Here is a 72089-nt window from a genome sequence, read left to right on the forward strand (position 1 = left end):
AGAGGGGTGTAGCAGTAAGCCCTCGCAGAAATCGTCACCAATCGATCAGGATGAGTACCTCGGTCGACCCCTCTTACATTCAACTGGAGCAGTACCGGGTCAAGCCCGGTTCTGTTCCAGTGGGCGAGAACACACCAGTGATTGATTTCACTCCCCTCTCGGCCGAAAAAGTTGACCCTGCCGTGAGGGCTAAGCTCGCCAAAGAGGTGGGCGCAGCTTTCAGAGACTGGGGTTTTTTTCACTGCATCAACCACTGCATCCCCAAAGAGCTGATGGACACAGTGACAGAGAACCTGAAACTCTTCTTTCACCAACCATTGGAGGAGAAGATGAAGGTGAAGCTCGATTTGACTCACCCCGTCGGTTACAATAACAATGATTTCACTAACAATGTGAGGGATTGGGTCGAGATATACGACTACATGCTCAAAGATAAGATCGAGGTGCCTGTAACGCATGAACTGGAGGATACCAGGATTATGCAGTTGCACAACCACAGGCCCGCCTACCCACCGGGCTTCCAGTATGACTTACAACTTTCTCGCTCTCTCTCTAACTCTCTTTCTCTCTCTCTAACCCAATGATTATTTGGTTTTGAACAGGGAATTGCTGGATGAGTACGGGGTATGGTTGGCTAAACTATCATTTGAGATATTGGAGCTGACGGCCCTGAGCTTGGGCTTACCTGGGGATAGGTTCATGCCCATGTTCGCGGACCATGCAACTATTAACAGGGTGAACCACTATGAGCCATGCCCTGCCCCTGACATGGTGCTGGGAAAGGGGTGGCACGCTGATATCAGTGCTCTCACTCTGCTGGCCCAGGGCCAGCCCAGTGGGCTCGAGATCAGGGGCCAGGACAATGAGTGGATCAAGGCCAAGTCCATTCCCCACTCCTTTACTATCCAGATTGGTGACCTCATGGAGGTATCTATTGCTATTGTATCAATCAAGATATCATATTTTCTTCTCTCTCTAACTACTCATAATAATATTTGTTTCTCTCTCTAACAGGGGTACACGAACGGGCTGTACAAGAGCGTAGAGCACAGGGTGGTGGTGAGTGGAGAGAAGGAGATGTATTCGGTAGCGCTGGCGTTTGTGCCGGCCATCGAGGCGACTGTGGAGCCGTTGCCTGAGCTTGTTAACGAGCTGAACCCAGCCAACTACGAGCCTTTCAACTATGGCAAGTTTTATAGGGTGCGGAGACTCAGCAACTGCGTGAAATTGGCGAGTGAGAATGACATTGTCACCATTCACACCTTCAAGAAGCCTACTACTCCTGCTCCCACTGCTGCTGCTACTGTTGCTGCTTAAATCTTTTCTCCTCAAGCCACCCTAGTTTCTCTCTCTATCTCTTAAAAATCGCTTAAAAGATTTGAACTTTCTTTCTCTCTCTTAATGTTGTGGTTATATTTCTTAATTTTGTGCTTATGTCTCTTATTGCTGTGCCACTCCTGTATTTTGTACGCGTAATCTGGGTGTTGAGGAATAAGTTTGGGTGCAATAAATGAGCTTTTCCCTTACTATCTCTGGTGTGTAGTACCATGTGACGAACAAAACTCCCTCTCTCTCTCTCTCTCTCATTCATGATATGTTGAGGAATAAGTTTGTGATGCTGCCGAATAGAGAGAAGAAATAATAAAAATAAAAATAATAATGAGTGAGAGAATATTCTCTAAGAGAACCTACCTCCAAAGATCTTTTTAACTCTTTATTGATTGAACAATTCTTTTTTTACAAACAAAGATACCTCCACTTTAGATACATTTAGAAAATAAAAAAATAAAAAAGAAAATAAAAGTCAAAAACCACCTCAAAACTCAAGTCTCCCTTTTTAAACCATATCAAGTAAATATTTTCCTAACTAAACCTAATTAATATTTACTTCTTTAAGCCAATTTAATCATTTGTTTAATATTAAAACCAACTATATCTTCAAAATAATTCACACACTACCCTATCACCAAAACAACTCGTGCTCTACCCTATTCAGTAAAACAGAAATCAATCCATTGAAGATAAATGAGCTTTTCACTTACTATTTCTTATTCTCATCAAGGTTAGCCATTTTAGATCCGAATCGTCGTACCTTTAAACCTACTACGTGTCCTATATAAGCACCCATACAATGTTTGTAGTACTGATTTAAAAATCATTGATCTGTATCAGGGATCGTTGATCCAAATCATAAAAAGGGAACCACCTTGGCTCTGTTTCGAAACCAGGAATCTACACAATTTAGAGAGACTTGCCTGGTTTGGATTAGGTATTGCATTTTGTCAAACAAAAGTGGATTGAATCTCAAAAATGTAGATTTGGACTATTTGATGATGTTAAGGATTATTACTAGTGTGTAAGGTTGTAACCTTAAACAATCAAATTAAGGTGTACCTCCAAATTTTATTTTAAATATAATTTTGGTGTAAAAATTTCTTAGGATCGTCGAGAATCTATTTTCATCTCTATTTATAAAATTTTTAAACTCCAAAAGTGGTTCAAATCAAGTAAATTTATAAACACTTGAAAATTTTGAAAATGGATATTCCAGATAATGTGTTGCAATATACACTATTTTTTGGACTCAAAATCTTTTTTTCCTTTCATATTCATACATCTTGATTTTTAGATGATCAATTCCACAGTTTTCTAACATCAAAGCGCAACCTTTTATGATGGACTTTTGAGGTGCACGTTAATTCTACATTTTAAGGTTGCAGCCTAATATAGACTTTTTCCTTATTGGAATTCGAAATTATTATTTTTTTGGAAATTAATCACTTGGTAAATCAGAGGTACTTTTTAAAAAATCTCATTCCAAACCTAGACAATTTAGCTTGAGAACGAAATGTACACTGCAATCCCTAGGACAACCTTATTAGGGGTATTAATGGGTTTGGTTTAGTTCGTGTTGACATCGACCCACCCCAGTTCTTAGTTGGATCCATATACATCATAGACGTCTGTCAAGTCGATCTTAATAGGCCTAGTGCAACATGTCTGGTCAGGTCTAGAAAAAAAAAAAAAAGATTTTATGATAAATATTTCATAATGCACCAATGATGATGCATATATACAAAAAATATTTTATATTCAGTTGGGTCAGATTGACCTTGATCCAAGCCCAACTTAATAAGGTCAAGGATGGATCCAAACACAACCCAGGTCAGGTCCAGGCCATTTTGACACCAACCTGACCCACTAAGTCCAATGTTTACATCCAGACCTGGATCTACGACGTGTCAACCTGTCTGGTAAGCGAGTCGACCCAACCCAATTGCTACCAAACAAGATTAATGAAAAGTTTCGAGTTAACATTAAATAAGAAGTTGAGACATTTACATATGGACACTATTTTCAACCGTTTATTAACAAATGGGTACATTATTTTCTATAAATTACCATGAACGCCCCTCTCGTCCCCCCTCCCCAGTCGATGGCCCCTTTTATTTTTTCACACAACTGCCCGCCTATCCGGCAATCAGAGAAATACACATGTTTTCAAAAGTTTTTTTATACGCAAAGCACACTGTGCTTCTACTTCCTCCATCAAAACACTAGCTACATTGTTTTTTTAGTCTAAATTTGTTTGAACTATATACCAATTACTAAATGATTATTTTATTTTATTTTATTTGTTTTCCTTTGAGTTCTGTGTCACTTAGATCTAGCCATTCAAAACATGGGCAGTCTCTACTTAATCTCGAGGCATTATTTTTTTCTAGTACATAGAGATTTTCTTTCTGAAATCTTTTGGCTAAGATTATTTTACGGGTTGTAAGAGCATATATCCTCAAAATTAGAGATGTAAAAGGTATGCCTAACAATTTTGGCCGAGGGGATAAATAGATGGTATACTCCAGTAATAGTACATAGCTATAAGGAACATTTGAAAACATATGTATTTCTCCCGTGTTGTAATTGCTGGACAGGTGGGCAGTTGTGGAAAAAAAAGAGCCGTAAAGCGTGTGGAAATATCATTCATATGTAAATTTGCCTAAGAAGAAACAAGCATCCAAGCCTCACATCGGGTTATATAACGGAGAGTAGCCTCTACACGTGGGGCATTAGCCTGGAAGTTGGTTCAAAGATTGGAACAAAATAATGGAGAGGGAGAGAGAAACGCTACGGCACGATGCCGCATATCCCCTAAATAATTTTGCTGCCCATTGTGCCATTTTTGTGCCTCTCACGTGCAATATGCAATTTCTTTCACCATCACACTAATTTATCACGTGTCACTCTCTCTCCTCACCCCTCTTACATTAAATTTCGTAGTTGGTATCATTCATTTATACTCTCTCTAAGAATCATGCATCCACATGCTCTTCCCCTAGTTGGCCATACAAAGGGCAAAAGGCCAAAGGCCTTTGAGCTCATTGAAGGGATATCAATCTTTTTTTTATTACTTAAGAGTTTAGACAATATTTTTGTTCAAATTTTCCTTAATAGTAGGAGTTATAAAATAATTTATTTTTACATTATAGTGTGGAATTATGTATTATCACAAAAAAAAAGAATTACAATATTTTAGTCCCACGTTGAAGAATAGAAAAGTATAAGTAATGCTTGAATGTGGGAATATCATATACTATTGTGTTCTAAGTTGCTAGGGTAGACTAGGTCTATGCAGAGATCCAAAGCATGCTATGCACACACGTGAGAGAGTAAGAAACTTGTGCACAAGTGGCGATCGGGCTTGGGCTAGTAGCAACTATGTTTATCGATCACCACGTTGCTGTGGATTCTCAAGGAGTGTGACCTCAAATGAGATACTATTCTTTTGGTGTGCAATGCTCTTTTGGTGTATGGGTATCCAATTCCATCATAAGGCGTAATTGATGAGCCATTATAAGATATCATGGTGGTAGCGCCATTTGGGCATAAGCTATAGGTTTTCATTTCCACTAACATATTCGAAAACCGCTAATTATTTCTAAAAAAAGGTAGGGGCATGTATTCCCCATTGATCTACCCAAAAAAACAAACAAACAAAAAAAAAAAGTTAAGAAACCAAGAGTCAGAGGCTCAGAGCCCCTCAACTTACAATAACTACAGCATGAAACAATTATCAAAACATTATTCAAATAAATAAATAAATAAATAAATTACCAAAACTAACTGGGATTGTATACAATGAGACCATTTACCTTTGATATAAGGATGTCACAATTATTTACAACCATTTGACGTGAAATCTGATAGCTTGGGTGTGTCACAAAGTTCGAAAAAATTTCTTTTGAAGTTTGAGTTAGTTCGAAATAAATGAAACCATCTAATTTTACCTCCAATGGTCAAGATTAATTGTAACTTTCTTGTACCAAAGATAAATGGTCTCATTATATATTTTTCCAAACTAAAAGGAGACTCTCTCTATAAATTAAAGATAGCTCTCACTTTTGATGTAAGTACTTTTTCTTACTTTCTTTCTCTAATAAAAGGCTACTTTGGTACTTTAGATATTTTCTTACTTATATACATATCTCTAGATAAGATAAATAGTCCTATCTCAAGGACAAATTCGACTAAAGAAGTTAAATGCACATCATAAGAGCCAATATTGTCTTGAAAGAACGATTGTTTGTGGCTAAAACAAAGAAAAACAGAGAGAACTCATGTTCTTCAAGGTGTTCCCAAAATATATGTAAATTTACTTTGTATTTCATCCTTCCATTTCCAAAAGTTTACCCCTTCATGCCAACATCATTTCCTATTTTTTAATGTACCAACCTTGTTTCCATTCTCTTTCAATAATGACATGAATAATGTGCGTCACTCCCATAGCACATAGAAACTTTAGGTTTTCCTCTCACTCTACTCATGTAGCAATGCTTCCGTCAGTTTCGATTCTCAACAAATAAATAATGATATAATCCACTCTCCACTTCTTCACTCTCTCCACCGCAAAAGGGCTTTCAATTGGTATCCACATTAAAGTGGCTGCCCATTTTCTCAATAAATATTGGGAACTTGATATTAGGATCTTGGAGCATAATTGAAGGCATATGTCTCACCTTATTGTTTAAGGAAAAGCCTACCTTACAAAGTTAGGGCATCCACTGCCTGTTCTTTTTTCCTGGGTAATTACAGAAGGGTAAGAATAGAGTCCGAAACTTAATCCACTGCCGGTTTTCAATGAAAAAAGGGTTGAGAATATTTAGGTTTATGTAAGTTAAGCTTTTTAATTGTATTATGTGCACCATAAACTTAGTGACATTTCCATGCATTGCACTTCACAAGCCACTTGCATTAGTGGGGCACTTTCATTGATTTTACTTTATCATTTAGCTAAAACAAAACAATAAACTTTTCTAAGGACTCTTTATTTCATAATAAAAAAAAATGGTATCATTAAAAAACAAAGGCAAATAAAGAAGTGTAATCGGAAAGCTCATGTATTGCTACCCAAACTCATTTCTCAACATCCAGATTACGCGTACATAATACAGGAGTGACACAGCAATAAGCGACATAAGCACAACATTAAGAGACATAATGACAACATTAAGAGAGAGAAAGAAGGCTCAAATCTTTAAAGCAAATTTTAAGAGATAGAGAGATAAACTAGGGTGGCTTGAGGTGAAAAGATTTAAGCAGCAACAGTAGCAGCAGCAGTGGGAGCAGGAGTAGTAGGCTTCTTGAAGGTGTGAATGGTGACAATGTCATTCTCACTCGCCAATTTCACACAGTTGCTGAGCCTCCTCACCCTATAAAAGTTGCCATAGTTGAAAGGCTCGTACTTGGCTGGGTTCTGCTCGTTAACAAGATCAGGCAACGGCTGCACAGTCGCCTCGATGGCCGACACAAACGCCAGCGCTACTGAATACATCTCCTTCTTTCCACTCACCACCACCCTGTTCTCTACACTCTTGTACAGCCCGTTCGTGTACCCCTGTAAGAGAGAGAAACAAATATTATTATGAGTATTTAGAGAGAGAAGCAAATATGATATCTTGATTGATACACTAGCAATAGATACCTCCATGAGGTCACCAATCTGGATAGTAAAGGAGTGGGGAATGGACTTGGCCTTGATCCACTCATTGTCCTGGCCCCTGATCTCGAGCCCACTGGGCTGGATTTGGGCCAGCAGAGTGAGAGCACTGATATCAGCGTGCCACCCCTTTCCCAGCACCATGTCAGGGGCAAGGCATGGCTCATAGTGAGAAGAGATAGGTTCAAATTCATTCGACTTTCAAAAAATCTTGTCCCGTGGAATTGCTTGCTCCCACATGGTGATATACACTAACCCCAAAAAAAAGAATTATGAGCTAGACGCGTAGAGCAGCACGGGTGTGATCAATGCGCAGCATGCATGAGTGAGCTGAGTGTGATTAAAAAATTGTTTTAAGAAAGTTTTAGGTATAGAGGGTAACACCACTTGTGTAAAGTTAAAAGTCTAGGTTTCTATTTTCACCGTAAGCATTCAAAATTGCTAACGATTTAAAAAATGTGTAAGGGCTCGTCATCCTTATTGAATTACCCATTAAAAAAGTATTGTGATTTTCAAGTCCATTTATAAAGAAAAACTTCATCAAATATTTTAGTCGAGAAGATTGTTTTCATACTAGAAAATCATAATCTTAACCTCCTCCAAGTACGAGGATTGAAATATTTTTTTGAAAATACTAGAAGTAGTGTATCTCGCATAATATAAACGGTGGAAGGGCGTGAAAGGACTTGTGGGATCTAGCAGAAGTATATGTGAATGATTTCATGCAACGGTTGTATAGTAGTATAATACAATCATCTTCAAAAACCATGTTAAAGACATTCGTTTGACATGATTTTTTAAATGTACACTCTTTTCATTTATTGGAAAAAACTTCATTTAATTGTTCAATCAAGAAGATTGTTTTGATACTATAAAATCATTGTATTAATCTGAATGTGCATGGATGTGAAAAACTTTTTGAAAATACTGCAATTAGTGCATCTTGCAACACATTAGATATATGAGAAATCCTCCCCTCCACATAATATGGATGACCAATGGTTTAGATTAAACATAGCCACATCCAATGGGCATAACAGAGTTTCGTATTCCATATTTTATTTTTATTTAAGAATAATATTCATTTAAAATTTTATTTGTTGATGTATTTCTATGTGCTAAGTGTTTAAAACACACTTAAATTATTTTAGAGTGTGTGTTGGTCATTTTTTGTTCAAAATATTTTTCATTCTTTTAATTAGGTTCTCCGTATAGAAATAAGTTCATATCTAAATTCTCAACAAGTATCATTTATAAACAAAAATAAAAAATAAAATGTGAAACTCTTTTTGAACCATTGGATGTATGTGGTTCAATCTCAACCATTGCAGCCCGATATAACAGAGAGGAGAGAGATGCATCTTGTGTACGTGAGAGAGAGATGCCTACGTATAACCAGAAGATGAAACGATAAGGAGATTATAAGTACAGCAAACATATCAACCTTAATGCAATAGGATGACACAAACCATACTACATAACACTTGAATAATAGCTGGGCGTTATCAGGTACGTAGTTTGTGGACCAAACGCCACTTATTCGAACAAACATTAGAGATAGAGCATAGTACTAGAAAGACAGAAAGGAAAGCAAGACCAAGCAAGGGCACAAAGCATTGCAAATTTGCCACAATGAGAGTAGCTTATTTGGATTTTTTGAAGTCTGCAACCTCAATCACAGGCTTGTCCAACTTCATGAAATTGCTGGTCCTCCTTGACACAAAGTATTCACCCCATTTGTATTCACCATAATGTGCAGGGTTTTTGTCTTCATCAACCAGCTCTTCTAATGGTTTCACAACGGCATTGTAGGAAGGCACAACCCCAAGGATGGCTGAGAACCTCTCGACTTGAGAGTTCACCACAACTCTGTGGACTAAGCTATCATAAATGTCGTTGCTCAATACCTGTGAAGGTCATAAAACATTATCACTCCCACAAAGAGATGTAAAGGAAAATAAATAAGCATGCTACATCTCCTCTATAGACCCTATCGTCTAGTTTTTCTTCTCTCTCTCTAGACCTATATCGTCTTCTTTTTGACCCCGTTCTCTCTCTCTCTCAACATCTTGACATCTCTCTACGAGTAAATGATATGTTGTTGCCAAAAGATTTCATGCTCCAGTGGGAGTATATTGTTTATTTACTCTCTCGAGTTAAACTCAATCTAAAAGCACTACTAGTACAAATCCAAATTTGGGGATGTAAGTCTCTTAGGTTAACCTCAATTAAAAAAAAAAAAACAAAAAAAATTTAAATAACACTATTGGTGGCCTTGAAAAAAGTAATGTTTGAAAATGAAATATAAACTATCCATTTCTTTGAAGGTGAGATCAAGGTGTTAGTGAACTGGAAATTAATAATTTTTTTCTTTTGAAATAATTATCTAGTAATTATTAGATGGTTCTGAAAACTTCATATTATAAAAAAAAAAAAAAAAAAAATTCCTACCTAGCAGAGAAAGTTTATAGGATATGCTCACTTAAAAGCATGGTATGCAAAAACCTGCACTCAAAACTCATGGAAAGTTTCTAGCGTCAGATAAGCTTCAAGTCAATCATCTCCGGCATGACCATTATGGCCATGAAAAAAAAATTTATTTCAAACCCTAAAAATAGTTAATACAAAGTCTAATTAAGTGCTCATAAATCTGCAAGATCTGCACTATTTTTGAGCTACAATTTTCATAATCGGTAGTGGAGCTTGGTTTTAGAGTAATCATAGAAATTTCCCTTGTGCAAAGTTGGTGAGGCTTTCCTTGAAGGCCTTATAGAAACTGCATCCATACCTGAAGCACGTCACCGGCAACAATAATGTAAGAGTTGGGTATGGGCCTGAGCCTTAGCCACTGACCGTCCGATTTTCGTTGAGCCTCCAATCCACCGACCTCATCAGTGGTTAAAAGGGTAAATGCACTTGGATCTCTGTGAGCTCCTTTGCCTAAAACCAACTCTGGGTTATTGCACGATTAGTAGTGATTAGTGCGAACATAGCTTAAGCTCTCTTCGAAATAAGGGTGCAATCGATGAGATGGGAGACCCAAGCTGAGAGAAATGACTTCCATCAATTGAGACATCAACTTTAAGCACCCTTGGGCGAAGTCGTGGCATATTTTCCTGTGGGAGAGGGAATAAGTGATAGGGCTAGTGAGTGAAATCTCCTCTATCTTTTCTCTTTTTTAGGGACCCAAAACAAAAAAAATCCAACCCCCCTCCCCCAAAAGAGGATGAGATCCGAGTCCTTGGAAAATAAAAAAGAGAGAAATCTCCTCTTTTGCTCTGAAGCTTTTGGTGATCTAGCAGTACAAGTGCACAATAAGCATTGACACCAAGAGGATATGGGAAAGAGAGAAGCACAATTAAAATGTTCTAGCTTACAAGAAAGCACAGACAACCTAGAGGGAGAGCGACAATGGAGTCGAAAATCTAAGAGAAAGTGAGAGGATGAGCATATCAGAGAGAGAGAGAGAGAGAGAGAGAGAGAGAGAATCCATTACTTGTAATCCTCTGGCTTTTCCGGCCACATGTTTTTTATAATCCTGGTCTCCTTGCAGTCTGCATCCGGGTTCTCTGGTAACTCGAGCTCGTCTCTTTCTGCCATATAGTCGAACACTTCACACCAATCTCTGATATTCTTGGTGAAGTCTTCATCATGGTAACCCCAAGGGTTCTTTACATCTCTAGCCGCCTTCTTCTTCTCCTCATATGGCAAAGCTGAGAAACCAGCCATAGCCTTCTTCAGATTAGACCAGAGATCAGGCGACACACCATGGTTAACTGCGACTAAGAAGCCCCACTCTTTGAACGCATTGTGCACTTGCTTTGCAATGCTAGCCTTGGCCTCATCCGTGGAGGAATTCTGGGGCAATTGAAGTGGTGCTAGGTCGATTATTGGGACATTTTCTAAGTATTTGATTGAACCCATGGATGGACGAGTCTCTACGGGTTGAATTTGAGATGGATCAATAGAGGGAGCCATTTTATCTTGATGCTCGGTCTCTTGATTCATGGCGAACCCGGCTCACCTCTTTATAGTCTCTCAGGCTCTCTTTTTACCACTTGGAAACGTAACACGTGCCCTCGGTGTCGTTTTTAATTACTTGGACGTGTAACACGTGCTAGGGTTATGATTTGAACGGAATATACGACGATCAAATTTAGGGCTGCCATCGGGTCGTGTTTGACCAAGACCTGCCCTAAAAAAGCCTGAAAATTTTGGCATGCTGGAAACGGTCTAGCTCGGAAATCATATTTTGGGCCATGATATGGCTTGGACCAGAAATATTTTTTTTAAGTCCGGCCCTGGCCGCCATTGGCCCGAAAATAATTGTAGAGAACAAACTTTTTTTCCTAAATGTGCTCATTTAGGAGCACTAAATTTTTTTCCTAAATGACATTGCCCATATATATATATATATATATATATATATATATATATATATATATATATATATATATATATATATATATATATATTTATATATATATTAGTGTGTGCGTGTGTTAAGGGTAAGATTTCTCTCTTGAAATTTTCCCCTCACAAAAAAAAGTGATTTTCAATGAAAAACATTATATCAAAGTATTTTTTTTCCAAGAGTTCTCTTTAAGAGTATCAAACCCTAATAAAATCTAGGGTCAAATATAGATACCTCCCTCGAAAATGAATTTTATAGACATGCTAAACCCCTATAGTTTTAGTATCACACCCATGATCTAGGTACTGTTTTTTCTTGGTTTTATCCTCTTATCAAAAAATCGTTGCCTACCCATTAAATCTCTCTCTCTACATGCCCTCTCCTCATTCTCTCTACCCTCTCTTTCTATCTCTTTCTATCGGGTAGTGGGAGAAAGAGAGAGAGAAGAGAGAGAGATTTAATGAGTAGGGTAAAGGAAAGATATGATAGTTTAGTCTTTAAAACAATGTCTTTTTTAATTGATGGAAAAAAGTAAGAAAAAAATAATAATTGGGTCATGGGTGTGTTACCAAAAGTATTGGGGTTAGAATGTCTATGAAGTTCGGTTTGTAAGGTATCCATAATTTTCCCTAACATATAACAAAAAATTTGATTTTCGAAAATATAAAAAAAGCTTCCGAAAAGTTTGGAATCACGTGGTTTGCAACCACTAAATGCCCATCACTTTCGTCTCTCGAAAAATACTTTTTGGAAACCTAAAAAGGCATTGGGGAGTATGTTGGAGGTAGTCACCCAACCATTACATGCCCCCCCATGGTTTGAGCCCCCAGCCCCTTTCCTCTCTCTCTTCATCTCAAGTCTCTTATTTCTTTCTTCTTGTTAGAATTCGTGGGAGCATACATGTACAGACATTGAATGGAACGATAAAAAGAGAGAACACAACATTTACGTAGTTTAGGCTGAAGCTTTACATCCAAGGATCCAAAGCCCAACTGGCTACATCTTTATAATTTTGGACGATTGTTTACATTAATAAGTTCCTCTATATATAGAGAACAATAACACGATTACATGAGATAAATATTGTATGATAACTTGATGACCAAGTAACTTGGTCTCTATCGTCTAGATACCTAACCTAATCCTATCACGAGGTATATACATATACATCCATAATGATATATATCAATATGAATCCAAGATATCCATATCCCAACACTCCCCCTCAAACTCAAGATGTTTTGACACAAAACAGCTGGAGTTTGAAAAATACTAAGTTGCCAAAAAAAACGAGTTGTGATCAAGTCCATGTTCGCAGGTTACCATAGTTTTTCAAGAAACAACTATTCTTGAGCTCTTTATTTTCTTTTAGAGACTTTCTCTCTTTAGGATCTTATAAGAACGCTCTTTTCTTGGGCTCTCTACTTTCTTCTAGAGACTTTCTTTCTCTAGGGTCTTCTTCTCTGAGGATCCTATCTCTCTCAGAGGCTTCTTTTCTTTCTAGAGGCTTTCTCTCTCTAAAAGAAAAAGATCATCACACAGGATGGAGCAACATAAAACTCTATGATCCAATAGGATTGAGTAACTAAAAAGTTAATCATTGAAACATACGCATTGGAACAAACATGATCGAGTAAACTCGATCATCACACAGGATGGAGCAATTGAAAAAGCCATCATCAAATGTGATCAAGTAATGGAAAACTTGATCATCAACCATGATCGAGAAATTCAATCATCTTCATCTCCTCATCTGGAGAAGAAACTCTTGATCATCAACCAAGATCGAAAAATTCGATCATCTTCATCTCCTCCTCTGAAGACATAACTCTTTATAATCAACCATAACTTCCCTTTGCACAGTACTTGGACTGATCTAGTATCTAGATTTTCTTGTCGATGTTGACTTCATCTCTACTCATCTCATCTCCATATCTCCTATACTCTCTCCCTCAAGTTGGGTGTGGATGCGAAGAAATACCCAACTTGCAAAATACATATTTTTTTTTTCTTTCACCACCGCAAAACACTAGCCACATTTTATTTTTCTTCTCTACTTCTTCAATATATATATATTTTTCTTTTAACCATAAAATCCCAAGTCAATCTGTCTCTCTCTCTAAAAACCACCACAAACGGAAACGGATATACGAACTAACCTATCAACTGGATTCGTGAAGATTGATTTTTTGTAGCAAACTGATTTTGCACATCGTGAAGACTGATTTTTCATTCTTTGTTGCAAACTATTGAGTGGACCACTGTTGCAAAGCAAAGGTATTGACTCTGCAAATCGATTTGGCATTGAGCGGATGTCTCTCTTGTAAAACAAAGGTTGTGTTCATTGCTTCCGCCACTGTTGTCGGCAACGCTGTCGTCTTTAGCCAAACATGAAAGACGCACGGTTTCCCTGCTAGTGCTCAAAGACCAAACATGAAAGAGGCATGGTTGCTCTACTCGTGAAAGTAAGATTTGAGGCCTAAAGGTACAGGATGGTGGCACTTTCCTACATGCTTGCACAGACCCAACCTAAGGTGTTTTTCGACATGGAGATCGGTGGTGTACCTTCTGGTCGCATATCCTGGGTCAAAAAATTGGTCTTGAAATTTCTTGACCAACCTCAGATCTAAGCTGACCAACCTCAGATCTAAGCCGTATCTTGGGTCAAGAAACTGGTCTTCAAATTTCCCGACCAACCTTAAATCTGAGCCGAGGAGTCTATGGCTCTGATACTATGTTATGTTGAGGAGGTGACATTATGATCAGATCTTTGTCGCTCTGATACCATGTTAGAAATTGTTAGAGAATACATGTACAGATATTGAATGGAGAGATAAGAAGAGAAAACACAACATTTATGTAGTTCATACCGAAGCCTTACATCTACGAATCCAAAGCCCAACTGGCTACATTTTCATAATTTTGGATGATTGTTTACATCAATAAGTTCCTCTATATATAGAGGACAATCACACGATTACATGAGATAAATATTGTATGATAACTTGATGACCAAGTAACTTGGTCTCTATCTTCTAGATATCTAACCTAATCTTATCAAGAGGTATATATATATATACATCTATATATCAATATGAACCCAAGATATCCATATCCCAACACTTCTTACCATGAACCTTTATCTCACCAAGAGTAACACACCTGGTACCAGCACCAACCCCATAATTTATGTTTTCTCTCTCTCACTACCTCTGTTTTTTGTGATCAGTGCAGAGCTCAATTTGGTTTTATATACAAAAGGGAGAGAAGCTCTTAAAGCTCGGTTGATTGCATGTGAAGCATTGAGAATCACTACTTTCTTCTTAGCTTTCCAGTGGAGCTTCTCGTGCAAAATGGTGTGTCGAGATTTATTTTTCTAATACCAGATAAAGAATACTAGCAGAATAACAAAAATTAGCAGATGAAAAAGAAGAAAAATGAGAAAATGAGAGAGAAAGAGAGAAGTTTTAAAGTGGGGGAGCTAGAGATAATAAATAAGAAAATGTTGAGTCGCAGTTGGTGTTTTGTAAATCAAGTTTGGAAATCAAACTTTGTTGCTCTGCTTTCTCTCTCTTTCTTTCTCATTATTTTAACTTCTCTTTGAATCCATAATCAATAGGGATCCACGGCACCAACCAGTGGATTCTCTCTGTGAGAGAGATTATGGAAGTTTGGATAAGAGAGAGAAGATGGAGGCAAGAGAGGGAGAGGGAGAGTAGATCGTGGGTGCAAAGAAATTAGGAGGTTTAATAGAGAGGGAAGTTTAATAGAGAAAGAGATTGGATTTTAGCGAGAGAGAGAGAGGGCTATCTTCAAGCTTTCAGGCCGATTACGAGCCTATTTTGCACGACCTGGCTCAAAACATAATGGCCGCTAATGGCCTGGCCCGTACCCAAACCAAAAGCCAGATACAGTAGATTCAACCAATAAGGACTTTTCTCCCTATAAACTAGTGTTCTTAAAAATGCCGGCCGATGCCTAAGCGGCCCAAGGGGTCTAGACCATCCAATGCCTGGGCAGCCTAGGTTCAATAAGGGAAAGGGAGGTGTTCACCAATCTTGTTTTACCTCCAGATTTTGTATTAAAAATGTATATTCATACATATTTTATACTCCAAATTAAAAAATACAAAAACTACCCCAATCCCTGGGTATATTTGCACCTAGGAGGGTGCAATTGGCTGGGGCTGCCTAGGCAGTGTACTAACGGGCGCCTAAGGACAACCTGCCTAGTTGGTCCTCCCAGGCCCCCTAAGGTTGCCTAAGCCCTATGTGGGCTGCTTTTTGGATCAATTCTCGAAACTAAGAGCACTATTGCAAAGAAGAGTTAAGTCAAACTATAAGAAAAGGTCGTTGAGAATTGTGTTCATCCATATTCTCCAAATTCTACTAAATAAGTATTTTGCATGGAAGAGTAAATATAGTGTCATCCCCTTAGTACAATGCTTGCATTGTCTTTTTTTTTTTTGACAGTATTTGAATATTTCTATTAATCAATCAACAGGTTAGTAAATGCTTGCATTGTTCCCTCGACAATTCTCGCCATTATTGAAATTTCATCAAAATTTTGGTGAAACGATTTCTGCATGGGAGTGCTACATGTTGGTGTATCCAGCCAACTCCAACTTATTTAAATTTTTTTTTGCCAATGTGAAACAATGAGGTTTTGAAAAATACATAAAGTCTTCATATGAACTGACTAATATACATGATTACTAGCCACCAAACTTGGCTTCACACTGTTTTAAAACAAAATGCAATTCTAATTGGTCCTTTTACAAATCCCAAACTTGAACTATAGCCAAACATAACACAATTCTCAAATAGTCAACTCCTCATGTATATAACACTATATAAGATATATACTGAAAATTTCTCATCACGTATGAATTACCACATACTCAAACTTTCTTATCATTTATGAATTACATCAAACACTTCAAGACCAATATCCACCCAATGGTCGGTCTCTTTCTCTATCTAAGTTCATAAGATGATCTTTTAAGTTAGAATGATCCTTATGTTGCACTTATATTAAGTGATAAGTTGTAAAGTGATCTTAGCCATTGGTGCTCTTTATCTATGGCACATGAGAGGCTATGATCCTATCCACTCATCTCAATCCAACTATCAAGATGTAGAGATGAGATTTTGACACCATTATCACCCCCTTTAAACCCTAGGTTGAACCTTTTACGTTGTGGTCCTTGTCCTATAAAAATTTTCACTTAAGTCTATTGTAAAGATTCCATAAAAGCCCTTAGGTTTTAATAAAATCAATAGAGTACTATATAGACAAGGGTGTGTCTTTTTAGTAAATGAAAACCCACATGTGCGAAATAATATTTTATGACACATCCAATGGAATTTCAACAGCCAACATTCTTCACAAGGCTCAGCCCTATAGGACAAAGTCACATGAGAGATTCAGACGTGCCAAAATATCTCATATGGATAAGGATTTTTAATTCAAAATATTTCACAAATAAACTTGGCATATGTGTGAAATAAGCATGCAAAAATTTAATAAAAAACTTAATGAAATTAAATCACATATTACACAACACGACGTTAAATAGCAAATATTGCAATTCCATAAAAGGTGCATCTAATTAAAATATTTAAAAATATTAAAAAATGTAAATTAACCAAAATACCTCAAAAACTTTTAGGAGTATTTTAGTCCATTTGATTTGTCTAAATTATTATTATTTGATAGTTTATTAGATTCGCCTATTTCTTTATACTAGACACTCCAAATTTTAAGTGATTTGGGCTCGTGAGCTAACCTCTCTCTCTGAGAGAGCGAGAATGACTGCAAATTATATATATATATATATATATATATATATATATATATATATATATATATATATATATATATATATATATATATATGAGACTCTCTCTCTCTCTGAGAGAGAGTATGTGAGAGCGAGAGCGTCTGCAAATTATATTTATATAGAAGCGTGAGCGACTGCAGATGACGGTGATAAGATGAGAAATGAGTCCAAAACATTTAAAACAAATGAGAATGGCTCACTAGAGAGAAAAGGTTTCGTTTCTCAAAAGACAGGCAATTAGAATATTTTTTTGGGTAGGTAATGATAATTGAAGCGAAGGGGCGAAAGGATCCAACACGTGAAGTCCGTTTTTATTTGTTTTTTTCGCTGAAAAGTAACCTATAATTTAAGCTTTAGTGAGATGAATCGAAGCACACCTCAGGCCTTTGACAAGTTAGGTCGATATCTTCGGGAGGAATTGGAGAGAATCCTCCCTAGACACACACATAAAACGAGCGTTTTAAAGAACGTCGAGTCGAACCGGGCTCGCCCGGTTCGACTCGAAAATCGCGAAAAGGGACCGGATCGGTTAAAAAATCGGAAATCGTCCGGTTCTAGAGAGAACCGGACGATTCCGCACAGTGACTCGCCGATTCACTGTGCGGAATCGGCGAGTCCGTGAAGAACACGGGGGTTACAGTGTTCTTCACGGGATTCTTTGAAATTTGTCATTTTTTGATCATTTTTCTTGTTTTTTTTGGCATGTGATCTGATTTGCAGGCTCTAAACAACTTTATTCAGCTTTTTCAAGGATTAAATGGTGGAAAAATTTGTTGTTTTTGGATCACGAAAAATTTGATGTCTAGGGTTTCCGCCTTTTCTGAAAGTTTCATGCCAAATAGGGCATGAATCTTTCAAAATTTGTAGGCATTTTGATCTTAAAGCTGTGAATCAAAACCTTTTGTTACTAATTTGTGATAATCGTTGAGAAAAACAGAGTTTTTTGGAGATTGAAAGCTTCGGTTTACAAAATCAGGTAAGAACTTTGGGTTTTTTTTTTTTTCCGCCATTTGATTTATTTCACGGCATATTTTGAACATAATGAGTTCAATAATTAGGGTTTTTAATCTTTATTGTGTCTAGTATGATTTAAAATTTTCAATTTTACGTAATCTGGTCAATTACAGCAAGAAATTTGATATGAACATTGAGATGTCTGCGGAACCAAATTCCGCTGTTTTTTTTTTTTTGTTCCGCCTTTTGATTTTGTTTTCATGATATATTAGAAATAATGTGTTAAAAATTTAGGGTTTTGATTCCTTATATTGTTGTTTATCAGAAAATATACTCAATTGGATGTAATTTATTCACTTAGAGGTGAATGTTTGAGTTAAAATCGCTTATGTAAAACGACTCTGTGAAGAACAGAATTTTTTTTTTTTTTTGTTTGTAACCCATGATAGAATTTTTTGTAATCCATGATCGAATTTTTTGTAATCCATGATCGAAATGTTTGTTTTTTTTTCTTGTAATCCATGATCGAATTTTATTTTTTATTTTTTATTTTTGTAACCCATGATAGAGATTTTTGTAATCCATGATCGAATGTTTTGTAATCCATGATCTAAATGTTTGTTTTTTTTTGTAATCCATGGTCGAATTTTTTGTTTTTTGTTTTTTATGTAACCCATGATAGAGTTTTTTGTAATCCATGATTGAATTTTTTGTTATCCATGATGTAATTGTTTTTTTCTTTTTTTGTAATCCACGATCGAATTTTTTGTTTTTTTTTGTTTTTTTTTTTTGTAATCCATGATCGAATTTTATGTAATCCATGATCGAATTTTTTGTAATCCATGATAGAATTTTCTGTAATCCATGATCGACTTTTTTGTAATCCATGATCGAAATGTTTGTTTAATTTACTTGTAATCCTTGATCGAATTTTTTGTTTTTTTTTTTTTTGTAACCCATGATTGAATTTTTTGTAATCCATGATCGAATTGTTTTTTTCTGTTCTTGTAATCCACGATCGAATTTTTTGTTTTTTTATGTTTTTTTTTTTTCTTGTAATCCATGATCGAATTTTATGTAATCCATGATCGAATTTTATGTAATCCATGATCGAATTTTTTGTAATCCATGATCGAATTTTTTGTAAACCATGATCAAATTTTTTGTAATCCATGATCGAATTTTTTGTAATCCATGATTGAATTTTTTGAAAATTTGTAATTTTTTTTTTTAATCCATGATCAAAATTTTTTTTGCAATCCATGATCGAATTTTTAGAAAATTTGTGATTTTTTTTTTTTTAATCCATGATCGAACTTTTTGAAAATTTGTTAATTTTTTTTTTTAATCCATGATCGAATTTTTTGAAAATTTGCTGTACTTTTTTTTTTTTATTTCTTTTTATCCATGATCGAATTTTTTGAAAAATGATGATTTTCCGAAAAGATGTGAAAATCGTGATAAATTTTTGATTATCATGATGTATGAAACCCAATTTTAAATTTTTATTGTTTGAGTTTGCTGTAATTTAATTTTTTTTTTTCCATGATCGAATTTTTTGAAAAATGATGATTTTCCGAAAAGATGTGAAAATCGTGACAAGGTTTTAATTATCATGAGGTATTAAACCATATTTTAAATTTTTATTGTTAAAGTTTTTGTTGAAAAAATTGTATGTTGATGGATTATTTATGCAAAAAAATGCATGTTATTATATTTTTAATACAAAACTGTATTTTTTTTATCTGTTGTTCATGGATTTTTTAGTTGGAATGACTGATGTTAGCCGGCTCTTTGAAGAATTGTTTTTATTATTAATTTTTTAATGCAAAAAATGTATGTTCTTGATAATTGAGTTGTAGCCATGTTTGGAGCTTGCATTTTGTATTATTCTAAATGTTTGTAATTGATATGTACGAAAATATTATTGTCAAAAAAGGTATTTTGCAATAACAAATAACAACGAATATGACTACATGAACTACCGCAAGAAGAACAACAACGTCGTCTATCATTTTATTTTTAGATCGTATGTTACTAATTTTATGCTTTATTGTAGTCCATGTATATTTATATACTTATTCCATGATAATTCTATGTTTATCCTTTTGTGTGATGTAAATTAAATGTTGAATGGCGGTTCATGCAGGGAAAGAACATATCAATATTCGCATATTCATTCAAAAACATGAAAATTCTTAATGGAGTACCCTCATTTCTTATTGAATTCCTAAAAAACAATATTTATAATGAATTTTAATAATTTTTTCGGATTTTTTTGAAGCTTTATTCTGACCGATTCACCCGATTCCCGATCCGGATCGCCGATTCACCGATCCGGATCGGTTTTTTGGGAGTCAGATCCGAGTCACCGATCCGTTTTTTAAACCATTGTATAAAACAGTGCAATAAAAAGACATTAAGTCGTCACTTGTTACTTGGGAGGTGACCGCACCAATCATGGTAATATTGAGGGTTTAAGTACAATAATTTAGACCACTACATGATGACCACTACATGATGAACCTGAAATAATTATAGGATTTGGACCTTAAAAATTAATATTTTAATTAGGGTTTATTTTGTATGTGGTTGCAACGTTGGACAATCAAAGTAAGGTGGACTTTCAAAACTTTATCATAAGATGTAATTTTAGCGTGGAAAATTCTTAGAATGACTCAAGAATCTATTGTCACATCTAAGTATTAAAGTTTAAACGTCAAAAATGTTTCAAATCAAGCAAATGTATAAATACATGAAAATATTGAAAATAAACAGTTTAGATAATGTATTACAATATATACCATTTTTAGGTATTAAAATCTTTTTTTTTTATATAAATATTTTTCATAATTTCAATGTCAAGATGATCAATTAAATGATTTTTTCTTGATTAACTAAATTTCTTCAAGAACACCTAAGTATTCCTAAAAAGCGTACTCCCCTAGAAACTTCTAGTCACTCAAGAATATAGGGCTCGTTTGGCTCCATGGGTTAACAAACATAGGTTTTGAATCCAAACCTGGTTTTCTCAAATTTTGATTATGTTAAAATTTTGTTACTCAAGTAGGACTTGTTTGGATGGCTTTGAATGGTATCCATGTTAAGCAAATCTCATGTTTGGATCAATTTTTTTGTATAATTTGGATGGCTATTATAGAGAGAGAACACATTAAATTTAGAATTTTGATATAGTTTCTCTCTAAAAATTTTAAATAGTTTCTCTCTCTAAAAAATTAAAATTTGACATAATTTCTCTCTCTAAAAATTTTGAGACAGTTCGTCTCTCTAAAAATTTGAATTTTCAGATAGTTGACAATTTCTCTCTCCTAAAATTTTGATATATTGTTTATCTCTAAAATTTTTAAGGTAAGTTTTTTTTCCAAAATTTGATATAGTTTCTCCCATAAATTTTAAGATACTTTCCCTCTAGAAAACTTCAAATTTTAGATAGTTTCTCTCTCTAAAAAAATTTAGCTAATTTCTCTCTCTAAAATTTTAAGATCCTTTCTCTATAACTTGAAATTTGGTATTGTTTCTCTCTCTGAAAAATTTGACATAGTTTTCTCACTAAATTTTGATATCGTTTCTCTCACTAAAACTTAAATTGGGTATAGTTTCCCAATCTAAAAAATTTGAGATAGTTTATCTCTAAAAAATTTCTCTCTCTAAAATATTTGAGCAAATTACATACCAACTCTATTGGGGGAAGGTGTCTATTACCATTATCTCATTTACCCAATAGTACGAACCCGCCCCACCCCCCCCCCCCCCCCCCCCTTCTTCACACACACACGTATACTCACACAAAATTTAATGTATTGTATTCCTTCTTTCGTGCTTAAACAAAGTCAAGATTTGGATAACCCAAGTTTTTTTTTTATTTTGTATATCCATTTTTCAAAAAACATAATTATGTATCCAAAAAAGCTACAAAACATGTTTTTATGCGAGACATCCAATATTCAATCATTCATCAATATATTCCAGAAGGAAAGAAAAAATACTGTCATGAGGAACTTAATATCTTAAAATATAATAAAAATAGAGAAAATTTTACTCAACAAGAAATCTTCTTTCTCCAAACCAAGAAGCACCATTGCAAACAAGAAGCATAAGTTAGTCAAAGTGAAAAGGCAGCTGAGAATTATGTAATCCATAATCTCAGTTCTCTTTTTTTTCCATGGGCTCCCTTCATTTTTTTTTTGGGTGTTCAATAGGGAAGACAAACTCGCTACCATTTTTTTCACATAGCTTAAGGAGTTAGCTTTTTTGACGGTGGTGTCAGCAGGATTGAAAATTTTTTCATGTAGCTTAATGAGTTCGAGTTTTGATAGTGTGAATAAGTGGTATGAGCGGAAATAGAAACCACAACATGTAACTAGGTAAAGTTGTGCCTCCACCATGACCCATCTCTTTTCCTATAATCTCCGTTCTCTATGCTTCCAGTGTACGTTCAAACCAGCGAATCCTCCAAAGTAGCCCTCTTGTACGGGAAACTAAATATCCGTGTCATGTCCTAAGTACAATGCTTGGCATTGTTCCCCTACGAGTCCTGCCATTGCCGTTATTTCATCAAAATTTGGTGTAGTAGTAGTTCCTACTTGAGAGTGCTAAAAGTGTACGAAAGGACAAATATATGCAAAGAAACCCTAACGACAAATCAAATAGGAGAAATATGCAATGGAAGGGAGAACAAGCACCGTTCTAATGGTTTGAACCATAGTTATTAGGAGCGGGAGCGGGAACAGCTCTGGTTCTGGGAGTGGGAGCGTCGGATCAATGATTGTCCTAAGCACCAAAGTTTGGAGAATGAGTTTCAGTGAGGGTAGAGGATACGGATAGAGATCCCGTTTAAATCGGGAGCGAGTTCCCGATACATAGGGATCGAAATTCTTATGTAATGGGAACATGTTCTATGTAAAATAGGATTGTTTTCCCATGTTTATTAAGATCGTGCTCCCATTGACAATAGGAACCAGATCCCATTTAAGGTTGAGTCGCACCTATCTAAGAAAGACTACGTCCCTATTTGGAAAGGATCCAGCTCTATTCAAAGTACTTTTTTAAAAATGGTTCGAATCTCCCTTTTTACTCTCCCGACGAGACCAATGTATGTTTTGAAATGATGACATAAAATTTTAGGCATTAAAAACCTTGCGGGAAATAGAAATGGAAATGATGCGCATAAAGGATATCATTAAAAATACTTTAAGTATTCATGTTCCCTATGAACCCGCAAGACCATATTATGTAAAAGTTAAATAAACCAAATGTTTTCTACAATTTCATTATTTTTGTCTTAATCTCTAATGAACAATAAATCTATTTTTATATTTCATTATAAAATAATAATTCAAGTTTGCCTTTTATAGCGCTAAACAACAATTTACTCCATCAATAGTACAAACGTTTTGTGTTGTGTTAACACATATTCTAAAACACACATATTAATGAGGGCATCCAATATTTTAATAATTAAAATTTTGATTATTACATGTGCATTTATGAACATCTTAAAAATAAAAAATAAATGAGATAATATTTTAATAATGAAAATTTATCATTATATGCACATGTATTAAATGTAAACTTGATCTATCAATTTTTAAAAAACATATATTTATGTGAACCCGCATGACCATATTATGTAAAAAAACTAAATAAACCATATATTTCCAATACTTTGATTCTTTTCGTCATAATCTCTAATAAACAATAAATCTAATTTTGTATTTCATTATAGAAGAGTAACTCAGGTTACTCCTTGATGGCGCTAAACAACAATTTACTCCATCGGTAGCACAAACGTTTTGTGTGGTGTTAACACATATTCTAACACACACGTCTGAGTGTAGGCACGAGATCTACAATTTAAAGGAACGTGTTCCGTGTGAAATTGAGATCGCAATTTGTGGGATTGTGGGATCAAGTTTCGTTATGAATGGGATCGAGAATCATATAACTAGAAGTGAGATCCTAAAAAAATTAGAACGGTTCCGGTTGAGATCTCGGCCACGGAGTGCGGGAACTGGATTCCGGAGCGAAAGCGCCACCCTAGTTGGACGATCCCCGGTAACTATAGTTTAAACAAGGCTATATCCAACGGCCATAAAATAAATTTATTTTTATTTTTTATTTAAAACTATTTTATCTAACATTTGAGATGCAAATGTATTTTAATACAACACACCAAATAAAAATAATTTAATAATATTTTGAGCAAGACAATAATCAGAGTACCCACAAAAGAACATATGTTTCAAAAAAACATTTGTAGCTATTTACTCTTGCGGGAGTAGACTATCTATTTACTCACTTTGGTAAAATACGTGCTAGGAATACTCTTACAACCAATAGAATAAAATCTGTATATACTATAAAAATAAAAAAAGACCGTCCAATTTTTAATGGATATATCAAATACCACAAACTCGAAATTATTATTTTTGTTTAAATAATCATCTCGTAATTGGTATATGGCTAACAAAATTTTAGACTAAAAAAAACAATGTAGCTAGGTGCTTTGACCAAAAAGTACATGCATAGAGTGCTCCATGTATAAAAAAATATTTCAAAACATGTGCATTTCCCTCGTGTCCCGTGTTTTAATTTTCTGATAGGCGGGTAATTGAGGAAAAAAAAAAGGACCATCGAAAGGGAGTGGTCATGGTAATTTAGGGTTATCAAAGTTTTATTTTATTTTTTAATAGATTAGTGACAGTTTGGATGCACTCAAAATTGGAATATTTTTGGATTGTAATCCAAAATTCTTGTGAAACCGACTTTGAACTATTTGAATAACCGGATGATTTTGCTAGATTTTTTAATTGAAAGAAAAAATATTGTCATATCAAGGCCAAAGTTATCGTTAAAAAAAATTCAAGTGAGACTTTGATTTTTTTTGGATGAAAGTACGACCTTATGCAAACCCCACACCCAGCTTTTTCGCTATTTACCCATTACCCAACTCTCTTTCTCTCCCTCAACTTCTCAAGGAGTTGAAGCCAAGGTTACCATATCTGATCGCTGGTTGCAATCCTCTCTCTTGTCTCTTGTGAAAGGAAGGTGGGGAAGTTGGTCATGGTGTGGCCTAGCTACATCTTTGATTTGAGCCCAACACTTTCTCTCTCTAAGATCCACTTTCTCTCTCGAAGTTGTAGTGAGAGAAAATAGGGATTTAAGATGGGATTTGTGGGTCATGGCTTCAGAAAGCAAAGGGAATGTTTCATCAAAGGTGAAGCTCATAAATCCAAAAAAATATGGTTCTTCTTCTGTCAATAAATTGAATAAGGGAACTTTGACTGCAAATAAGAGGAAAATTGAGAGCTCAAACAGAGGGGCTAGAGATTTGAAGTAAAAATCTGTGGCCACTGTAACAAAACAAGAGGTACCCATTTTGGATTTGGGTTTCTCTCTATTTCTTGTTTGATTTGATGGCTTTTTTTGGAAAGAGAAAGAGAGAGAGAGAACCCCAATGTTCATAGAAAATAACACAAACCCCAAATTTGCAGAGACGGATAAGTTCTCGCAGAAAACCCTAGGGTTCATCAGAATCAACGGAAATCCGACATTTGGAGCGAGGATAAGCTTAATACACTGAACCAAAATATGCAGAAGGAGAGAAAGAAAGAGATCACGAAGGTAAGAGGGGAGGAGGGAGTGACCATTTGGTGAGGCGAGGGATTTGTGACAAAGTATTACAAATCCATAGTGGGGGCTAAAATAAAATCCTCGTGTAACACCTAATAGACTTTATAAGAATAGAAAAAAGGCTTTGTATTTTTTTCAATTTTCATTTGAAAAACTTGCAATTTTTATGAATAACAAATTATTTTTATTGGACATCCAAACTGACCCTTAATTTTTGTTTTAGTGAATGGGGTAGTATGTGAGTTGTTTTGGGGATGTAGTTGGTTTTAATATTTGGCAACTGATTAAGTTGGTTTTAGAAAGATAAATGTTAATTAGGTTTAGTTAGGATAAAAATTACTTAATATGGTTTGATGAGGGGGAGACATGACTTTTGAGGTGGTTTGATAAAAGTTTATATAAGGTTGCAATCTAAAAATGTAGAATCAAAATCTACCGGAAATATTGTTTTAATGTTGAAAAAACCCTCTAATCAATCATCTCGACATCGAGATGCATGAATATGAAAAAGAAAAGTTTTTGAGTCCCGGAAATGGAAAATCTTGCAACACATTATCTAGACCGTCAATTTTCAAGATTTTCATATATTTATAGATCTACTTGATTTTAACCATTTTTAGAATTTATAATTTACCAATTAGATATGAAAATTGAATTTAAGATAATACGAAGAATTCTTTACAACAAAATTACATATTATGATAAAATTTTAAGGTGTGCCTTAATTGGATTGTTTACGGTTGCAACCTTATAGAAATCACACCTTTTTTGAATTATTTATTTTCTATCTTCTAAGTGTATTTAGAGGGAAGATCTCATTTCTTTATAAGTAGAGAATTGATGATTCAGTAAAGAGTTGATCTCATGAAAAAATATTAAAAGAGAGTATATTCTCCCACCTTTTATTATTTTTATTTATTGTAATTATTTCTTCCACCATGATAAACTAATTCCTCAACACACAAATGAGAGAGAGAGAGTTTTGTTCCTCACAAAGTACTGCGGACTGGAAGTGTAATCGGAAAGCTCATTTATTGCCACCCAAACTCATTTCTCAATATCCAGATTACGCGTACACAATACAGGAGTGACACAGCAATAAGAGACATAAGCACAACATTAAGAGACATAATGACAACATTAAGAGAGAGAAAGAAGTCTCAAGTCTTTAAAGAAAATTTTAAGAGATGAGGGAAAAACTAGGGTGGCTTGAGGTGAAAAGATTTAAGCAGCAACAGTAGCAGTGGTAGCAGCAGTGGGAGTTTGAGTAGTAGTCTTCTTGAAGGTGTGAATGGTGACAATGTCATTCTCACTCGCCAATTTCACGCAGTTGCTGAGCCTCCTCACCCTATAAAACTTGCCATAGTTGAAGTCTCGTACTTGGCTGGGTTCTGCTCGTTAAGAAGCTCAGGCTACGGCTCCACAGTCTCCTTGATGGCTGACACAAACGCCAGCGCTACTGAATACATCTCCTTCACCGCCACCCTGTTCTCTACACTCTTGTACAGCCCGTTCGTGTACCGCTGTTAGAGTGAGAAACAAATATTATTATGAGTATTTAGAGAGAGAAGCAAATATGATATCTTGATTGATACAATAACAATATATACCTCCCTGAGGTCACCAATCTGGATAGTAAAGGAGTGGGGAATGGACTTGGCCTTGATCCACTCATTGTCCTGGCCCCTGATCTCGAGCCCACTGAGCTGGCCCTGGGACAGCAGAGTGAGAGCACTGACATTGGCGTGCCACCCCTTTCCCAGCGCCATGTCAGGGGCAGGGCATGGCTCATAGTGGTTAACCCTGTTAATAGTTGCATGGTCCGCGAACATGGGCATGAGCCTATCCGCAGGTAAACTCAAGCTCAGGGCCGTCAGCTCCAATATCTCAAACGATAATTTAGCCAACCGTACCCCGTACTCATCCAGCAATTCCCTGTTCAAAACCAAATAATCATTGGGTTAGAGAGAGAAAGAGAGTTAGAGAGAAAGAGAGAGAAAGTTGTAAGTCTTACTGGAAGCCCGGTGGGCAGGCGGGCCCGTGGTTGTGCAACTGCATAATCTTGGTATCCTCCAGTTCATGCGTTACAGGCACCTCGATCTTATCTTTGAGCAAGTAGTTGTATATCTCGACCCAATCCCTCACATTGTTGGTGAAATCATTGCTATTGTAACTGACGGGGTGAGTCAAGTCGAGCTGCACCTTCATCTTCTCCTCCAATGGTTGGTGAAAGAAGAGTTTCAGATTCTCTGTCACTGTCTCCGTCGGCTCTTTGGGGATACAGTGGTTGATGCTGTGGCAGAAGCCCGAGTCTCTGAAAGCTGCGCCCACTTCTTTGGCGAGCTTAGCCTTCATGGCGGGGTCGACTTTTCGGCTGAGAGGGGAGTGAAATCAATCACCGGGGTGTTCTCGCCCACCGAAACAGAACCGGGCTTGACCCCGTACTGCTCCAGTTGGATGTAAGAGGGGTCGACCGCGGCACTCAGCCTGATCGATTGGTGATGATTTCTGGGTGGGCTTACTGCTACACCCCTCTCTCTGATAGCACAGCGAAAATGGGTTGGTCTTCCTGGGGATTGAGAGCCAGAATTTATGGAGGGGGGAGGGAGCAAATATGTAGATAGAAAAAGGTGAAATATATAAAGGAAATACATAGAAATGAGAAAATTATTTAAGGTTGTAGCCCTAATAAACCATCGCATCAGGCAAGAAATCGAGGGACGGAGCATGTTTGCACGCCAGGATTTCAGACAGAATGTGAAAGGACCGGTGGTAGCACCCTACGCCCTAAGACCACCCTTAGCTAGCTCCTAATTTACTTGAAAATTGGGGAGACCACCCCTAGCTAGCTCCTAATTTACGTGAAAAATGGGGTAGGGCTTATCTTCCCTGAATTACCCAAAAAAATATTTAAAGATAAAAAAGATGAACGGCTTGGGGGCTGGGCCAAGTCATGGGACTGGCACAAATCCCATTTACCTACAAGTTATGTCCAAGCTAAATTTTATAGGGGAAAATGTTATGGGTGCTGTTTGTGTAAGATCGAGTTTCTAAAAATTAAAAGTAATGCAAACTTTTAAATAGTATCGATGAATGTGATTTCATTACTAAAATTTTTTGTGATAGCTTTAAAATTTATTTTTATTTTTAATTATTAAATTTAAAGCTTCAAAAATAGTGTAGATCGAACAGATCTATGAAACCTTGAAAATATAGAAAATTGAAAGTCATTACAAAATGAATTATTTCTAAAACTTGAAATTCACTTTTTTCCATATCCATGCATCTTGAGGTCGAGATGGTCAATTTGAGGATATTTGGCATCAAAACAACATCTACTAGTGAAATGTTTGAGGTGGTCTTAATTTGAATGTTTAGAGCCTCACTCTTATATAGACGTTTTTCAAAGTTATTTAGGACATGTGAACTCTTTCAAAACAAGTAGAGCCTCACCTCAAAACTAAGGGTGGCAATGGACTCAGATCTGACCCAATCTAGGACCCAAATAGTTTTTTCCAAAAGAAGATTTGAGGAAAGGCTTTACTTTCCTTCCGTAAAGCCTTGGCCTTGTAGAAACTACATCCATAAATAAGGGTCATATTATTTTTCTAGTAGACAAAATTTATATAAGTTGGTCAACTTATACGTAGATGTGCCTCCTCTCTCCGTTTTCTATTTTTGGGAATATACGAAATAGTTACATTCACTTTTTTAAAAAATAATTCTCAACCATCTATTTTGATCCTTTTTGGGAGCACCATTTTTTTTATATGTTCAAGGGATGCAAATATTGCATTGAATACGCTTTTTTTTTCCTAAAAAAATTAATTATCAAGTAGATTAAGAGTTAGCTTTTTGAATGTGTTAGTAGGGTGGTATGGTGGTAGGAATGAAAACTACAACGTAGTGACTAGGGTATGTGTTGCTACCACCATGGCCCCAACACCGTTCCCACTGGTAAGGGCCTGCCTTTTCCACTGAGTTACTTAAAAAAAAAGCTTGATTATCGATATTTTTGTGTTCCAAAAAGAATTTGACCAGGACATCGACAATATAGCCCTTCACCCAAAGTTAAGGGTTAGGGAATTTGAACAAAAAATTGAAAGTAATATCTTGAAAAAATGAAAAGAAATTTATATTTGGGACAACTCTTTTGCATCTATGATTAAATTAAAAAAAAATAACAAAAAAGATATCGAAACAAATAACATTGACGTGTTATGAAATTTTACCATCTATACCAATGTATTCAAATTCTTTTCGCTTCGACTGAATAGGCCGAAGCCTTCAGTTTTTAAGCATAAACCGAAGCGAAGAAAAATGTGGTGCTCCTGTTTCGGTCAGATTAGATTTGGTGCTATCTAAAATCACCCACATAAAGAAATCCCATATTTTGTAAGATTGATTGAGATTGATCTATATTATGTGGGATTGAGATATTCCCATATTATGTCGAATTGATATATTCTCATATTTTTTGGGATTGAGTTTATATTGATAAATTTTCTTAAAAAAATAGAAATCCAAAAAGATTAGGACTCTTAAATCTATCTCCTGGTTTTGAGATGTACGTAAGAACTATAGGAAGTTTTTTATTTAGTATGGAATCCTAATCTTATATATGGGATGAAAGTGCAGAGAATTTGAGTGCCCTATTTTGGTTACCATATGGGAATAATGGTTCATCTGGAGATAAAGGGAGCTAGAGTCTCCTGTAAATAAGATGCAATTTCCTGTTAGAGAAAATAAAACTTCGTTTGGAGATTTCCTCTTAGAGAGAATAAAGCTTCATTTGGAAAGAAACATTGTGATGATGCCTCTTTTATACTCTCGAAGATTGAAAGGCTTTGTCACACCCCAAGAATTTACAGTACTGTTATTCTTGAGATGTGACAGACAAAACATATATACATCTATTGATAGGACAAATTTACAGTGGCGAGGTCTTACAAAGTAAATAAAGAAAGCTAGTACAACAACAGTATCTTCCAAGGTTGATCTTGACTATCACTCAAAATGAATCCGCAGTTATCCTGAAAAAAATGTTCACCATAGTTTGATGAGTTTGGCTACTCAGTAAGTGATCATCATAATCCTAAAAATAATCATGATTGAAAGATATAAATATTTTCCAAAATGAGATCTATTAACGGAAATGCATCAACAGTTTTACTTTCAATAAATGCATAATTAAGTATAATCCGAGTAATTGAAATGCTTATAACACTTTTAACGGCAGTACATAATTCAAAGGATTTCACAAAATACCCTACTGGCGTCCCAAGTAGGTCACATATATACCCCATCAGCGTCCTGATGGGTCCACTTAATCCCTATCGACGTCTCAGATAGGTCCACTTAATCCCTGCAGGTCCACTTATACCTCACCGGCGTACCGGATGAGTCCACTTAAACCCTACCGGCGTCCCAGATAGGTCCACTTATACCTCACCGGCGAACCGGATGAGTCCACTTGCATACTTAAATTATTTCTAAATCTCTTTAAACATTCGAAAGCAGCAATATCATGTACTCAACATATCACTGAAACCATTAATATGAATTTCACTTAAACCATTAATAACAGTCACTCTCTATAACATTTCAAAAATAACCAATCAAATATTTTGGGCTCAAATTTAGAAAGGTAGCAGTTTGTAATGGCATTCTAGCATAATTGCCAATTTAATATGTATAGAAAAACTCTTATAAAAATTCAAGAATACGGAATTATCACAATTTATGGAATATCAATTCACAAATAAACATTTCACAATAATACTATAATCAATTGCAAAAATGTCAATTTTTAAATAATAAGGCAGTCATTTGCACATGAATTTTACAATGTCTAAATATTCAAATCAGTAGAAAGAAATATCACAATTTTACTAAAAGAAGAAATATCACATTTATTTCTAACAATAGACAAGAAAAATAAATAAATTTATTTTTCTAATTTACAGCATTCAAAATTTCTAACATAGATAAAATATCACAATTTTTATTAAAAACATTATTTTTCAAGATAATGAGGTCACGTGCGCATAAAATTTATCGCGCCTAAAATTCATGATAATAAGCATAAATAATTATTTTATTTTATTTTTAAAAAGAATGGATTATTTTTCGAGACAATGAGGTCACTTACACACAAAACTGATAAAATAAAGATCCTAGACGGAAATATCACTATTTATTAAAAATAGACTGTTTTTCAGAAAGACGATGTCACTTACCCACAATTATTTGAGAGGGAGCTTCCGATAAAAATTTTCGGTTCGAGAGAGAAGTTCACTGTGTTTCGACCAGAGAGAGATCTCAAAGTTTTGTTTTAGGGTGGGAGTGCTCACATCCCCTATTTAAATTCTTATAACGTATTATTATATTATTTTCTTACGCTCTACCTCATACCTGAGGTGTCGCGTTAAAAGTAAACGTTTATCGTACGAAAACCACGTCTGCTAAAGGACGCTGCCAGCTGCAAGCAGCAGGAGGCAAAAGCGGGGAAAGGAAAAAAGTAAAGGCAAAGCAAAAGTTAATTCAAAACAAAAGTTTTTGAAAACAGTGATGGTCCCCAAGGACCATCATACTCAAACAGAACATCACCTATTTATAAACATATTTTCTCTTTTTTTTTATTTTTTTTTTTTTTTGAAATTTTAGGATTGTTACATTCTTCCCTCCTTAAAGAAATTTAGTCCTCTAAATTTGTGTACCTGATTACTGAAAAAGTTAGGGGTATTTTTCTCTGATTTCGTTTTCTCGTTCCCAAGTTGACTCTTCTCTTGAATGGTACTGTCATAATACACGGACTAAAGGAATCTCCTTGTTACGCAACACTTGCACCCTTCTATCCAGTATCAAAATTGGCTGCTCAATGAAGGATAGGTCCTTCCTGATCGGTAAAGGTTCATATTTTAAGATATGGGACGGGTCGGGCTGATATTTTCGTAGTGAAGATACATGAAAGACATTATGGACATTTGCCAATTCGGGTGGTTAGGCAAGTCTATAAGCGACACCTCCGATTCTTTCCAGGATTTCAAATGGTCTGATGTAACGTGGGCTCAACTTTCCTTTCTTGCCGAATCTCATAATGCCCTTTATTGGTGAGATTTTTAGGAAAACTCAATCACCTTCCTCAAATTCAAGATCTCTCCTTCGGTTATCGACATAACTCTTTTGCCGACACTGAGCTGTCCTGAGCCTTTCACGAATTAATGTTATTTTATCTGTGGTTATCTGGACAATTTCTGGCCCCAAAAGCTTTCTTTCACCAACCTCGTCCCAACATATGGGTGACCTGCATTTTCTTCCATACAGGGCTTCATATGGTGCCATTTGAATACTGGCTTGGAAGCTATTATTATAAGCAAACTCAATCAGGGGTAAATGGTCATCCCAGCTTCCTGTAAGGTCAATAACACAGGCCCTCAGCATATCTTCCAAGGTTTGGATGGTCCTCTCCGATTGTCCATCAATTTGGGGGTGAAAGGCAGTACTAAAGGTGAGTCTCGTCCCCATGGCTGACTGTAGTCTAGCCCAAAATTTAGAAGTAAACCGAGTATCCCTGTCCGATACAATACTGACAGGAACTCCATGCAACCGCACTATTTCCTTAATGTACAACTGAGCCAGTCGATCCAAAGTGTACGTCGTGCGAATCGGTAGAAAGTGGGCAGCTTTGGTTAACCGGTCCACAATGACCCAAATGTTATCATGTTTTGAATTTGTTTTAGGCAAGCCAGAGACAAAATCCATAGAGATGTGCTCCCATTTCCATTCTGGCACTGGTAAAGGCTGCAACAACCCAGCGGGCCTTTGATGTTCAGCTTTTACTTGCTGGCATGTTAAGCATTTAGACACAAATAGTGCTACCTCTTTTTTCATATTATTCCACCAAAAGGTTTTCTTCAGGTCCTGATGCATTTTAATACTTCCGGGATGTATCGTATAACGAGAATGATGTGCTTCTTCTAAGATAGCTTTCTTTACACTCTCATCATTCGGGACACAAACCCGGCCTTTGAATCTTAACAAATCCTCACTACATATAGAGAATTCATCTCTCTTTCCTTGCTTCACCTCTTCTATAATTGTTATAAGCTGAGGGTCTTTCTTTTGTGCCAATCGAATCTGTTGGCCTTAATGTTGGCAATCATACTTACCACACCATTAATGGATGGAGTTGGATGCCAATCCACTATTTCCTCTAATAATCGCATTTCTTGGATCATTAGATGAGCTAAGACTCCTGTAGATTTTCTACTTAGAGCATCGGCCACAACGTTAGCTTTTCCTGAATGATAATGGATTGTACAATCATAATCTTTTAAGAAATCCATCCATCTTATCTGCCGCATATTTAAATCCTTCTGAGAGAAAAGGTATTTCAAACTCTTATGATCCGTGTATATTACGAATTGCTCACCATATAGATAATGCCTCCATATTTTCAAAGCGAATACTATTGCAGCTAGCTCCAAATCATGAATTGGATATTTTTTCTCATATTCTTTCAACTGTCTGGATGCATATGGCACTACTTTCCCATATTGCATTAATACACAGCCCAAACCTTTATGTGAAGCATCACTATAAATCACAAATCCCCCCCTCCCCTCAGGAATAGTTAAAATAGGTGCTGAAGTTAATCGAACTTTTAGTTCTTGAAAACTCTCCTCACATTCACTAGTCCACTCAAATTTGACATTTTTCTGTGTCAATCGACTCAATGGGATTGCGATTCGAGAAAATCCTTCTACAAATTTTCTGTAATATCCTGCCAATCCCAAAAAGCTTCGAACTTCAGTCACATTACTTGGTTGTTTCCAATTAACAACGGCTTCAACCTTTGAAGGATCAACTGATAGACCTTCCTTTAATATGACATGTCCTAAAAATGTCACTTGTTCAAGCCAAAATTCATATTTACTAAGTTTGGCATACAATTTATTTTCTCTTAATATTTGCAATACCATTCTTACATGCTGCTCATGTTCCTTCTAATTCTTGGAATAAATTAAAATATCATCGATGAATACCACAATAAATTTATCCAAAAAGGGCCTAAAGATTCAATTCATCAAATCCATAAATGCAGCCGGTGCATTAGTTAATCCAAAAGGCATAACTAAAAATTCATAATGGCCATACCTTGTTCTGAAAGCTGTCTTGAGTATATCTTCACCTTTAATCTTAAGCTGATGGTATCCAGATCTAAGATCAATTTTTTAAAACACTTGTGATCCTTGTAATTGATCAAATAAATCATCAATCCTAGGTAATGGATACTTATTTTTCACTGTCACTTGGTTCAACTGTCTATAATCAATACACAATCTCATAGTCCCATCTCTCTTTTTGACAAACAGTACTGGAGCACCCCAAGGTGACACACTGGGCCTGATAAAACCTTTATCTAATAATTCTTCCAATTGTTGTTTCAGTTCTTTAAGTTCTGCAGGAGCCATTCTGTAAGGTGCCTTAGAAATTGGTGCTACCCCTGGCAATAATTCAATGGAGAATTCAATTTCCCTGTCAGGCGGTAATCCTGGCAATTCTTCAGAAAAAACGTCGGGAAATTCTCGGATAACCGAAGTGGTATCCAAATTTATTTCTTCCTTCCTATCTTCTTTGATATAGGCAAGAAAGCCTTGACACCCTTTTCGAAGGAGGCGATTAGCTCGAATACAAGAGATTAAATATGATGGGGAGTCTTCTTTGACACCATTGAAGTAAAATACTGGTTGATTCGGAATACTAAAGGTAACAATTTTCTTATAACAATCAATACTTGCATGGTATGCAGAGAGCCAATCCATGCTTAAGATTACATCAAAATCTTGAATTTCCAGGAGTATTAAATCAACCAACAGTTCCTTTTCTTCTATCTTTATTACACATGATTTGTACATTATATTGGTGTTAATTGAATCTCCCATCGGTGTGGCTACCTCTAAAATGTATTCTAATTGTTCTGGTTCTACCTTTAAGTGACATGCAAAGTGTTGTGACACAAATGAATGAGTAGATCCAGGATCAATCAAAACATGAGCTACTTTTTGGAAGATAGTAAGAGTACCTTGGATCACTGATTTTGAGGCCTGAGCGTCTTGCTCGGTAATCGCAAATACTCTTCCCTTCATCTGAGGCTTCGGAGCTATCTCTCCCTGCTTTGGAAGCTGTTGTGTCTGTAAGCTAGGACATTGTTTAATCTGGCGTCCCAATTTTCCACATTTAAAACAGGTTCCGGTATTCCAATAACAAGGGCTTGATCCATAATTTTTCCCATATTTTCTACATGGTTCTATTGGGTTTTGAAATGGCGAAGGCCTTGGCTTCTTGTTTGGCCTTTCAAACTGTTGTCGATTAGATGATGTAGGTCTAACATGACTGTTCTGATTTTTTATCTTTTGGTAATCTTCAAAATCTTTTTCGACAATTTGGGCACGATCCACTATTTCAGCATAAGTTCTTAATTTCAAGACTGATATTCTGCTTCTAATAGCTGGCCTGAGACCCCTTTCAAATTTCTTCACCTTTCTTGCCTCATTATTAATCATATGCGGTGCAAACCTGGCCAATTCAGTAAACTTGGCCTCGTACTGTGCTACTGTCTTATTTCCTTGGATTAATTCTTGAAATTCCATTTCTTTTTGGTCTCGAATAAAATCTGGGAAATACTTTTCATTAAATGCCTCTAGAAATACTTCCCAGGTCAAGGTTTTATTTTCTTTGACCAATACTCCTTTTGCCATTCGCCACCAGTGTTGTGCCTCACCTTCTAACATAAAAACTACCAAGGAAGTCAAGGTTTTATTTTCTTTGACCAATACTCCTTTTGCCATTCGCCACCAGTGTTGTGCCTCACCTTCTAACATAAAAACTGCCAAGGCCACCTTCCTATCATCAGGACATTCCATAACCTCGAATATTTTTTCCAATTGCATAATCCATACCTCGGCTTCCAGTGGGTTTACAGCACCCTTAAAAGAAGGTGGGTTTAATTTTTTAAATTGTTCGATATTGCTCCCACCATTTCCTGTAACTAACTGCTTGGGTGGATTGTTGTTTTCCATCTGATGTTGCATTAAAGCAACCATATTTTCCAAGGCTTTGTGAATTCCTTCCATATTGGCTTCAGCTATTCTGGATCTTGACTTTATCCCGGTCTGTACACACAATAAATGTGATTTTTAAGTATATTCTTTTTTTTTTTAAATTTCTTAAGGATCTTAAACCTATTGCTCTGATACCATAATTGTCACACCCCAAGAATTTACAGTACTGTTATTCTTGAGATGTGACAGACAAAACATATATACATCTATTGATAGAACAAATTTACAGTGGCGAGGTCTTACAAAGTAAATAAAGAAAGCTAGTACAACAACAGTATCTTCCAAGGTTGATCTTGACTATCACTCAAAATGAATCCGCAGTTATCCTGAAAAAAATGTTTACCATAGTTTGATGAGTTTGGCTACTCAGTAAGTGATCATCATAATCCTAAAAATAATCATGATTGAAAGATATAAATATTTTCCAAAATGAGATCTATTAACGAAAATGCATCAACAGTTTTACTTTCAATAAATGCATAATTAAGTATAATCCGAGTAATTGAAATGCTTATAACACTTTTAACGGCAGTACATAACTCAAAGGATTTCACAAAATACCCTACTGGCGTCCCAAGTAGGTCACATATATACCCCATCAGCGTCTTGATGGGTCCACTTAATCCCTATCGACGTCTCAGATAGGTCCACTTAATCCCTGCAGGTCCACTTATACCTCACCGGCGTACCGGATGAGTCCACTTAAACCCTACCGGCGTCCCAGATAGGTCCACTTATACCTCACCGGCGAACCGGATGAGTCCACTTGCATACTTAAATTATTTCTAAATCTCTTTAAACATTCGAAAGCAGCAATATCAGGTACTCAACATATCACTGAAACCATTAATATGAATTTCACTTAAACCATTAATAACAGTCACTCTCTATAACATTTCAAAAATAACCAATCAAATATTTTGGGCTCAAATTTAGAAAGGTAGCAGTTTGTAAAGGCATTCTAGCATAATTGCCAATTTAATATGTATAGAAAAACTCTTATAAAAATTCAAGAATACGGAATTATCACAATTTATGGAATATCAATTCACAAATAAACATTTCACAATAATACTATAATCAATTGCAAAAATGTCAATTTTTAAATAATAAGGCAGTCATTTGCACATGAATTTTACAATGTCTAAATATTCAAAACAGTAGAAAGAAATATCACAATTTTACTAAAAGCAGAAATATCACATTTATTTCTAACAATAGACAAGAAAAATAAATAAATTTATTTTTCTAATTTACAGCATTCAAAATTTCTAACATAGATAAAATATCACAATTTTTATTAAAAAGATTATTTTTCAAGATAATGAGGTCACGTGCGCATAAAATTTATCGCGCCTAAAATTCATGATAATAAGCATAAATAATTATTTTATTTTATTTTTAAAAAGAATGGATTATTTTTCGAGACAATGAGGTCACTAACACACAAAACTGATAAAATAAAGATCCTAGACGGAAATATCACTATTTATTAAAAATAGACTGTTTTTCAGAAAGATGATGTCACTTACCCACAATTATTTGAGAGGGAGCTTCCGATAAAAATTTTCGGTTCGAGAGAGAAGTTCACTGTGTTTCGACCAGAGAGAGATCTCAAAGTTTTGTTTTAGGGTGGGAGTGCTCACATCCCCTATTTAAATTCTTATAATGTATTATTATATTATTTTCTTACGTTCTACCTCATACCTGAGGTGTCGCGTTAAAAGCAAACGTTTATCGTACGAAAACCACGTCCGCTAAAGGACGCTGCCAGCTGCAAGCAGCAGGAGGCAAAAGCGGGGAAAGGAAAAAAGTAAAGGCAAAGCAAAAGTTAATTCAAAGCAAAAGTTTTTGAAAACAGTGATGGTCCCCAAAGACCATCATACTCAAACAGAACATCACCTATTTATAAACATATTTTCTCTTTTTTTTTTTTTTTTTTTTTTTTGAAGTTTTAGGATTGTTACAGGCTTGTTTATTACTTATAGAGAAGCGATTCCCATTGAGATTTTGGGTGTTTTCCCCTTTCGTTAGAAAGAAAGTCAGTTTCTCGTTACTCTCGTGTCTCTATCTGGTGTTGTCGGTAATAGTTGTCAGAAGTAGAAAGAAGGAAGGGAGAGTAGTTTAAACGGTTGCTCGATTTAGATATTTTGTCGAGCTTTGTTCTAAAATCTTTGATCTAATTTTCATTGTTATAATGATTTATGTTTATCGTGCAGTGGATATTGACATCTTAAGTGAACCACTTAAATCTTTGTGTTCTTGTGGTGTGTATTTCAGGTTTTATTTCTCTTGATCTGGATCGGTGTAATTCATTCCCACCCATAATCATGTTTTATTTCTCCTTTATTTGCCAAAAATCAACTCATCGATTTAGAGCTTCCATGCACAATACGATTCGGGGCTGCTTCGGTCATATTCGTGTCTCTTCGAGTTTGTTTCGGCTGAAGCTTCGGGCTGCTTCGGTCATAAAATAAAACAACTATATAAAAATATTTTTTATTTTTTATTTTTTATTTTTTTATTCTAAAATTTTCTATTAGTTTTGTATATTATATATAAATATATAATTTATTTATATTAAATTAAAAAAAAATCTCAAGTCTTCCCATGAATTTTCCGAAACACCGAATTGTTTCATTTTTCTCATCAAATCGTAAAAGACTTTGAAGCAGATATGACAACATTGGTCTATACTCTTATAAAAAAACCCCTAACCCTAATTCTTGAGTGATGAAGTGAAGACTACTAAAACCCTAGCGCCTAAGCTTTCAACTAGTACAAGGAAACCCACAACAAAAAATAGAGGAAAAATCAAAATAGAAGGCTTATAGAGAGAGAGAGGGTGCAAGAGAGTAGAGAGAAAAAGAGGGTGCGGGTAGAGGTGCAAGAGAGTAGAGAGAAAAAGAGGGTGCGAGTAGAGAGAGAAAGAGCTGAGTGCAAATGAGAATGCAGGTGGGATTGGGGCTTTTGAGCCCCAATTTAGGTAAAAGGGTTTCATGTTCAAAGTATCGAAATAATATCATATACAAGTTCAATGTTTGAAACATCATACTTTGTTTTGTTTTCAAAATTATTTAAAATAAAAAATGATGCAATATTTCAAACATTAGACTGCTTGAAACGTAAACGTTGTTCAAGTATGATTCAATCTGATGTTTTAAATATTATACCACTGAACAAAAGAAATTACACTTAAATGCAGAGTGGTCCAATGTTTCTAACATCGTACAGCTACAGACACGGGAATGACTTGAAATGTATGGCAGCTCGATATTTCCAATATCAAACCACACTAGAAATGTGGCTATTCGATATTTTTTACTATAAATATCAAAAAGAAAAAAATAAAAATAAAAAATAATCTGATATTTGAAATATCGAACTTGAGGCAAAATTAAAAAATAAATAAAACAGGGTGCAAGACCTCTGCAAAAATTTGAGGCAAAGTTAAAAAATATGACCTCTGCAAAAATTCGGGGCAAAGTTAAAACAAAAACAAAACAGGGTGCAAGACCTCTGCAAAAATGTCTTATATTTAAAGACCAATATGTAATTACCATATATGGTGTAGATTAATATATTTGAATCTCAATGTAATCTCTCTCTCTCTTTCTGTCGGTGCTGCGTCATGTCATGTTTAATATGACAATCTTTTTCAAGAAGCAACTGTCATCTCTCTCTCTCTCTCTCTCTCTACCGCACACAGGACTATGTTTAGGATTACCATATTTGGAGCCCACCTCTCTCTCAAACATTGGTGTACTATATCACATCTATATACTTTAAGAATTCATAAAATAATAATGGGATTTTTTAAAAGAAAAATTGTTGGTACTCTCAAAATGAATTTGGTAGCCATTCTATCTCTCAATATTTGATATTACACTCTAAACCCAAATACATTTGTTTCTTGATTTTACCCTTTAATCGAAACGTAAATCATTTAAAAGCTAAACGATCCTTCCCCTCTCTCTCTACCCGTTCTCTATTTACCATGCCCCTCTCTCTCTACCCGTTCTCTATTTACCATGCCCCTCTCTCTCTCTATCCACCCTCTCTCTCTCTTTTTCTGGACTTAGCTTAAAAACTGGCATATGACGGTCTTGCTCACTTTTGAGCCTGACTGGTCACAAGCTCTTGGAAATCCAGTAGCCCCATAGGATTGTCCGACACAGTTTTGTACCGAACCAAAATTTTTTTCAGTTCGACATAAAACTATGCTGGACCGTCATATGGTGCTTTTCAATTTCCATAAGCCTATGACCGGTTTGGGCACATTTTTGTGCTAGATCGGAAAAAAAAAAAAATTCGATCTGGCACAAAAATGTGTCGAACTGATAGTAGGCTTTTGGAGAAAGAGAGAAAGAGGGAGAGAGAGGGTGGATAGTGGGAGAGAGGACAAGCGGATAGAGAGGGGCTTATAGAGAGAGAAAGAGAAAGGGCAGGTAGATAGTGAGAGAGAAAAGAGAGGGGAAGGGTATTTTAGTCATTAAATAATTTACTTTTTAAGTGGGACTAAAAGCAAGATTGAATTTAGAGTGTGATACTAAAAATATTAGGGATACAATGTTTACAACGTTCAATTTAGGGGGTGACCTAAATATATTGGATTGATAGTATATTGTTCAACTCGATACATCAATTATGAAGGTAACGCAAATTCACAATAGGGGAGATTACCTGAAAAACATGATATTCTAGTTATGAAATTTAAAATTATAACAATAGACTTGATCGAGCAAATCTATGAACACTTGAAAATCTCTAAAATCGATGGTCTAGATAGCTTCTTACAAGATGCATTATTTTTTATACTAAAATTCTCTTGTTCTTAATATCTACATATCTCGAGGTCGAAATGATCAATTAAAAGCTTCTCCAATCTCTTCTAGATGATTCGTATGATGCAATTTACTTTAATAGTATAAGTTTACTAACTTGTATGAACTTTTTTCCCTCAAGAAGATATTAGAATGGAAAACGATTATATCAGTGTGAGGCCATAAATAATCAAATTAGGGTGCGTCTCAAAATTTCATTAGAAGAAGTTGTTTCGATGCCAAAAAATCCTCAAATCGATCATCTCGACCTCAAAATATACGGATATGAGAAACAAAATAGATTTCAAGTCTTAAAAATAGTATATCATGTAATGCAGTTTTTGAACTGTAAAATTTTAAGATTTTTTTAGTGTTCGTAGATCTGCTCGTTCTAAACTATTTTTGAAGCTTTAAACTTTATAATTAGCGATAAAAATAAATTCCTAGGCCATATCAGAGATTTCTAGTACTGAAATAACATCTTTCTATATTATTTGAAGTTGCGCATTACTTTGACTGTTTAGGGCTTCAGCATTATACAAACCACACCCTATTAGATTATAGTTGTGGAGTTCTCTTAATTAATAACAGTAAACAAAAGCCTAATACTTTGATCACATGATTGATAAATTTAAAGTTTTCATCTCCATGAATGGACATGATATTTTAAGTAGCAAACATCCAACATATTAAATTGTGTAAATAAGATGCTTGTGCGTCTGTCTTTTCTCAAGTAAGATGTACATTCCAAACAAGTATATGGTTTATTCATCTGACAAAATCTATCACGCTCAGTTATTTTTTATTTTTCAATGTTTTTAGCACGGGAAAAGTGAACTTGTTCCTCTTTTTTTCAATTTTAAGCCTTTTTGGTCTCGTACATGGAACTCTTCCAAGTCACTTTGCTCGAACAAGGCCCTTGCCCCGAACCCGAGCCAAGTAATTGAACATTTATCAAAGCTTATGATCTATGTGACTGCAGAAACCATGATGGCCGATCACCGCTCAATGCTAAATACTCTGCGATGGGGAGCTCGAGAAAGTTGGGCCCACTTTAGCGGTCATGATGGGTCCATCTTAACCGAGACGATGATGATGGGTCCCGTCTTCTGTTGTGCTGTGGTGTGTGGCAAGATGAATTATTGTTTTCTTGTGCTTTGGTGCATGGCAAGTAGAATTATTGGTGCTCCGACCTCTCCCCCATCATTAATGCTTTTTGGTACAATAATAAAAAGCAGCAGATAAGAAAACAGAAAAGTATTAGGGCTCATAAATTAACCGTACAATAGAAAGCAACAGATGCCACTGTAGTGAAGGCCAACAACCACATTTTCTTTTCTCGAGGCAGATAAGTCAGTGATGTTGAAACCGCTGGGCTCTAAACAATCGAAATAAAGCGCACCGGCAAATAGTGTTGAAAAATATAGTTTTAATATTGAAAATACTTGTGATAATTTTAAAATATATTTTTACTTTTATTTATAAAATTTAAAGTTTCAAAACTATTATAGATTGAACAGATTTATGAGAACTTGAAAATATTGAAATTGATAGTAAAAAAATACGTACATTTCCAAAACTTGAAATCTATTTTCTTCTCATGTCCTGACATTTTGATGTCGAGATGATCAAAATGTTATTTTAGAACGGTTTCGGTTGAGATCCCGGCCACGGAGTGTCGAAACTGGATTCCGGAACGAGAGCGCCACCCTAGTTGGACAATCCCCGGTAACTATAGTTTGAACAAGGCTATATCCAACGGCCATAAAATAAATTTATTTTTATTTTTTATTTAAAACTATTTTATCTAACATTTGAGTTGCAAATGTATTTTAATACAACACACCAAATAAAAATAATTTAATAACATTTTGAGCAAGACAATAACCAGAGTACCCCCAAAAGAAATTTGGACATGTTTAGAATATTCTTTATTATTTTTATTTGGTGTTGGACATGTTTAGAATATGTTATATTATTTTTATTTGGTATGTTATATAGATGGAAGGGTACGCAAGCATCCTTCCATTGGTTGAGTTTGAACAAGGGTATATACAATGGCCATAAAATTTTTTTTTTTTTTTTTTAAAAAAATTATCTTTATCTAAAATTTAAGTTGCAAATGTATTTTAATATAACACACCAAATAAAAATAATTTAATAATATCTTCAGAAACACAATGACTAAAGTACCCTAATAAATTCGTCTGATGGAATATTTTTTGTTATTTTTATTTGGTTTGCTATATAAAAATGTATTTACACTTGGAGTTTTGGATTAAGATAATTTTTAAATAAAAGAAAATGAGACTAGATTTTCAATGCAACCGAAGGGTGCTTGTGGACGCTACCATCCGCATCAAAATATTTTTTTTTAACAAAAAGTTAGAGAGGATGTGTTCCCCCATCAAAATATACCATAGCAACATGCCAAGACTTGTAAAATGTTGCTACAAACAATTGTAAAATAATAATACTTAGTGCATTGAGATTCCAATTGAATGCTAACTTTGGACTTCTATGGTATTTGGTTGGCATGTCGAGACGAATTATTGGTGTTCGTCCATCTAAATAATGCAAAATTTTGGACCACATCATTCATTTTTAGAATACATTTTTCCGCAACAAACCCAACAAAAAAAAAGTAGTAGATCTCATAAATTAATCTCAAAGGAAAGAACAATAATTGCCACTAAATACTAGGCCAACAAAACGTTTGTTTTCAATGATGCAGTTGTGATTCAAACCATATATATGATGCTATATCAATCGATTAGCACCACATAGGCCAAGATCACATTTCCCAATAGTGCGAGACCGCAAATTCGTCTCTTACCAAATATGCGTGTATTGGCAATCTCTCTATTAATTGAAAAAGTTAAATAAACCTAAATTAAAGGTTGATCTCCAACCTTTCGTCATTGAGTTTACAATAATTCATAAGTTTACCTTATACATAGAAATGAGAAAATTATTTAAGGTTGTAGGCCTAATAAACCATCGCAGCAGGCAAGAAATCGAGGGACGGAGCATGGTTGCACGCCAGGATTTCAGACATAATGTGAAAGGACCGGTGGTAGCACCCTACGCCCTAAGACCACCCTTAGCTAGCTCCTAATTTACGTGAAAAATGGGGTAGGGCTTATCTTCCCTGAATTACCCAAAAAAAATATTTAAAGATAAAAAAGATGAACGGCTTGGGGGCTGGGCCAGGTCATGGGACTGGCACAAATCCCATTTACCTACAAGTCATGTCCAAGCTACATTTTATAGGGGAAAATGTTATGGGTGCGGTTTGTGTAAGATCGAGTTTCTAAAAATTAAAAGTAATGCAAACTTTCAAATAGTATCGATCAATGTAATTTCATTACTAAAAGTTTTTGTGATAGCTTTTAAATTTATTTTTATTTTTAATTATTAAATATGAAGCTTAAAAAATAGTGTAGATCGAACAGATCTATGAAACCTTGAAAATATAGAAAATTGAAAGTCATAACAAAATGAATTATTTCCAAAACTTGAAATCCAATTTTTCCCATATCCATACATCTTGAGGTCGAGATGGTCAATTTGAAGATATTTGGCATCAAAACAACATCTACTAATGAAATTTTTGAGGTGTGTCTTAATTTGATTGTTTAGAGCCTCACTCTTATATAGACGTTTTTCAATGTTATGTAGGACATGTGAACTCTTTCAAAACAAGTAGAGCCTCACCTCAAAACTAAGGGTGGCAATGGACTCAGATCTGACTCAATCTAGGACCCAAATAGTTTTTTTCGAAAGAAGATTTGAGGAAAGGCTTTACTTTCCTTCCGTAAAGCCTTGGCCTTGTAGAAGCTACATTCATAAATAAGGGACATATTATTTTTCTAGTGGACAAAATTTATATAAGTTGGTCAACTTATATGTAGATGTGCCTCCCCTCTCCGTTTTCTATTTTTGGGAATATACGAAATAGTTACATTTTAAAAATTAAAAAATCACTTTTTTAAAAAATAATTCTCAACCATCTATTTTGATCCTTTTTGGGAGCACCATTTTTTTTATCTGTTTAGGGGATGCAAATATTGCATTGAATACGCTTTTTTTTTCCTAAATAAATTAATTATCAAGTAGATTAGGAGTTAGCTTTTTGAATGTGTTAGTAGGGAGGTATAGTGGCAGGAATGAAAACCACAACGTAGTGACTAGGGTATGTGTTGCTACCACCACGGCCCCAACACTATTCCCATTGGTAGGGGCCTGTCTTTCCCACTGAGTTACTTAAAAAAAAAGCTTGATTATCGATATTTTTGTGTTCCAAAAAAAATTTGACCAGGACATCGACAATATAGCCCTTCACCCAAAGTTAAGGGTTAGGGAATTTGAACAAAAAATTGAAAGTAATATCTTGAAAAAATGAAAAGAAATTTATATTTGGGACAACTCTTTTGCATCTAAGATTAAATTAAAAAAAAATAACAAAAAAGATATCGAAACAAATAAGATTGACGTGTTATGAAATTTTACCATCTATACCAAAGTATTCAAATTCTTTTCGCTTCGACTAAATAGGCCGAAGCCTTTAGTTTTTAAGCATAATCGAAGTGAAGAAAAATGTGGTGCTTCTGTTTCGGTCAGATTAGATTTGGTGCTATCTAAAATCACCCACATAAAGAAATCTCATATTTTGTAAGATTGATTGAGATTGATCCATATAAGTTAGTGATATTGAAACCGCTGGGCTCTAAAAAGTCAAAATAAAGCGCACCTGCAAATAGTGTCGAGAAATGTAGTTATAATACTGAAAATCCTTGTGATAGTTTTAAAATATATTTTCCTCTTTAATTATAAAATTTAAAGCTTCAAAAATATTGAAGATTGAGCAGATCTATGAGAACTTGAAAATATTGAAATTGACGGTCCAAAAATACGTACATTTCCAAAACTTGAAATCTACTTTTCTCTCATGTCCTGACATTTTGAAGTCGAGATGATCAACTTGAGGATATTTACGCATCAAAACAACCTCTTTTAGTGAAATATTTGATGTAAGCTCTAATTTGATTGTTTATAGCCTCGGCACTATATAAACGTTTTCCTATTAATGCTACATTATAGCCACAATAGGCTCAGCGAACATTTCCCAATAGTGCAGGACCACAATTTACCATACACAGTGCTCTTTTTCCATATTGATAGAGCTAAAAGATTTCATGCTATCGCAAGAGTATATTGTCTATTTACTACCTCATGTAAACGCCACTATACCTATAATTTAGGACCCTAGTATATAACATCTTCAACCAATAGAAACCTCAACAAAGAGCTTTTCCAAATTACATTCTTTCCGCACTTGAAAAAAATACTATCTCAATATTGAACAAAGATTATCCAATTTTTAAAAGGTCAGATCTAATTAAAGCCTAAAAATAATCATTTAGTGGTTTTTAGGTGTTTTCTCAAAATTTCTAGTAAAAAGATAATCTATAGTCTGTCGAGAGAGTAATTGTACAACATAGTTCCTGCAGGAGCAAATGGGGCTCTTTCAAAAAATTCATGAAGAAAAGTGTGCCTACTATTGATACTATCATTGGTATCGAGTTAAACAAATCTTCTCTAAAGAAAGCAGGAGATTGCTTGCTTCCCATGTTAATTATGTATGAAAGCAAGAGTCACGTTTCACTCTGTATTTTAGAGGAATGGGTAGGTGCACTTTCTTTCTAAAAAAAAACATTTATCAAACCTTATGATCTATGTGACTGCAGAAACCATGATGGCCGATCACCGCTCAATGCTAAATACTCTGCGATGGGGAGCTCGAGAAAGTTGGGCCCACTTTAGCGGTCATGATGGGTCCATCTTAACCGAGACGATGATGATGGGTCCGGTCTTTTGTTGTGCTGTGGTGTGTGGCAAGATGAATTATTGTTTTGTTGTTCTTTGGTGGATGGCAAGTAGAATTATTGGTGCTCCGACCTCTCCCCATCATTAATGCTTTTTGGTACAATAATAAAAAGCAGCAGATAAGAAAACAGAAAAGTATTAGGGCTCATAAATTAACCGTACAATAGAAAGCAACAGATGCCACTGTAGTGTTGGCCAACATCCACATTTTCTTTTCTCGAGGCAGATAAGTCCGTGATATTGAAACCGCTGGGCTCTAAAGAATCGAAATAAAGCGCACCGGCAAATAAGGTCGAAAAATGTAGTTTTAATACTGAAAATCTTTGTGATAGTTTTAAAATATATTTTTACTTTTAATTATAAAATTTAAAATTTCAAAAATATTTTAGATCGAGTATATATATGAGAACTTGGAGATATTGAAATTGACAGTCTAAAAATACGTATATTTTCAAAACTTGAAATCTATTTTTTTCTCATGTCCTGACATTTTGATGTCGAGATGATTAATTTGAAGATATTTACGCAGCAAAACAATCTCTTTTGGTGAAATATTTGATGTAAGCTTTAATTTGATTGTTTATAGCCTCGGTACTATTTAAACCCTTTCCTATTAATGCTATATTATAGCCACAATAGGCTCAGTCAACATTTCCCAATAGTGCAGGACCACAATTTACCATACACGGTTCTTTTTTTCCATATTGAAAGAGCTAAAAGATTTCATGTTATCGCAAGAGTATATTGTCTATTTACTACCTCATGTAAACGCCACTATACCTATAATTTAGGACCCTAGTATATAACATCTTCAACCAATAGAAAACCTCAACAACGAGCTTTTCCAAATTACATTCTTTCCGCACTTGAAAAAAATAATATCTCAATATTCTAAAACACACATATTAATGAGAGCATCTAATATTTTAATAATTAAAATTTTGATTATTACATATGCATTTATGCACATCTTAAAAATAAAAAATAAATGAGATTATATTTTAATAATAAAAATTTATCATTGAATGCACATGCATTAAATGTAAACTTGATCTATCAATTTTTAAAAAACATATATTTTTGTGAACCCGCACGACCATATTATGTAAAAAACTAAATAAACCATATGTTTCCAATAATTTTATTCCTTTCGTCTTAATCTCTAATAAACAATAAATCTAAATTTATATTTCATTATAGAAGAGTAACTCAGGTTACTACTTGATGGCACTAAACAACAATTTACTCCATCAGTAGCACAAACGTTTTGTGCGGTGTTAACCGATATTCTAACACACGTGTGAGTGTAGGCACGATATCTACAATTTAAAGGAACGTGTTCCGTGAGAAATTGAGATCGCGATTTGTTGTGAGAAATTGAGATCGCGATTTGTTGGATTATGGGATCAAGTTTCGTTAGGAATGGGATCGAGAATCATATAAATAGAAGTGAGACCCTAAAAAAATTAGAACGGTTCCGGTTGGGATCCGGGCCACAGAGTGCCGAAACTGGATTCCAGAGCAGGAGCTCCACCCTAGTTGGATGATCCCTGGTAACTATTGTTTGAACAAGGCTATGTCCAACTGCCATAAAATAAATTTATTTTTATTTTTTATTTAAAAAATTTTTTATCTAAAATTTGAGTTGCAAATGTATTTTAATACATTACACCAAACAAAAATAATTTAATAATATTTTGAGCAAGACAATAACCAGAGTACCCACAAAAGAAATCTTTTGGACATGTTTAGAATATGTTTTATTATTTTTATTTGGTGTGTTATATAGAAGGAAAGGTACGCAAGCATCCTTCCATTGGTTGAGTTTGAACAAGGGTATATACAATGCCCATAAAATATATATATATTTTTTTTAAAAAAAATTATCTTAATCTAAAATTTAGGTTGCAGATGTATTTTAATATAGCACACCAAATAAAAATAATTAAATAATATCTTCAGCAACACAATGACTAGAGTACCCTAATAAATGCGTTTGGTGGAATATTTTTTGTTATTTTTATTTGGTTTGCTATATAAAAATGTATTTACACTTTGAATTTTCGATTAAGATAATTTTTAAATAAAAGAAAATGAGACTAGATTTTCAATGCAACCGAAGGGTGCTTGTGGACGCTACCATCCGCATCAAAAAAAAAAAATTTTAACAAAAATTAGAGATGATGTGTTCCACCATCAAAATATACCATAGCAACATGCCAAGAATTGTAAAATGTTGCTAAAAACAATTGTAAAATAATACTACTTAGTGCATTGAGATTCCAATTGAATGCTAACTTTGGACTTCTGTGGTCTTTGGTCGGCATGGCAAGACGAATTATTGGTGGTCGTCCATCTAAATAATGGAAAATTTTGGACCGCATCTTTCAATTTTAGAATAAATTTTTCCACAACAAACCCAACAATAAAAAGCAGTAGATCTCATAAATTAATCTCAAAGGAAAGTGCAATAATTGCCACTAAATACTAGGCCAACAAAACGTTTGTTTTCAATGATGAAGTTGTGATTCAAACCATATAATGCTATATCAATCGATTACCCACATAGGCCAAGATCACATTTCCCAATAAATTGAATAAGGGAACTTTGACTGCGAATAAGAAGAAAATTGAGAGCTCAAAGAGAGGGGCTAGAGATTTGAAGTAATAATATGTGGCCACCGTAACAAAACAAGAGGTACGCATTTTGGATTTGGGTTTCCCGCTATTTCTTGTTTGATTTGATGGCTTTAATGTTCATAAAAAATAACACAAATCCCAAATTTACAGAGACGAATAAGTTCTCGCAAAAAACCCTAGGGTTCATTAGAATCAACGGAAACCCTACATTTGGAGCGAGAGTAAGCTTAATACACTGATCCAAAATGTACAGAGAGAGAGAAAGAAAAGAGCTCAGGGAGGTAAGAGGGGAGGAGGGAGTGACCATTTGGTGAGGCGAGGGATTTGTGACAAAGTATTACAAATCCATAGTGGAGGCTAAAATAAAATCCTCGTGTAACACCTAATTGACTTTATAAGAATAGAAAAAAGGCTTTGTATTTTTTTCAATTTTCCTTTGAAAAATTTGCAATTTTTATGAATAACAAATTATTTTTATTGGAGATCCAAATTGGCCCATAATTTTTGTTTTAGTGAATGGGGAATTATGTGAGTTGTTTTGGGGATGTAGTTGGTTAATATTTGGCAAATGATTAAGTTGGTTTTAAAGAGATAAATGTTAATTAGGTTTAGTTAGGATAAAAATTACTTAATATGGTTTGATGAGGGGGAGACATGACTTTTGAGGTGATTTGATAAAAGTTTATTTAAGGTTGCAACCTTAAAATGTAGAATCACATATGTACCTCAAAAATCTACCGGAAATGTTGTTTTAATGTTGAAAAAACCCTCTAATCAATCATCTCGACATCGAGATGCATGAATATGAAAAAAAAAAGTTTTTGAGTCCCTGAAATGGGGAATCTTGCAACACATTATCAAGACCGTCCATTTTCAAGATTTTCATATATTTATAGATCTACATGATTTTAGCCATTTTTGGAATTTAAAATTTTCTAGTTAGGTACGAAAATAGATTTTGAGATAATACTAAGAATTCTTTACAACAAAATTACATGTTATGATAAAATTTTAAGGTGCACCTTAATTGGATTGTTTAAGGTTGCAACCTTGTAGAAACCGCACCCTTTTTTAATTATTTATTTTCTATCTTCTAAGTATATTTAGAGGGGAGATCTCATTTATTTATAAGTAGAGAATTGGTGATTCGGTAAATAGCTGATCTCGTAAAAAAATATTAAAAGAAAGTATATCCTCCCACTTTTTATTACTTTTATTTATTGTAATTATTTCTTCCACCATGATAAACTAATTCCTCAGCACACAAATGAGAGAGAGAGAGTTTTACATCTTCCATTCTTATTAGTGTCCCAAGTAAGCGTTCAAATAAAAAAATAAAAAAATAAAAATAAATAAATAGAGAGGTTGCAAAAAATTCCAACAGCACCATTAAAAAATGCTCTTTTTGGATTAGGTAAGTACATGCCACTTATTTTACATGAGGTTAAATCTAGTTATTTGAGAACTTAAAATCTGAAAGGCTCTTTCTCATATATATATATATATATATATATATATATATATATATATATATATATATATATGCTGATGGCATTTAATGTTCTATGTAAGTGATCTCACACACCATATAGATGACGTCACACCCTTCATAAAGACAAAAAATACCCCTACTAAAAAACAAGCTTCATATACAAAGACAAGGGTATATAATTGTCCAAATTCGTTGTGTACATTGATAAATTAATCCATAGTGTGATCACCTTAACATAACCATATAGAAATATAGGAAGATCTACAAAATGCCTATAGGCGAAAATGAACAGTGATTTCGCCTACCCTTATCACCATCCAAACTTCATCGCATGGTCACCGTTGTCCGGTAGTGTTTCAATTTTCATTTTTTTTTTTTGCAAATCCAAATTACTTCAAATTTAGAGAATGTGTATATCTTAGTGAGGTACACCTAATAAAAATATAAAAAAAATAATTCACAAAATATAAGTTGATAAAAATACCCCTGTAAATTTTTGGGGATATTTTGGTAAATTTATATATTACGAATTATTATTTTTTTCATATTTTTATTAGGTGTACCTCACTAAGATGTACACACGCTCCAAATTTCAGATCATTCTGATTAGTAAAAAAATAAAAATTGAAACACTACCTGACAACTGTGACTTTGCGATGAAGTTTGGATGGTGATGAAGGTAGGCGAAATCACTGTTCATTTTCGCCTATAGGCGTTTTGTAGTATCTTATATATATATATAAGGCAATAATCATCAAATGCAACGATCGTATGATAGTATAATGCAACCACACTCCTAGAAAATCATGTTTGTGGTATTTGTATGGCCTAAAATTTTCACTCACTCTCGTCATCTCAATAATCGATTCCAAAAAGAAGAAGTTCAATTTGAACCCTAGAAATGGTCAAAATGAGTCCCTTTCAACCACGAATTTAGACCATTCAAACTTATGAGCCCAACGGCCCAGATTGAATCTGGGCCGATATGACGGTCAAGACCTCATTTCATGTATGAATTTTAATTTTTTCTACGAATCAAAATAACTCTAAATTTTAGGCGTGTTCTTAAAAAATAGGACAATCTAATAAAAATATAAAAAAAATAATTCTCAAGAAATAAATTAACCAAAATGCCCCTAAAATGTTTCAGGGATATTTTGGTCAATTTATTTTCTGTGAATGATTTTTTAAATATTTTTATTAGGTGCGCCTAATGAGAAGAATGGATATCTAAAATTTCAAGTTATTTGGATTTGTAGAAAAAACACTAAAATTCATATACGAATTTAGGTCGTAACCATCAGAACGGCTCAGATTCAATCTAGACCGTTAGGTTCATATGTTCATATGAGCTAGTGAGCTCCATATATATATATATATATGAAGCATCTACGCAATGCCTATGGGTGAGATGCTATAACGATCTTACCCAGAGTGCCATTGTCATCTGGTTTTTTCAAGCGGTGAGGATTTTTCGACCACCACAGACATAGCATGCCCCTAGCGGTCGAAAGATCTGTGGAAAGCTCCAACGACCACATGCCATCAATTGAGGCTCCGTTCAATAAATCGCCACAGACATAGCAAGTATGTGATGATGATGAACACTATTCAATACATAAATAGGAAGATGGTATGGTGAGCCCATGGGCTCATGGATCAGTGTAAATCCAACGGCCTAGAATGAATTTGGGCCAATCTAACGATCAGGATATATATCAGTAATATAATTTTAATATTTTTTTATATAAATCCAAATAACATGAAATTTGGAGCATAAACTCTTATCATCAATGAGCACCTAATAAAAATATGAAAAACATAATTCACATAAAATAAATTGACCAAAATTTGATCGGGATTTCTTAAAAATATTGGGTGAATTTGATCGGGATTTCTTCAAGGTGACTGTCTTTATCGGACAAAGAGGAAGCTCGATTGGTGGTGGTATTGTTGTAGGATATTTCCTTTTGAGCTTTCATTGCTATTTTATGAGGTAACTCTACAAATCCCAAACTTGTAATTTTTTTCTTATTGATAGTAAATACATCCTTGTCCTCTTGCCCGTGGACGTAGCCCATCTTAGGTGAACCACATAAATGTGTGTATCCCTCTCTACTTTTAGTTGTGTTGTTCTTAGATGATTTCTCATATTACTTGTTTTCTTATTTATATTTGTTTTTTGCAAATATGTTACACTTGTTATTGGTCTTGAACATCTTATTTGAGTGTTGAAGTCATTGTTGTGGGGTCATTACCACATTACGTACAGATTTGAGATATCATGATTTGCTCAAAAGGGGCAATCGAGATAGCCTTGATTACCAACAAATTTGTTCAAAAGGGCCTGGGCAACATTTTGTGGCCCAAGGGCGGGGCAAGGGCTAGACTGAGGGCATGCCAAAACAGGGCCAACTTGACCCTTTTATTCTTTTTGTATTTCTTTTATTTTTTTTTCATTTGGCCTAGCCTTAGTTAGGGCTTCCAATGGGTAGGGCTCCGCCCAGAGCTCGAAAAAGCCCATACCCAATTCTGCTTGGCTTACTGGGCCCAGCTCGGAGCCCAGAAACGTCCAGACCCAATTCTGCCTGGCTCGGTGATGCCTGGCATGAAACTTTGCCCAGTAAGGCTCGCCTGTTAAAGGCCCGGAAGCTCGGAATGACCCGTTAAGACCCAGAATTTCCCATAAGCTAGGGCCCGCCCATTAGGCTTATTAGGCCTGGCCCGGCCCAATTTAGATTTTTTTTTAAAAAAATCCCTTCAAACTTTTCTTATAAGAAAAAAAAAGTGCTAATTATTTTATTTGAGTTTCAAGAGAGAGAGAGAGAGAGAGAATTAGTTTTGAGAGAAAGAAAGAGATATCAGGTTTCTTGAGAGTTGATATTAGAGAGAGATTGGGTTTTAGAGAGAGAATAAGCTTTCGAGAGAGAAAGAGAGGGGCACAATAAAGCTAACGCCCAAATTTTAGAAGGTTCTTCGTCTCGTCAACGCGCACATTTTGATGTATGGCACAGGCCGTGGCATGGCCCGAGATGGAAGAAATCCTAGAGAGAATTTGCATTAAGAAAACTCATGTGTTGCAGATTTTTGCAAGATGGAGACCCCTTTGATCAAGTGGCCATATCAAGAAGCCCCGACCTCAGATCGTCTTGAAAACGGGTCTGTTGTGACCATGACGTTGATGACTTTGATTTGAAGTAAACATCACATGTGATGAAAGACCAAAGATGCTGCATTTTGAGGTTGTAACATGTGACATTTTTTGGCAACCGGAATCTCATATTCCGGCAACTTCTCCAATTTCGAAAATGATGTTCCGACAATTAAATCGAGCCATTTTTATCACAAAATAATCATGACAGCTTCCCCATCATTCTATGATGAAAGATCGACCCAAAACATCAAGAAACAAACAAGAACAAGCGTTTAAGATTGCAAGTTTCTCATCTTTCGTCAGATTTTAAGAAGGGTTCGAAACCTCGATTTAAGGATCAAATCATATATCAAAATGATCGTTGCACCAAGACCATCACTTTTACGATGTTATTTTTGTTGGAAGGTTGTCGGAGGAGCCCGAAATACGCCCCGAATGATCACCATAGTCTATCGTGCCTTTTTTTGAACTATCTCGTCATTTTTAAGATTATGGGTGAGGCCCCAAAAACGGAATTCAATTTTAATTTATAAAAATCATAATTTTTAAGAATTTGGCTTTCTTTTAGTCATCAACTCTTGTTTTAAGTGGATGCTATATAAGCACCTTATGCTCATTTGTGACTCTAAGTTGAAGTAAGTTGAAGAAGTTTGTAGTGGTTGGATGTAAGTACAAACATTAATGCAATACAATGAGTTTTTCCTTGGTTTGTGTTTTTTGACTCTATCTTCTTCAGCCCAAGGAGAGGAGAGAGAAAACTATCTCTCATTGTGGACTACCCCTTGAATCTCCTACTTCCAACTTAGAACTTCCAAACCCAACCTAATACCATTTACCTTCATCTCCCTTAGTCCTTCCTCCCATAAACTCTAGTCACATTTCCCATAGTTCCTACCCAATACACCTTACTCCTACTTTTCATAATCCCTAGTTCATAAACCTTAACCCTAGACCCTCACTTCAATATCAAAGCACTCAACCCACCTTCAAGAATACATCAAGAAAGCTAAGACCAACCTAGCCCCCGGTTCAGACCCGAGGGCCACCTTAGGCAAATATCCTTACTCTCTTTCTTTCTCGTCTTATCACTCTCTCACTCGATCTCGGATTGAGGACTAATCCCCCAGTCAGCTCTCTTTATTCTTCCTCTCTTTCAATTTTCTCTCTCTCTCTCCTCTCTCTTTCTCTCTCTTCTCTCCTTCTCTCTCTCCTGCTCGGACTCAAGGCAGATCTAAGCAACTCTCACTCTCTTTCTCTCTCTCTCTACTCACTCGTTCCCTCTCTCTCGTCTAAAATCATGGACTCGCATCTAGGTGTGGTTCCGGCTTCTTCCCCTCTTTCTTCCTCTCGCCTTAATCCCTCTCTCTTTCACCAAGCCACGAACCCGCGCCTAGGTGCAGGCCCGAATTTCTTCCTCTCCCTTCCTCTCATCTCTCTCTCTTCCTCTCGTCTCTCTCTCTCACATTCACTGGGTCATGGACCCGAGCTTAGGCATGGGCCAGGCTTTCCTCCTCTCCCTTCCTCTCGTCTCTCTCTTTCACTAAGTTATAGACCCGCATCTAGGCGAGGGCCTGGCTTTCCTCCTCTCCTCTCCTCTCGCCTCCCTCTCTCTCTCTCTCTCTCTCTCTCTCTCTCTCTCCTACACCAAGTCACAGACGTGCGCTTAGGCGCGGGCCCGGCTTTCCTCCCTTCCCTTCCTATCAATTTTTCTCTCTGCCCCTCACTCTTGATCTCTCTCTTTCTCAATCTTCCTCTCTCTCTTCCTCTCTCTCTCTCTCTCTCTTTCATCGAATTACGGACCCGTGTCTGGGCACGGGCCCGGCTTCCACCCCTCTTTCTTCCCTCTCCTATCACTCCCTACACTCCTTTCCATGCCTATCACTCCGTACACTCCTGCCCGCGCCTATCATTCATTCACCTCCTATCCCCTCTTTTACGCCTTGCCAATTCTTGACCGCTATTACACCTCGTAACCTTTATCTGCCCGTACCTTTTCATTGCCTCTATGTGCCTCGACCTTTTCATCGCGTCTACGTGCCCCACTACCCCTTTACACTTGCACCCACATTCTTCATCTTCTTATCTCTAAACCTTACCCCTTCCAACGTTCGTTTATATTTTTATTTTATGTCTTCAATCTTCTACGACCCCACCCTTCATTGGTTGCTTCCCTTATTGCCTAAACATTAAACTCAGGGTCATCTTGAGATAGTGTTTTAGGGTTTCAATTCTGGGATTGCTACTCTAACCACCTTCCTGTATAGTTAATCCGAGTCATAAGAAATATTGGTTATCTTGCACTCGATCACTCGGGTTGGAGTCATCCTGAGTCAGTTTTCTTAGAATCTTCGACCCTTTCGCTACTCTAACTGCCAGATCAGACAATGTGAGGAGCTTCTTTGTCTCTCATTCTTTTCTCTTTCTCTCTCCTTTCTTCTCTCCCTCTCTCTCCTCTCTTCTTTCCCTCTCTTTTTTTCTCTCTTCTTTCTTTTCTTTCCCTCTCTCTTTCTCTCTCTTTCTCTCCCCTCTCATTCTTTCCTTTCTCTCTTTCTCTCTCTCCTCTGTCTCTATCATTCTTTCTCTCCCTCCTCTCTTTCTCTCACTCTCACTGTCCTGCTTGGACTCAGTGTGGGTCTGAGTACCTCTTACTCTCTCTCCCATTATCGATCTTTCTCCCTTCTTGTCTCTCACTTTGGCTCTTTCTTTTGTTTTCGGCCTCGCTCTCTCACTCTCTTTCTCTGTCTTACTCTATCTCATTCTAGATCTTGCTCTCTCGATTTTTCTCTCTCTCTGACTCTTGGTTTCTCTCTCATTCTCAATGTTACTCTCTCTTTCTCTCTTTTCCACATTCTCTTTTAATTTCTTCCTCTTTTTCATCTTTTCTTCATCTCATCTCTTCTTCTCTGATCTTTTGCTTCTCTTCTATACCCATATCTCTCATTTTCCCCCTCCATTTTTATTTTTTTATCCTTTGTTTGCTTATGCATGCCATATTCTCCCTCTTTTACTCCTTCTGTGAGATATCTCATTAATTATTATTAATATTATTATATCTACTACATAAGGCCATTTGTTAAGATGACGCTGAAAGGCTGTCAGATTAATAAGCGGTCCTTTATTCTTCATCTCCCCTCTCTCTTAAATTGTCTTCATTCGTCCCCCATCATACTCTTAATAAATCGCCCATCTAAAGGCAAGTCAGGGTCTTTCGATCCACTTGTCTGATCATCTTACACATGTATGTTCATAAGGCGTAGAGTGCAGCAAAAGAGCCAAAGTCGAACCCGCTTCAGGCTAGGGGGTTTTCCATCGTAATTTAAGGGGGTGTCTCTGCACGCCCAAGCGTGTCACGAACCCATCGTGATGTAGGTCCCACCTCACACCCTATAATTCTCTCTCGTTAGTTGGTACCTACCCACTTGCGCACAACATGCATTGCAGTTTCTGAGAGAGAGATCGCGGGCCGGACCCCACATCCAGGTTCTACTCACGGTCCCATAACCCAACAAGATCGAGGCCCAACCAATCAGTTCTCGATATTTGGTGAGAACTGGATCAGTGCTAATGATTAGCGATCCAAATCAGACGATTCTGATCTCGATCGCCCTTTTTGAAAAACCTCTGTTCCAACTAAGAATCATTATATGTATGTTTTTGAAAAAAAAATGAATTTTGATTTTATTGATACTAAAATGTTAAATTTCAAATTTGAATGGCCCTTGTTCAATCTTGTGATGTTATGTTTTTCAAGAAAATAATTATGCAATATGAAAATTTCTTCTCCTGAAGTCGATCACGAAGATTAAAATATATATCGTATCTGAGGGAGCAAACGAACAATATGCAACTGCGTGAACAGCGTATCTTTTGATTGACAAAAAGGAAGGAAAAGGACTTTGATTATCACCGGAGGGAGGGAGCCAAAAAAAAAACTCACGTTCATTATGACTGCGCTGAACACGTTGCACCATTAGAGAACACGTTGTACGACCCCGTATCGATTTTCCATTGACCCCAACAAATATAACATCCCTCACAGGATATGCTCCGCTACTACAAATAATGGCAGTCCCAAGCAGCAAACCACATTAGCTCAGCGAGGTAGAGCTCTGTTTTCGTAGGAGTGAGAGAGTGAAAATGGCCCCATCCATCGACGCTTCTCTTGTTCAGCCCGTCGATTTCAGGCCGAAACCCGACAAAGTCGTTCACCTCGAGGAAACTCCGGTGATCGATTTCTCTATCCTCCATTCGCCTGAGTCTGGCAACTTAGAGAGCGTCATTTCTCAGATGAGAAAATCTCTGCAAGAGTGGGATTTCTTTGTTATTGAGAACCATGGCTTAGCCCCTGAGCTCTTTGACAATGTGAGGAATGCCATGGCGAAGTTCTCTTCTCTGCCATACGAGGAGAAGAAGAAGGCATCTAGAGATTTAAAGAACCCTTGGGGTTATAACGATAAGGATCACACTAAGAATACTAGGGACTGGGCTGAGGTTTTGGATTATGTTGTAAATGAAGGCTTTCAGATACCTGCTAATATGGAGCCTGATTGCAAAGAAACTGTAGCGCTCAAGAATTTGTGGCCTCCAAACCCCGAGGAGTTTCAGTAAGGATCTCTCTCTATCTCCCTCTCTCTCTACAAAAATTAATATATCTCATGTTCATATGTAATTCAGAGCCTGCGCAGAAGCGATCTAGTCAGTTCGGTACTAATAGGCACCGGATCTCAGAGCCCCTGGTTTTGTTTTTCTAATATCGAACATACCTTAAATGATAAAAACGGAAAATATATAATGAGATCATTTATTTTATTGACCAAACTCAGAGTTCAATTTTTTTTTTTTTTCGAACCTCGTTGTGCACCGAAGCTATTGATAGGCTTATTGTGACACCTACTTGTTTCCATCATCTGCAGCCTACCTTTTGTAGCATTTTGCCAGGTTATAGAAAACGAATTGTTGATCAGGATCGACTACCCCCAAATTTGTATTGGATTGGTGATTTGGATAAGAAAATCGGCCGGTCTCAGTCTCAAAAAAAATTAAAAAAATCATTATAATTTTTCAAAAATCTAGTTTTTTAAGTTTTTAAAAGAAATAGTGGCAATTGCATTATAATTTTTTATGATTGTATTAAAAAATATGTAAATATTGAAAACCTGTCTCATGTTGAATATTTGTTTTCCATTAAATTCATTTTATAGTTACAATAAAATTTAAATACAACATGATAATAAAATGAATCCTTCTAATTCAATTTTTTTTTATTATTATTTTTGTATGAACTTAGTTGTTTTGATTTTTGAAACAAGCTATACGCAACAATTTTAGTGAAAGAAATTATTAGTATATATAAATAGAATTGGCTAGATCTGTTAGAGATCTGGCCGGCTCATGAGAGGATCCGGCCGGTTCTTGACATGTATCAAGAACCGGACCGACTTCAATAATTCTCAATCTTGATCAAATGATTTCGATCCGAATCAACGATCTTTAAAACGCTTTTTATAAACCTGTTAATACCAAGCAAAAAATTATTACATGAAATTATTATATAATGGTCAAAATAGTTATCTATATCGAACTCAATTGATGGTCCCACTAGCCAATCGGTGCCTAGGTTTGATCTAAGGTTAAAATCTTGCTAGAAAATTGAGTTTGGTTTGAAAATTAGTTGAATTAATATTTTCCCCATTTTTGATAGTCCGACCAAATGATTTCTGTTCGTTTGATCAGCTAAATACAATTAGATATTTGTTATTGTATTTTATATTTAAAATATTATATTCCAGCCCAACCAGTTCATGGTTTTGATTGGGCCAACCCCTTTACTAGTTTACTAGCTACTTGGATCCTTAATAATATTGCTATATGTAATGAAAATGCACGATACTTGGGGCCAAAAACATTCTAGACAATATGGTAAATTGCGGTTGCGAGAGCATACTATTTATTTCCTCCTTCCGGTAAAACCCAAGATAAAACTAATTTTAGGACTCTTTTGATATGGGCTCTTGAACAAAAATCAAAAGAAGAAAAACATAAATCAAACACTCTAATATTCTTGAAAAATTGATGTCCCAAGGTTGAACATGAAGAGGCCAATTTTGGGGTGGCAAGATCGCAGTTTATCGGAACACCAAAATTCATATTCTCTTAAATATCGACTTAGTGATTCCTGGATGCTAAAATTTTAGACAAGAAAATCTTCCAAGTACCTCTTTTGCCCAAGGGAGTTGCTTTCCTATACGTTCCTGCGTGTGAGAGCTAAACCCTTTGATCATGGTCTTTCTGTTACAGGAAAGTATGTGAGGATTATGGTCGAGAGACCACAAAACTGGCATCCAAGCTGCTAGAAATCCTTGCCCTCTGCCTAGGTTTGCCTGCTGATCGCTTGAACCGATACTTCGAGGAGACGATGACCTATGTTCGCTTAAACCACTACCCTCCGTGCCCATCTCCTGACCTAGCATTAGGGAAGGGTCCGCATGTTGATGCCAGTGCTTTCACGCTCTTGACCACCGATGGAGTTAGCGGATTCGAGGTGAGGCGGAAATCCGACGGTGAGTGGGTCAGGGTCAGGCCCACGGTCAACTCCTTCATCTTTGTGCCAGGGGACATCTTCCAGGTATAATGAAAAACCCTAAAATTTCCATATTTAATATGCATTGTTTAGAAAATCAACTCGGTACTGGAACCTTGGGACCTTGGTCAAGGCGAATTATTTAGCCGAATTAATGTTAAAAAAATAGGTAATAACAAAAGAAAGTAGGGTATATATAATAAGATACTAGGCTTATAATGAGTACTTAAGTGGTCTATTGGTAAAAGGCTTTGGGGCCTTTTTTTTTTTTTTCAATAGGTTGAGGTATCAAATCCTGCCCATTGCATGTCATTCTGTCAATTTGTGAACCTCATGCTCAAACCGGGTTCGAAACCTATGATGGTGTGTAATTTTTTAATAAGAAAAAGGAATCCTTCTTAATTAATTAATTAAAATCATAATGGTGCTTTTTTTTTTAATAAAAAAAAGGGACTCCACTTAGTTGTTAAATGAAAACAGTATTTACTATTTTTATTTCTGAAAAAAAAATCCTCCCTTAATTGTTTAAGAAAATAGATTATATCAGATGTCAACCTTATACTGTAGAAGTGAGCTGCACATCAAAACCCATCGAAAAATGTTGTTTCATCACTAAAAAATTCTCCAATAGATCATTATGACCTTGACGCATATGGATATGAGACGAAATGATTTATTAAGAAATAGTCCATTTTGTAACACATTATTTGGACTGTCCATTTTTTAGATTTTCAAGTGCTTATAGATTTGTTATATCTGCATTATTTTTGAAGCTTCCAATTTCATAATAGAGGTGGAAATAGACTTTTAACGAGATTTTGAGATGCACCTTACCGCAATTGTTTAAGGTTTACACCTTATACAAGCCTCGCCCATTGTTTCATCAAACCATTGAACTTGAAGAACACTTATTTTTTAATAAAATAAGAGTCAATCTTCTTACGAGGAAATGCGTCTTATGTTGTGTGAAAATTTTGCAGGTTTGGACAAATGAAAAGTACAATAGCTTGTTACATAGGGTGGTAGTGAACTCTCAACAGGAGAGGTTCTCCATGATCACTGTGTTTACACCATCCTATCATACATTGGTGCAGCCTCTTGAAGAGATGGTTGATGAGCAAGATCCCCCTAAATACAGGCCATACAAGTGGGGAGAGTTCTTCATGACCAGGAGGCTCAGCAATTTCATGAAGTTGGAGAAGCCTGTCATTCAAATTACTAATTTTAAGATCAGAGAATAGTCCAATTTGAGCTGTTAGTCCAGTGGGTCCAATGCTTCTGTCGTATAAGTACTGTATGGAGTGTCCAATGCTTCTGTCGTGTAAGTACAGCATAATGGATATTTATGTAATTTTAAATTTTTTTTTTTTTTTTTATTGGTTTCCTACCACCGTGTTTGTCGTAAAGTATTTAAAGGTCTCATGTGTCCCCTATTTGTCTAGGTAAAGTATTGACAGGAGTGTCCTACATTTTGTCTTTTTTTTGGAATGGCTTCCTGGCTCGTTGTTTGTAATAAATTACTTGAAGGTCTTATGTGTCCCCTATTTGTGTAGCATTTGGAGTTTGGAGTATGAAGTCTCTGCCAAAGGTATCGTTGTAATGTACTTTCATTCTAGCCCTCAACTAAACATCTACGTCCTTTCTATTGATTCTGCTTTACTTATTTATGAGCACCTGTACTATGCTCCCTTGGGTGCTAGTTTAGTTCTACTCCATGGGTTAGTTGATCCACTTGGGAGATTTTTTTTTTTACCTAAAAATGCACTAGATTATTATTTTTAAAATAATAATAGTAAAAAAATTGAGTTTCCTAAAACTTTGATCTCGCCCTTCAAAAATTGGACAGCTTTTATTCAATCTTGTGATATAAATTCTTTTAAATGCTTGGCAGGTGCAATTAGAAAATATTTTTTTATTGATGTTGATCTATGTCTTGAAGAGGTTATATATCCAAAATTTGGGGGATTGAAATTAATCCTAGGCGGGAGGGAGTAAATGGACAGTATTCTCCGATGGAGTAATATCTATTGCCTTGGTTCCTTGGAAATTTTTCCTTTTTACTTTTTACGAAAATATCAATAATTCTCAAAAGAGCTACTTAAATGAACAAGTTTATTATTTTATCAATAGTGTTTAGATTTCTTAATTCTTTTTATTTTAGTACTTTCTCTATAACTTTTTAAAAAATTATCCAAATTGCCTCTATTCTAGGCTTCTCAATCTGAAAGAGTGAAAGCATTTTCGTTGTTTTGCCCCTCATATTTGAGTCAAATAACTTTTCGGTGTTCCTAACCTAGTAAAAAAAAATTTAATTAAAAAATTATTATTCAGAACCCTGTATTTTGGCTAATTAGTTCAGGTGATATATAAAGCAGGCTACAACTCAAGTGTTTTGAGTGGGCAATTTACCAAAGTTTCCCCACTTATTCTAGTTGGTGACAATGACCTAGGGTCTTGGCAGTAGTATTGCCGAGCCTGATGTTAAGATCTCTGACTCTATTCTCACTGATGTACCACTTTTGAGAATGCCCAAAGGCTTTGGCGAAAGTACTGCCCAGCCTCGTGGTGAGGTCTCTTACTCCATTCTCACCCAAGAGTAGGGGCCCAAATCCCTATTGATTTACGAATGTTTTTAGAATGGCTAGGGGCCTTAACGATAGTATTACCAAGCCTCATGGTGAGGTCTCTGACTCTATTTTCATCAAAAGGGAGGGGTCCAAATCCCCACTGACATATTACTCTACTCGCCCTTTGTTTTTTGCAAAATTCTCAAAGAAATGCCTGACTATAAGCCTTTCAAAAAATAATTATTGTTGTTAGGATTTAAGAGCTCTTTTATACGAGGGAACATGATTACTGAATATTGAATTCCTTCAAGATCATATACTTAATTAGCTAGAAACAAAAATATTTAGTACAAATCCCAATATGAGTATTGGAAATAAACTATGAGGATACAATTATCGCAAGAACACAAAGCTTAAGATAGTGACAAACAAATTCCCTAAATAATAACGACTGAGAAATGGGGTACCATAAAACTTATATATGTTGGGGTCCCAAAAAGCTTTTCTTTTAAGACGCTTATTTTAGGGTTTGACTTATTCAGGAGAAAATTTGATAACACTCATTGGGAAGAATTATTTTTAAGCATCACATTCTCGATACCTGACTGTAGGTTAGGTATCCCAAGGGACCTTCGATACCTGACTGTAGGTTAGGTATCCCAAGGGACCTAAGAAATATAAAAAATTATAGAAATAGCTAAATCCTAAATAGTGCAAGATTGAAAGAAATCAATTTAGATATTGAAAAGTATTTCCCACCATCATTTGGCTTTCAAATATATGTACATGTAATGTTAAATATATATGCAACCACACAGGATTGGCTAGATATTTTTAAGTTATCTCCCATTTAAAGTTACGCTTTAAACCCATCAAATAAAAAGGCCGAGATGACCGATTTGAGGATTGTTGGGCATCGAAACAACATCTTCTAGTAAAATATTTAGGTGTTTCTTAATTTCGTTGTTTAGGGCATCACCGTTGTATAAACGTTTTCTTTTTTTAGTGTTCCGTATTGTAGGGTGTGGTTTTTACAAGGGTGAGGTCTTAACCAATCAAAGTAAGGCGCACCGTCAAATAGTGCCAAAACATGTTGGTTCAGTAGCAAAAATCTTGTGACAGCCTGAAAAATTATTTTCATATGTGATTATAATATTTAAAAATTCAACAATAGTGCAAACCAAGTAGATCTACAAACACCAAAAAATCTAAAAAATTGACGGTCTAGATACTACATTAGAAGATGCACTTTTTCCAAACTAGAAATCTATTTTGTTGTCATCTTGAGGTCGAGATGATCGAGTTGTACAACCTCTTCTAATGAATTTTTGAGGTGAGCCTTAATTTGGATGTTTAAGGCCTCACCCTTATATAAATTTTTTTCTCTTGTATATATAGGATCTTAGTACTCATTTTGGTGTTTGACTCATTTTGAAGACATTTAGGAACTTAGCATTTATTTTGGTGTTTGACTCGTTTTGAAGACAATCGGATTACACTTCTTCTCTGAGAACTGTTCTCAACTGAAAAACTTCCTATAATAGGACTATATACGTATGAGAGAGAGGGCGAGTAAAAAACTTCCTATAATAAGATGTGTGTATGAAAGGGAGAGGGCAAATACATCCCCACCACCCAAAATAATTTGACAAATCAATTAAAAAAAAGAAAGAAAGGTAACTCAGTGGGGATACGAGCCCTTACCCTGTGGGACCTTATATTATATAGTTCAGGTGCACCTCAAAGTCTATTAAAAAAAATAAAAGAAAATAAAAAAAGAAGAAAAAAAATTAAGTCCTGAAAATAGCATATCTTGCAACAAATTATTTTCACCGTTATTTTTTAAGATTTTCATTCATTTATAGATCTACTTAATTTGAATTAGCTTTTAGAGTTTAAAATTTGTAATTAGAGATGAAAATAGGTTTTCCAGCTTTCCTAAGAATTTTAATCATCAAAATTACATCTTATGACAAAGTGTGGATGTGCAACTTACTTTGATCGTTTAAAATTACATCCTTACACAAACCACACCCTCAAAAAAATATAATAACAAATCACAAGAATAGGAAGATGCCATGGCCAAAGGTAAGCTCCTGTAAATTACCTCAAAAACCTTTCAAGACACCACACATCTTTATTTTCCTTTCTATACAAATTCATTTCTCTCTCATACAACTCAACTCAACACCATTTTTTTTTTTTTATGGAGGGTCCTTTCACAAGGTCCTTATGATCATTTAATCATACCAGCCAACATATTCTACCTCCAAAATCTCTTTGGTTCCCAAAACATCCTGAACCTTCTTATCAATTTCCTAAAATCTCTTACGACCCTATGGTTTATTGGATTGGTGCCTCTCTCCTTTGAATATAGTTCAAAAAGATGAACCACCTTATATCTTTGTCACGGTGCTTTGCTTGTTAATTGTTTTTCACTCTTACAACTACAAATCCCACACCCCAACTACGTACATCCACGTGATTAGGAGAGCTCTAATCGTGTGAGCCCAATATTATATCAAATGTAATGAAAAATTTGGAAGAGTTTTAGATCCCTTCTAACTTCGATAGAGAGGGGCGGCAGTGGGCCAGGTGGCCCGGCCCTAATTATTTAAACCCTTTTGTTCTTTATATATATATATATATATATATATATATATATATATATATATATATATATATATATATATATATATATATATATATATATATATATATATATATATATATATAAATATATATATATTTATTTATTTTATATTTTTCATTATTTTTATCTGATATATTTTTTATAACATAATAAACGATAAAAGTTTAACAAATATTGTTGTTAACGCAGGAATTTTAATTAAATTTATTTGATAGAAAATCTATTTTACATTTTTAAATAGAGATTGTATAATATGAAACTACTTCCTTACATTAAACGGAGGTCACAATCAAATTTGCCTATCAAATGTGGAATTCTGTAACGAGTCTCTAAATTTTTTTTGGACTTTGAACAAAGTAAGCTATAGACTCTAAGCTGCACAATTTCAGATTCACAGCCGATAGTGATTATGATCTTTTTGCATTAACAACAAATGGTGTTATCCCCTACTTTCCCGTTTTAATAACATAATCAATTGAAATCCTATTAATGCATCTTTTTGACCCTAGAATAAGCATTACCCGGATTTAAATATATAGAATCTCAAGATACGCATTACCAGGATTCATATAAAGATGAAGGTTCTATAAGGCCTAGGCCGTATGAAAACAAAATAAAACTTCATCTCAAATCTTTTTATGGAAATGGCTCTAGAATCAATTTTCAATACCAACAATAAAATTTGAAACTAAAAAAATTGTACAAATCTTGCATATATATGAACACTTACTTTTAGGGAGAAATGGACAGACTAGATAATTTGTTGCAATATTCATTATTTTTAGAGCTTTAAATCCTATTTTTTTCACAAATATAGTGTTCAAGCCGAGATGATCAATGTAACGGTTTTCATTGCTTGAATTGAAATTTTCAATGAGCTATAAGGTTAGGTTTTAATTATTTTGATAAGGTTGGAGCTCTATTAAACCATTTCCTTATATATATAGATATCTATGGAAAAGATAAGATTTTCCCACTAGTTCATATGAACATATAAGCCCAACGTCCCAGATTGAATCTGAGCCAATCTGACGATCACGGATATCTAGTAGCGTTTGAATTTTAGTTTATTTTTTTACAAATTCAAATAACTTGAAACTTTAGATGTGTATTTATAAAAAATAAGGGAATCTTAGAAAAATATAAAAAAATTATTTCACAAAAAACAAATTGACCAAAATACCCTCAAAACTTTTTGGGGGGTATTTTTGGTCATTTTATTTTTCACGAATAATTTTTTTTTTTTTTTTTTAGGTGCGCCTTGATGAGAAGAACATACACCTAAAATTTCAAGTGATTTAGATTTGTATATAAAATATATAATTCAAGCACTATCGGACAACTATGATCGTCAGATCGGTCCAGATTCAATCTGGTCCATTGGGCTCATATGTTCATTTGAGCTAGTAGGCTAATCCCATCTTTTTCCATATATATATATATATATATATATAAGATGCTAAGGTACACCAACGGGTATACCAGTAATAATACGTCCAACAACCCAGATTGAATATTGGTCGATCTGACAGTCACGAGACGGCCACAACCTCATTTCTTGTTTGAACTTTAATTTTTTTCTACAAATTAAAATCAATTGAAATTTTATGAGTGTGTTCTTATCATCAAGGCACACCTAAAAAAAAATATAACAAAAATAATTTGTAAAAAACAAATTAACTAAAATACCCCTGGAACTTTTGGGGGGTATTTTAGTCTATTTATTTCATGTAAAATACTTTTTTTATTAGATTCACCTAGTTTTGAAGAACACACGGCTATAATTTCAAGTGATTTCGAGTTGTAAAAAAACATTTAAAATTCAAACATGAAATAAGGTCATGACCGTCAGATCGACCTAGATTGTTGGGTGTTTACTATAACAGTACGCATATAAACATACAAGATCCTTTTTGTCTTTTATATATATATATATATATATGATCCTATGATACTGATTTTTGGTGTTTGACTCACTTTGGAGGCAATGGGATTACTCTTCTTCTGGGGGAAGACTTATTCTCAAGCAAAAACCTTCCTATAATGAGGATTTGTGTGTGTGAGACAGAGGGCAAATACACCCACTACCACACAAAACAACTCAAGATTATAAACCACAAGAATAGGAAGATGCCATGGCCAAAGGTGCAGAGCTCCTACAAATTATCACAAAAGCCTTTTAGAGAAACCACACAACTTTATCTCTCTTCGTTCTAAACAAGCTTATTTCTATCTCATACATAATCACATCATAAGGTCTCACAAGGTAAAATATGATCATTTAATGGCACCAGCCAACATATTCTACCTCAAAAATGTATTTGGTTCCCAAATCATCTTAAACCTTCTTATCAATTTCCTAAAATGTTCTATAAAACCCAAGAAAACACCTATTAATTTCATATAATGATTAGAAGTCTGAGATATATCTCTTGGTTATTGAGAAATATGTAACATTTGTGGGAAGTTTTTTATTTGGTATCAACTCATAACCTCATATATATGAGATGAAAGATAAAAGACCATGTGTCCCTATTTGGGTCACCATATGAAAAATGTTGCTTCCTCTAGAGATAGGGGCTAGACGAAAAAGAGACAGGGGCCTCCTGTGCAAGAGAAGCAAGGTCTCCCCTTAGAGAGAAGAGCGCTTCTCATGAAGAGAAGAGGCAAGACTTTCCCTTAGAGAGAAGAGAGATTCCTATAGAAAGAAGAAGCCTTGCCTCCCTTTAGAGAGAAGAGAGCTTCACATGGAAAAAAGAGGCATTGCCTCCCCTTAGAGAGAAGAGAGCTTCATGTGGAGAGAACGTTGTGCCTCCTCTAGATTGAGAGGCAGGTATCTTATAAAAGAAGTGGTTCTTATGAAGATTTTGGGTGGTTTTCCCTATTAGTAAGAGAAAATCTTTGTTTCTTTCAAGGTTCTCGTTCTAAACATTGGTTTAGCAATGGAATAGAGATAATCTCCTACTAGACAGTTGTTTTACTGTGAAATATTGATGAGAGGTCGACGATAGTGGCGATCGGAAGACTAGGTCTAAAATGGTTTACTCGACTGGGTTTTGTCGAGGGTTATAGAGGTAACTCTCTGTCCCAAATTCTGTAATGTAACTGTAATTAGTATAGTGGATTTCAATTTGTCATGCCCGTGGATATAACCCTTCTAGGGTGAACCAGGTAAATCTTTGTGTTCTTGTGACTCTGTTTTATGTTTTATTTCTTGTATTATGGCTGGTGCTCTCTCCTATTTTGTTTCTAGTAGAAGAAGCACATGATCTTGGTAGGATCCAACTTTTAAGATTTTTTTTTCCGCAACTAAGAAGATTTTTAAATCCTAACGTGAATAAGGATTTTCTAAGAAAATTGAATTAATTTTTGATAGTTTATCTTGGTTACCTCGTAGGAAATCTGTGTCTGAATAGGTATATCTGGTTGAAACATTTTCCTGAGAAAAATATGCTTCATGCGTTGCAAGCTATGAATACGTTTTCCATAACCGGGCCCGCAACTATATCCCATGAAACAAACATAGGAAAGTCGTATGATCAACGAAAATCTCCTTTCATGAGAGAGATATCCCACTAACCATATGGGCCCCAAGAGTGTCAATAATTCAACACTAAACTAAAACAATTCATAGATACTCAAATCGTACCTTTTAAATGTTTAAATATAAAATGCGACACGGATGCCCCACAAAACATGATGCCTCATGTTCAAATATGATGGACTTTTGTTTGGTGGGTAGATAGTGGGGATCGCAGACTCCTTCTCATGTAAGAAAGAATCAACTTTTTGGAAGTGTTAAGTGAAAACGGAGGCCGTTTTAACTGCAGTTGGTACTACGCCATGACCCAGCCTTCTTCTTCTATTTTATAGACTTGGTTTACCTATGGAGTATGAGGGTCTCAATCACATTAGCCGTCAGATGTGAGATCAGCCTGCTCGGAGCCTATTATTTTCTCACACAAAGTTCACGACGTTTTTTATATTGTGAGCATGGTCAATAGAGTTTCCCGATTTCACATCTTGATAGTGAGGCGTAATTCTTAGGATTTTCTAGAAAAGGTATAGGTAGCTAAGTAAAGTTTAATAATCATAGAAAGTCACAATCCTAAAAATATACAAATTCTAAATTGTAATCAATATATAAATAAAATAACATTTAAAGATCACTTTAAAGCTATGAAATTGGTGCATTTAACATCATTATCTCATTTGCTTAGGACGATGGTATCAATTAGCTTAACACTTAAATTAAAGATTTCAGTCTCCAAAATCCCATTTGAGATACATTTACATCGAAAATGAGAGCCTTTATCACGTGAAATGTTAGAAACTTGTATTACTATAGAAAGCTTCTTTTTTATTAAGATAATAAAGAATATACAAGACCCGTATAAATATACGGCTAATAACAGTTATAGATAGATACCAACAATTATTGATATTTTACGTCAATGTTTTTCACGTAAAATTTTTTTTATATATAATTTTTGAAGATTCCCCTATTTTTTTATGAATACACGCTCTAAATTTCAGGTCATTTCGATTTGTAGAAAAAAAATAAAAAATGAAACACTACCGGACAATCGTGACCGCACGATGAACTTTGGACGGTGATGAAGGTAGGCGAAATCACTGTTCATTTTCACCTACAGGCGTTGCGTAGTGTTTTTCACATACACACACACACGCATGCACCCACGCACGCACACACACACACACACACACATATATATATATATATTCTAATGCCATTTAATGCTCCATGTGCGTGATCTCACATCCCATATAGATGACATCGCACATCTCTTTAGGACAAAAAATATCCCTACTAAAAAAAAAACTTCACGTACAAAATAAGGGTATATAAGTGTCTAAATTCGTTGAGTACAATGATAAATTAATATATAGTGTGAGCACCCTAACATAATTATATATAAATATAGGAAGATACTACAAAACGCCCATAGGCGAAAATGAACAGTGATTTTGCCTACCCTCATCACCATCCAAACTTCATCGTGCGGTCACAATTATCCGGTAATGTCTCAATTTTAATTTTTTTTTTTCAAATCAAATTTACTTGAAATTTGGAGCGTGTGTATATCTTAGTGAGGCACACCTAATAAATACATGAAAAAACTAATTCGCAAAATATAAGTTGGCCAAAATACCCCCATTAAAGTTTTGGAATATTTTGGTAAATTTATATTTTACAAATTATTTTTTTCATATTTTTATTAGGTGCACGTCACTAAGATGTACACACGCTCCAAATTTTATATCATTCCGATTAGTAAAAGAAATG

At 35.2% G+C, this 72089-nt stretch overlaps 5 protein-coding genes across 5 annotated transcripts in view; 2 read left to right on the plus strand and 3 right to left on the minus strand.

The window, feature by feature from the left end:
- Nucleotides 1-1529, plus strand: part of LOC18435241 (jasmonate-induced oxygenase 2) — a 1565-nt gene extending 36 nt beyond the window's left edge. Inside the window, exons 1-3 of the mRNA XM_006845289.4 lie at nucleotides 1-523; nucleotides 603-927; nucleotides 1015-1529. The exon at nucleotides 1-523 is cut by the window's left edge and continues 36 nt beyond it. Coding sequence (XP_006845352.2) covers nucleotides 51-523; nucleotides 603-927; nucleotides 1015-1317 — 1101 coding nt within the window. The 5' untranslated portion in view covers nucleotides 1-50 and the 3' untranslated portion in view covers nucleotides 1318-1529. The remainder of the gene's footprint in view (nucleotides 524-602; nucleotides 928-1014) is intronic.
- Nucleotides 1530-6373: 4844 nt separating this feature from the next.
- Nucleotides 6374-7189, minus strand: LOC18438493 (protein LATERAL BRANCHING OXIDOREDUCTASE 1). Its single transcript, XM_006848676.3, has 2 exons — nucleotides 6980-7189; nucleotides 6374-6892 (listed from the first exon to the last, which is right to left on the minus strand). The coding sequence occupies exons 1-2, from the start codon at nucleotides 7136-7138 to the stop codon at nucleotides 6590-6592; spliced, it is 462 nt and encodes a 153-aa protein (XP_006848739.1). The 5' UTR covers nucleotides 7139-7189; the 3' UTR covers nucleotides 6374-6589.
- Nucleotides 7190-8420: 1231 nt separating this feature from the next.
- Nucleotides 8421-11259, minus strand: LOC148779283 (protein LATERAL BRANCHING OXIDOREDUCTASE 1-like). Its single transcript, XM_088856715.1, has 3 exons — nucleotides 10491-11259; nucleotides 9783-10110; nucleotides 8421-8901 (listed from the first exon to the last, which is right to left on the minus strand). Exons 1-2 carry the CDS (start codon nucleotides 11000-11002, stop codon nucleotides 9963-9965), a joined length of 660 nt encoding a protein of 219 aa, XP_088712841.1. The 5' UTR covers nucleotides 11003-11259; the 3' UTR covers nucleotides 8421-8901; nucleotides 9783-9962.
- A 15613-nt stretch (nucleotides 11260-26872) lies between these two features.
- LOC18447089 (jasmonate-induced oxygenase 2) lies at nucleotides 26873-28419 on the minus strand. Its single transcript, XM_006857189.4, has 3 exons — nucleotides 27872-28419; nucleotides 27468-27792; nucleotides 26873-27380 (listed from the first exon to the last, which is right to left on the minus strand). Exons 1-3 carry the CDS (start codon nucleotides 28210-28212, stop codon nucleotides 27270-27272), a joined length of 777 nt encoding a protein of 258 aa, XP_006857251.3. The 5' UTR covers nucleotides 28213-28419; the 3' UTR covers nucleotides 26873-27269.
- A 30647-nt stretch (nucleotides 28420-59066) lies between these two features.
- Nucleotides 59067-63103, plus strand: LOC18447088 (protein LATERAL BRANCHING OXIDOREDUCTASE 1). Its single transcript, XM_088856714.1, has 3 exons — nucleotides 59067-59585; nucleotides 61279-61606; nucleotides 62542-63103. Exons 1-3 carry the CDS (start codon nucleotides 59119-59121, stop codon nucleotides 62800-62802), a joined length of 1056 nt encoding a protein of 351 aa, XP_088712840.1. The 5' UTR covers nucleotides 59067-59118; the 3' UTR covers nucleotides 62803-63103.
- The last annotated feature ends 8986 nt before the right edge of the window (nucleotides 63104-72089 follow it).

This window comes from Amborella trichopoda, chromosome 13, assembly GCF_054954075.1.
Source record: "Amborella trichopoda isolate Santa Cruz 75 chromosome 13, AtrichopodaSantaCruz75HAP2 v2.0, whole genome shotgun sequence".
Lineage (NCBI taxonomy): Eukaryota > Viridiplantae > Streptophyta > Magnoliopsida > Amborellales > Amborellaceae > Amborella > Amborella trichopoda.

Excerpts from the sequence above, each read along its gene's own strand:
- LOC18438493 (XM_006848676.3), bottom strand. The coding sequence starts at position 7,138 with ATGGTGCTGGGAAAGGGGTGGCACGCTGATATCAGTGCTCTCACTCTG. Across the intron at positions 6,893-6,979 it reads AGATTGGTGACCTCATGGAG|GGGTACACGAACGGGCTGTA; the intron begins GTATCTATTGCT and ends TCTCTCTTACAG.
- LOC148779283 (XM_088856715.1), bottom strand. The coding sequence starts at position 11,002 with ATGAATCAAGAGACCGAGCATCAAGATAAAATGGCTCCCTCTATTGAT. Across the intron at positions 10,111-10,490 it reads GAAAAGCCAGAGGATTACAA|GAAAATATGCCACGACTTCG; the intron begins GTAATGGATTCT and ends CCTCTCCCACAG.
- LOC18447089 (XM_006857189.4), bottom strand. The coding sequence starts at position 28,212 with ATGAAGGCTAAGCTCGCCAAAGAAGTGGGCGCAGCTTTCAGAGACTCG. Across the intron at positions 27,793-27,871 it reads GCCTGCCCACCGGGCTTCCA|GGAATTGCTGGATGAGTACG; the intron begins GTAAGACTTACA and ends GGTTTTGAACAG. Across the intron at positions 27,381-27,467 it reads AGATTGGTGACCTCAGGGAG|CGGTACACGAACGGGCTGTA; the intron begins GTATATATTGTT and ends TCACTCTAACAG.
- LOC18447088 (XM_088856714.1), top strand. The coding sequence starts at position 59,119 with ATGGCCCCATCCATCGACGCTTCTCTTGTTCAGCCCGTCGATTTCAGG. Across the intron at positions 59,586-61,278 it reads CCAAACCCCGAGGAGTTTCA|GAAAGTATGTGAGGATTATG; the intron begins GTAAGGATCTCT and ends TTTCTGTTACAG. Across the intron at positions 61,607-62,541 it reads TGCCAGGGGACATCTTCCAG|GTTTGGACAAATGAAAAGTA; the intron begins GTATAATGAAAA and ends AAAATTTTGCAG.